At 40.7% G+C, this 63,106-nt stretch overlaps 2 protein-coding genes across 8 annotated transcripts; both read right to left on the bottom strand.

Moving 5' to 3' along the window:
* Positions 1–2,493: 2,493 nt before the first annotated feature.
* On the bottom strand, positions 2,494–34,698 carry pdlim2 (PDZ and LIM domain 2 (mystique)). 2 transcript variants are annotated; one of them, XM_085293969.1, is made up of 10 exons: positions 34,301–34,698; positions 27,591–27,722; positions 25,598–25,749; positions 22,948–23,011; positions 22,365–22,516; positions 21,227–21,290; positions 10,602–10,714; positions 5,438–5,583; positions 4,676–4,787; positions 2,494–3,681 (listed from the first exon to the last, which is right to left on the bottom strand). In XM_085293969.1, the coding sequence occupies exons 2-10, from the start codon at positions 27,681–27,683 to the stop codon at positions 3,489–3,491; spliced, it is 1,089 nt and encodes a 362-aa protein (XP_085150095.1). In that variant the 5' UTR covers positions 27,684–27,722; positions 34,301–34,698; the 3' UTR covers positions 2,494–3,488. The 2 variants fall into 2 exon arrangements, with proteins under 2 accessions (XP_085150095.1, XP_085150094.1); XM_085293968.1 differs by having other exon boundaries at positions 5,438–5,586; positions 34,301–34,695.
* A 1,459-nt stretch (positions 34,699–36,157) lies between these two features.
* On the bottom strand, positions 36,158–56,617 carry sorbs3 (sorbin and SH3 domain containing 3). 6 transcript variants are annotated; one of them, XM_085293961.1, is made up of 21 exons: positions 56,485–56,617; positions 48,437–48,509; positions 47,544–47,732; positions 47,285–47,357; positions 46,822–46,955; positions 46,646–46,709; positions 45,828–45,866; positions 45,653–45,740; positions 44,498–44,606; positions 42,836–42,889; positions 42,581–42,688; positions 41,928–41,983; positions 40,660–40,730; positions 40,026–40,087; positions 39,843–39,889; positions 39,616–39,730; positions 39,408–39,533; positions 38,709–39,260; positions 38,481–38,575; positions 38,272–38,378; positions 36,158–37,754 (listed from the first exon to the last, which is right to left on the bottom strand). In XM_085293961.1, exons 2-21 carry the CDS (start codon positions 48,446–48,448, stop codon positions 37,693–37,695), a joined length of 2,163 nt encoding a protein of 720 aa, XP_085150087.1. In that variant the 5' UTR covers positions 48,449–48,509; positions 56,485–56,617; the 3' UTR covers positions 36,158–37,692. The 6 variants fall into 6 exon arrangements, with proteins under 6 accessions (XP_085150087.1, XP_085150090.1, XP_085150093.1 ...); XM_085293964.1 differs by having other exon boundaries at positions 36,158–37,220; XM_085293967.1 differs by having other exon boundaries at positions 39,159–39,260.
* Between the last annotated feature and the right edge of the window lie 6,489 nt (positions 56,618–63,106).

Genomic DNA, 63,106 nt, shown 5'->3' with positions numbered 1-63,106 from the left:
GTCCTATTCTATCAAATTTTCACTGAATGTTCTTCCTCAATTATTCTGAGATAATAAAAAACATTAAATATTTTGTTGAAAGAACTATATATATATATAGAAATATATATATATTTATTTATTTTACAGAAACATTACATTTCTCCCCTAAAAGTAAAAGAATCCTTCCTCTGGCTCTGCTGCTCTTTTTTTCTCCCTGCGTGTATGGAAACTTCCCAAAATACAATATTTCAGTTTTAAAAATACCTTTTGATATACGAGAAGCTCAGTAGGATGGAAACCGTGGCGATTCAAATCTGGAGAGCATTTCAAAATATGAGAAGGTGAAGCAGGAAAGCTTTTGAAACGGGATTTTATGCAATTGGGCTTGACAACTATTCACCGACATATCCAAACTGCAGGCACCTCAGTCTGCAGCCAGCAGCCTGGCAGTATAAAAGCGCACTGTGCTCTGAACCACACAGTGGACCCCTGGTTTGTTATTCCTGTATATGATACTTTACGTCGGGAATGGGCTGAAAAAGCCGGTGCAATTATTGAAAGAAAGCACAAGGAGTAGATGGGCGCCTGTTCAGCAATGAAACAGAGGGCTGTTTATCCAAGCCGTTAAATAAGGCTTCAAGTACAACACCCCCGTCCAGCTCCACAAGGCCCAGATCTCTCTCATCTGGAGAGCACAGTTTCCATTTTAAAATGTCACGTCCCAAACTGCACATTACACCAAATTGTACTTAATGGCATCCAGACAAACTTTAATGTCGGTCCAACATTTTCTCTCTATGTACTCCACACGCTCTCCCCCTGCTCCTTATAGCTTAGCAAGCAAGTCTCTCCTTCTTCCCTGTTCCACATCTGGACTCCATTCCAGGTGGAGTTATTGAGAAAGGGGGAGAACATCACGAAGGTGGAAAACAGAGAAGGTTGGAGGCTAAAAAAGCCAAAAAACGTATAGGGTTGAGATTGTGCCTCAGTGTCGATTTTGGCTGATGTTATACAAGCTTTTTGGGGATGTGTGACGAAGGCTGAGAGATGGTTTTGTATGTCGGTCGTCTTCTACAAATCCCACACTGGTAGATAAACATGTAAAACAATGGGGTTTTCAGCACAATTAGAGAAACCAGACCCACTGACTGCTGAGTTTCAGGCAAAAAGTCCGGATTTCTGCCAATGGATAAACAAAAGAAAACTTCCAGCCGGGAAACAGACGTCAGGCGACCTGCTGCCGAGTGTTTCTCGAGGAGCTCCTGACATCTAGTGGTGAGATCCGCAGCGCACTCGTCACTCCTCCACTTCTGCACATTTCCTGGGTGAATGGTTTTATTTAACACTTTATGAGAACATTAAGCTCTTTACTTCTACATTTTTGAGGGGTTATCAAACGATGTGGTGCTGTACTGTCAACACTCATTTATCCGAAGTCTTTCAAGTAATTTAGAATTTAATCCAATATAATGCTGCAAAGGAGGTTTATCTTTGTAGTCATTGTATAATGATCCACAAATAATGCAGAAATCAATTCTATAATTGCCTAGTAACCGAAATCATAGTACACTCGCCTATGCTTCCCCCCACTTGTTTATATAAACATACCATCAGATTTCTCCACGAAATGAATCAGCTCATGTCCATATTTTGTTTCTAATCCTGCGCAAAGATTTTATAACGGAGTTTAAAAATCTTAATCCATGTGTAATTTGAGTTTTATCGCTTTCATAAGTTCATAAAGAACAAGTCTGAAACTGCAGTAATACTGCCGTCTTTTGGTCAGGAACGTGAATTACATAGCTGTTACACAGCCTCAAAGGCAACGCACGTCATAACTCTCCCTCCTCATGTGCTGCATAATTATATCAGACATCTCTTGTCATAGACGTGGGTCTCCCAACAACTTTGTAATGCTCATTCAGTTACAAGACCTGGATGGCAGATAAGCTTGTGGGAAAATAAAAGCATCCAAACTACCGTTCTAGTTTCCTTTTTGCCTGGTCTGCTATTCACAAAGCATGTTGGCAGATTTTTAATCTGGATGCCTCTTCTGACACAAACCACCCCAAGGGATTTGTGTCTCCTCCTGGGATGAACTGCAGAGCTTTTACTGGCACTGCACTATGGAGCCACTAGTAAAACAATTAAATATAATGACAAACATAATCCCTAGATTGTGTGCGATATAATATGTGGAATAATAAATATGCAAAAATGCATTTAAATAAACTGTCTACCTATCTGTACAACTTCTACTACAAAGAGATGTGTGCAGTTTGTGTATGTCACAGACCTTGTTCTACATTCAAAAATGTGCGGTAAAGAACCAGCTTACAGCAGCAGTTAAACTCTTTTCTGTGCTACTTTTGGCGAAACTCTTTCTGGTGTTAATATGGGAAGAATAAATGTTTCAAGTTGGCAGACATAGTTACATTAAAGAAACAATAACACATCAGGAAAACACTGCATATACACATACACATTTTGGTACACACAACTGCAAAACAGTTATTATCGCTGAGGAAGCTTCAGGTTGTGCGAATTTATTAAGTGCCACATGAAATGTGAACATTATAGTGCATCTCTGAGTACTGCTGTAAGTGTAGCATCATCGATTCTTTTCACACTATATGTCCTGTGCATACATTATGCATTTTAAGTGATCTACATTATAGAATACATTTCAATCACAAACATCAAAAATATTTGCATATTAAATGAAACTCTAGTCCCTCAAAAGGTAACAAAAACAGCCACAAAAAAAAATCCCCTCATTATTTATAAATTCAGATTACAAAAGAAATACAGAAAAACTCAGGGGTTTTTGGCCTGATACTAAATTTGCAACTCCTGTGTTTGTAACAGTGTGAACACCCTTTCCCTTCTTCCTTTCTGCCTCTCACTCTCACATGTGCACACACACCCACAGATGAAGGGAACGCCTGAAGAAGCCGCCACACCCCTGCATGAGAAAGTATGCACACATACACACCCACACAGCACTATCTGTGTACATTACATTTTTTAAAAAGGCATGCAGTGTAAGTTTTCTTTTGATCCCACTGTCTCAGCAGAAAATTTAAATGAAGATCCTGATCCTCAGAGTCAGCCCTGTTGAGTTTGTCCAAAGCAGTGGTGATTTGTAAATCTGGCCTTAGCATAATGTCATGTGGCTTGAGTCCATGGCAGCTGTGAATCATTAGGCCTAAGAATAACCTAAAGATGGCACGGAGGCTGGTTAATTTAAAAAAAAAAGAAAAGAAAAAGAAAAGACAAACAAAGCCCCATTTCTCATACATTTACAAAGAAGGCAACAAAGTGTATTATATTACTGCAAAGTATGGTTAAATGTGATCAGAAAAGAGCATCCTCGACCATATTGTTGATTCATCTCCACCTCCGTGTATCTTCCCAAGATCTAAAACTCAGTCAGATGAGGTGGATATTTAAGCCAAACAGGCGGCCCTCTGTGTCCACAGTGAGGCAGGGGTGGAGTGGCAGACTCAGTGGTGAGGGGACACGGTGGCTGGGGGGGAGCTGCCCGGGCCCTGGTACCTTTCTTTGGCGTGCTTCTCACAGTACATCACATCTCCAATCCAAAAGTGCCCTCGCATACTCAGGTTAAGACCGCAATCTGTGCACGTGTAGCACTCGGGGTGGCGGAATCGATCGTCGTTGATGCGCACGGCCTGTGAGCTGCGGAGAGATAAGCGCAATCAGGCACCAAGAAAACAGACTAGATGATCGAACGGTGAAATGATGAGTTTCAACAATCAGCACAAATAATCACCATGCTAAAACAAAACAGTTAATAGACCCGCTTGAACTGTCTACAATTGATGTTTCAGACTCCTTTTGAAATTTTGTCTATTATTTTTCCCCCACAAATCGTTACACAGCAGACCACAATGGCAGTGTTGTGCACCAGGTAAACCAGAAGCATTCGTTCACATATTTCAGTTTCACCAGTTTATTCTGGTCATGTTAAGAGGCTCATGGCCTTCAGAGTATGACTCAAATTGGAGGTCAGATAATTTAAAATCAGTGATTTGATGTGCGAGTTTCACGGCAACTCATATCCTGATCTCATATACATCTTTATGATAATCTGATAACGATTAAGTAGTATATTATATATATAGTATTATATTCTATAAACACGTGAAGCCTCAAATAAATAAAAAAATAAAAATAAATAAGAATTCCCTCCAGAAAAGGATTTTGTATTTGTCATGTACACACTTCTCTATCCTGACTAGTCTTCCAGTTCCAGATAAATATTACCATTTGCAGCCAAATACTTAAATCTTTGTTCATTAAGACCCAAGTATTTTGCTTTTGAACTATAAGCACAGTGTCTTCTGTCTTTTGTTGAGGAACCCGTTCTCTTCGGTCACTCTACCATAAATGGCTGAGTGGTGCGCATAAGAGGGGAGCGGAAGTCTGACTCTCGTCACCAAGGCAAACACCTTTTGTCCATAATAGCTCAATCTGGTTGGGCTGGCAGGTCTAGAAGTCTCATGTACCACAGCTCAAGTGTGAAGGTTTTGTAATTGTGTAGCATCATTTGCAGATTTATAAGTAAAACAAACCAGCATCAAATCTTCTGAGTCTGAGACACAAATATATTATTATATCAACGGCTATGTTATCCAATTAAGCATGTAACTGCAGGCGACCACAGACTTACACAATTTTGGTACCACACCTCTCGCAGGTGTGGTATTTGCTGGTTCCTCCCACTGATGTGGTTGCTTTGGGGGCATTTGGTGAAAGATTTCCTGGAAACCTCAGAGCTGCCTCTGGAGAAAAACACACACACAGAGTTGCTCATGATGAAGTTTTGACACGCTGCGTCTCACTGCTCAACACAGCACTCTGTTTGTCTTCACTGTCCTCTGTCAGTGCAGCTTGTTTATGTTTCCGGTAACCGTCATCACAAGGTCGTCGCCTATGGGACACGCTATATGAAATTTCCAAATACTGGCCATTATCACGTCATGAAAGAATGTTATCACTATCTGGATTTATTTTCACTGCCAAAGATCAAAGCCAAAGGGGAATCAGACAGATGTACTCCATGATAACATTTTTATGACCCACACACTGCAGAGTTGCGCTCCTCATGACAAACATATGGAAGTGCATATGGTTCTGAATGATGCACATTTGTCAAGGATGGTTTCAAGATGGAGATGTGGGCAGCAAACAGAAACAAGAGAGGAAGTGAATTATAAAGTACTTGATATAGCTGACAGATGCAGAAAATAAGTCTCAAAGCAGCCAGTCCACATGGATAAAATCTCTGCAGTCACAAAGCCCTTTTGTGCTCAACTAATACCTACTGCCACTTTCTTGTGTGTTCTAACATACACACACACACTTTTATATTTATGAAACAATGTGCACTTTTGTCTATAAAGGATGCTCTTTGGATGAATGAGCGTCTCACCTTTTTCGTCAGCCTCCAGGACCTCTTGCAGCATTTTAAAGGTGTTGGACTGACGAGGTGGATTGCGGGACTCCCTGTTCTCCTGGATCATCTTGTACACCTCTGAGTCTGTGTCGAACCTCTGCATGGCAAAGTCAGAACTGGGACTGCTGTAAAACAAACCAATAATAATCAGTATAGGATCTATTCATTTATATATGATTAAAAATATATAAATGTGTATGATACGGTGATATTAAAGCATTAAAGTTTGTATTATGACTGAATAGATGGACATAAAACCAAGTCACCAATAATAACTTAAAGCAGGCCTCTCCGGCTCTCTTTTGTACATTTGATTTTTGCTGCACTTTGGCGTGTTGCAATTTGCACAAGTTTGTGTTGAGTGTTTTGGCTGCAGTTTTGCAGGCAGAAGGCAAACTTTATCGGATATCAGTTGGTTCCTCTATGTAGATGTAAAAGTTTTTTTGTTGTTTTTTTTTTTAAATAGTAACTGAAACTGAGTGCTGCTCATTATGAATGTCTGCTGTATTACACTCTGACAGAGTGCAGGCAGAGCAGGACGCATGAGCCTGTGAGTATAAGCTCAGGGCAAATCAAAGCTTTGAGTTAAGGGTAACTCTCTCCACACACATATTTGCAACTCATCACATGCATTTGCAGATTCACCAGAAGTGTGTTTGTAAAGAGCCAACTAAGAGGCCCATCTAAGTTTGAACTTCTTTAGCTGTTGCTCAGAACAGCGCTTTTATCTAATCTAAAATGGTAAAACAACTTATCTGATTTATGAGATTTCTGCCATATTTGTTCCTAAATCAATCTATATTGGCAGGTACTTCCAACGACTGCTTCAACAGCTCCAACATTGTACAATAGCAGAGACAACACCCAGACCAAACCAGAGAAGTCTCCCGTCTCATCAAAATTTAAAATATGATATTACAGTGGGAACTGTTGAATTTATTGATCAGGGGATCAGGGGGGATCAGGTTCTTGGGAAATTACTAGTTGATGCCAAGAAAAGCCATACAAGTATGATCTGGTATGATTTCTATGTGAAATGGCATGTTTATTTCTACATTAATAGCAACTCTGTACAAGAATTCAAACAATATCAAACTAATGCTCAACCTGCTCCACCAGTAACACCATACTTTGCTGTCTTGCTGTTAACTCAGCAAACAGCTACAAGGAAGAAACAAGGAGGGCAAAAGGCTAACTGAGAGAGCCACATCTCAAATCTAAAATCCTTAAAGAAAAAATAAAATAAAATAAAGAACTTAACGAAAAGCGGCTTTGTTTTTTTGTTTTTTTTAGAAAACTTCTGATTAGTTAAAACCGGTTAACAAAGTAGTAATAAGAGAGGCTTGTGCATTACATAATCTATAGCACAAAATAACATCACCAAGTACAAAATTGATTCAAAAGCCTCTCCAACAGCCAAGAAACATGAGATCCCGCAGTTGCGTGTCTCTTTTTGTGAAGGTGTGACCTTTGGCCTTTTCAAAATGAAATGTCATCACATCATTTTATCCCATTAGAAACTTGTGAAATTAGCCCATGAGTTCTTGAGTTGTGGTGAAAAACGTGTTTCGACAAGCTGCACTGGCCCTGAGGTCAACTGCAAATCTGTGCCAAATTTTTATAAAATCCCTCGAGGTGACCTGACACATCATGTTCATGAGAATCCCTGCACGTACATGCAGACTGACAACTCAAACACATGACGCCTCCAGCCACTGTTGTCGCTGGTACACAGCCATAGAAAATTACTTCAAACTCTGCATTTTTGCAATTTCAGCTTCAGGTTAAGGGCAGGAGGGGAGAAGAAGCTTCCATCAAAGGGGATTAGACACTGTGAGCTGAATGATTATTACTTAACAGATAAAAGCTCCGTCTTCCAAGCAACCCGAGCTGAGGAAACCCATGTACTAAAATGTAGATTGGCAGAACATTGGTAAGACACAAAATTTTGTTCCTGTATGTGTGTTTGTCTGGAGGGAGTGTTTTCAGTCATGTGGAACCAGTCGGCCAGGTACACACTGTTCAGACTAGGTGCGATTTGATTACTTCAAATAGGAGCCGTTTTGTCAGCTAGAATAACCCAACCTGACTGACTGTCCCACCTGTTGTCACCTACTGCAGAGATATTTATGCTTTAACTGACACCTGTGGTGTGAAGACAAAGCCCTCAACTTCATTCAACACTGTTGTGATTTAACATACAGATGTGAACCTATAAAGCCTTTTTATTTATTTTTTTTGTACAACAACATTACAGTTAGCGTGTTGCTGGGTTTTGGCAGATTTGTAACATTTTTTAACTTCATGTAGCCTGGCTCTATACATTCAATTATTATGAGTTTAAAGCAGATTCAAGATGAGAAATCTGTGACTGTGTTGCTTTTAAAAAACAAATCAGTTTGCGTGACTGATAATTCAAATTATGAGACTAGACAACTTTGTTAAACTGGAATTGGGCTGAGGCAAAGAGACAGACGTGGCCATTGAAAAAGGAAACAGCCCTGGTTTCTTGGGTTTTAGGTTCAGGTTCACTGTCCAGCTGCAAAGATGAGTAATGGTTTTAAATGAACATGTTCAGAGAATTTTCATAAGATATATTTCTGTGTATGCAAAGCCCATTTCCCCCTTAGTGAACATGGCTGCAACAAACAAGGGCAAACAGACATAGCAACAAGTATGTGAATGAAACAAATGCTCAGACCCTTTCTTCTGCATCACTGAACATGGTTCAAATTGAAAACAGACCTCTCAGACCTCTCCAAGTTTTCCACATGCTCAGCTCCACCCTAAGCAAGCCATTTCCCCTTTTCCTTTCCCTCACCATCCCTCATGACATGCTATCTCAAAACAAATGGAAATTCTAGGTAAAAGAATAGAAATAATAGGACTTATGGTCAGAGAAAATAACATGCATCTGAACAAGCAGTCAAGCACACAGATTATTAGTGCAAGCACATTAAAACAACTATCACTTTTAAATCTAATTCCACAAAACTCTTGGGAATTGCGCTTTCCAATGTTCTCACATGTATATATCAGTGGCCAAGACAAATGTGCTGCTGGTTTCTGTATCCAGACTTGGCTCACGCGAGCAACAATGAGACCCAAGGCATAGCTGCATGTAGTCGAAACATCTAAGATCACAAAGCTAAATTCCAGCCATATTTATGAACTGGTTTCCTTGAAGTACAACATCTAAACCAAAGTCAAAACATATGGAGAGAAGGAATTAAAAACAGCAAAACATAAGATGACGAGACTCACCTCAAAAAGAAAAAAAGAGAGAAAGAGAGTGAAAAAAGTGGGGAAGAACAATTCCAGCTAAAGTCCTTGTCCTTTTAACAGTGCTAGAGCAACTCGGCAAACATACCAACATACAAAAGAACAAACAATATTGACACACAAGCAGATGAAGAGCACACACCTCTATCTAAACCAGACGGCACAGAAAATGCAAGAGTGACTGAAAGGTGTGCCTTTAGCTGAAACTCATTGGCCATGCATCATGAAGGGGTGGGAAAATGGGTGTTACAGAGTCTGTGATTGGCTGGAAAGAACAGGGAGAGACTTTCTGTGCTAGCTCTAGACTGGGGGCCAATTAGGGGGAGAAGCAAAAATCAATCTTTTTTGGGAAGGGTCTGACTACAGCTGCTGACACATCACTAGCTATGGTTAGCCCAGCTGGACTTGGGTCTAAAGTCCAAAGTCAACTATCGTGCACTGAGGAGGGGAAAGAAAAAACAGCCACCGTGAGAGTGCTGACAGAAAGGATTGTGTGAGAGACTGAAGTGAAAACACCAATTTCTTCTGGGACAACAAATATTCCAAACAATGCTTAGGAGGGCAGCACCTGCACAGTGGGAACAGAATCAAATTACAGCTACATCACCTAATCAGAGAGGGTGAGGCAGGAAACAAGAAACTAAAGTGTTGCTGAGGGAGGTGATGAGCCGTTTCCCAAAGGTTCATTTGACTCCAAATGTTTCTGCAAAAAGCAGTAAACATCGAGAACCACCTGGACAATATCAGTAGATTCACAAGCTGGCTGTTTTACTCTAAATGAAGGAACTGGTTTGGCAGATTTCTCAGCTAATCTGCATTTTGACAGAGATTTTAAAAATGAGGAAACAACTGAGAAACTGAAAGAATTTTTCAAGATGAGATCACTGATGCAACCAGATAAAACTATTTTCACTTCTGTAGAGGTAATAATAAGTGTCTTACTACTAACACAGTGTAATGCAAATAGCCTTAATTGTTATTATAATTTGGGTGTAATTATTTCTTTGATAAAGTACAAAATTTGAGAAGGATCACAAATGTAAATACAAATCTCTCTATAAAAATCTAATAATAAAGAAGTTCGATGATTACCACCCGTTTTAGTAGTTTTCCAAAATTTCAAAATACATGTGTGCATGGTCTGTAAGTACCCACTTTCATGCCATATTTGCAGCTTTACAGTTATAAATGAGGTACCAGGTGATGGTGGAATGTGCAGGTGCAGCCTCTACAGGCCTATAGGTGGCACTAAATTACTGCATTGAAACTGTGTATACTCCAATTAGACAGGAAAAAAAACTTACGCTGTAGTACATGTTAAAGCTTTAGGTTCTGTTGTGCATTGTCCTCTAAAGGGGCCCTCGAGTAGTTGGATATCAAGCTATCATGTGAAAGAAAAACCAGAGAATCAAATCAAAGGAAAAGCCATCGTCAACCAACTGCTGTTGTAAAATATTTTGCCTCCATGTTCCTCCAGAACATCTTGGTTATGGATGTGGTGGAAGCACTGTTTACACAAAACCAGGAGATTCCCAGCTGCATTAAAAGTTGGGAACTGTGAAGGCCATAACACATGATTAACATAATTTTCATACTTAAAGACAGAATGTTCCCACAAAGTTGACCAAGTTAACTCCCAACTATGGCCACAAAATGCCAACCACGGCTTAACACAGCCACTGTAAACCAAGTCGGGTTTTTCCTTTGAGCGTGCACCTAAATTTTAAGCCTAAAGAAGTGAAAGAGTCCCGGTTTGCTCTCAGAAAAAGAGAACAATCCATTTGGTGTGGTAATCCTGTGTGTGTATAGGAGTCAAAAGTAGGTTTTAATTATGTTGGAGTAAAAGTGTAACATTTACCTGCGATGAGGCGACACTGGTACGTCACGCTCAGTGGGACTTTGGGGTGAGAAGCGTCCTTGTGGAGTTGTGTTGGACACAGAGTTGTTTCTGTAGTCTGAAGGCGAGAAGTCCTGTGGAGAAGGAGAGAGCAAAAATGTATGAAATGATGCAATTTAAACATAAGAGACACACCAAGTGTTTTGCTCCATTCAGAGACAGGAATTCAGTGGGTGAGATTCTGAAGAGCTTCTCCACCAAGGAGTGTTTTGGTATTGAAGGCAGTTCGTCCATATTTCCAGAAACTCTAAATATGAAAACCTGAAATAAAATTATATCTTTTGAAAGACACATTCAGTCAAGATCAAACCAGGCGAGATCCGATTGAAACCTTCATCGGATTTTAGACAAATGTTTCAACTTCAAGTACCAAATAAGCTACATGCTTGCATTGTTTAATGTGATTCACTGTGCTTTCAAGGTTTTGACAGCTTGAGTCACACCGACATTCCTTTTACTGGTTGTTCCTGCTGATCCATTTCAATCTCAGCAAGCTGAATTAACATTGTTTCATCTTGATAATCATGCACAGTCTTAGGTGTGCTCCACTCCCACAGCTGATAGAGGACTGATGGTGTAGCAACAGGTGTTTGGTACTAACTGGAAAATTGGTTTGAAGAGAAACTCAGAGCCAGCTTGTACTGTAATAGGTTCCAGATGCTCTACAAACCTGATGATTATTCATCTGTAGTTACTGTAGTTAAACAGCAGCATCACACAAATCAGTCAAAATGAACACTTACAGTACAAATACTGAAATTGAGAAATCTTAGTCAAGTGAAAAATATTTGACTTTTGACAGAAGAGGGCGCTAAGTACCTACAGGTGATCCAGCAGTTCCACCATTAAGTTAAAGGTAGATTTTTCCATCTTTACTCTAACAGTATGGGTTGGAAAAAAAAAAAACTCCTGAAATTCATTCCTCAGCATGTTAGTTTAGCTCAGGAAAAGAAATATGCAGTACAGAGTTAAGACAGAATCATCAAAATGCCATATTATATTTCCCAATCCTGAACTTGGAAGCTGAAAGCTTGATTATGATTTAGAGCAGTACATGTGTTACATGTGGTCTGACTATTTCCTGGTGAATATCATTCAACAAGGATAATGGACTAGCCAACCTGTGGCAAAAAGAAACCTGGCAGTTCTTTCACTGCTGTCTTTTCAAAACTGGTATTTTAAGTCCTCATGACTACTTGGCACAGCTCAGAATAATTAGCAGTCATACTTGATCACATATGCTGCAATATTCCTACTGAAGTTTACTTGTGAAATAAAGCTGTTACTTCATTTCATCTCCCGCACACAGTGCACACAGTGCAGGAGATCTTGTGCTAGAAATCGCAAAGCCCACAGACAACCCAAGAGTACAGCTTTTGCAATAAAGCTCACCGATTTTTTTTTTTCTCCTCCCTCAAATGTCACCAGCTGGCACAAGTGTTACATGGGCTTCACAGCAAAGTGGCTCCACCCAACCTTTTGAACCAGCACACATCTGAAAGTCAAGCTGGAGCTGATGCAAGAGCTCAGTACTGAACAAATAGCATGGATGGAGTCAAAGATTTGTGTGCCCAATGCCAGCACCCGCTTCCAATTCAGAAACTCTTTGAACAATGTCTCTGTTCTCAATCGAGTCCAATTTTCCTGCTCTTTTTCCTTAGTGAGTGGGTAGATTAGTGGCGGATGCCAGGAAGCCTTTACCAGAAATGATCACTGGGATGGCTCCCCATGATTCCTCCCAGGATAAACCCACCACAAAAGGCAGAGGCTCAGAACATCATATATTTCGTACTATCACTATGCACGAATAGAGACATCCATGCTGTCTTTATTTGAGCAAATCTCTAGGGAATGTACTGGAGGGATATGTATAGATTCTTTCTTAAAGACCTAGTGAAGCCAAGCAGTATGTACTGATGAATCTATTCTAATACAAACCAAATATATGTTACATAAGTGTCCAGCTACTGAATGTGGATCTTCATGCATTCCAACATCATAAGAATTTAGGGATAAAAATCACAGCTCGGCTCGGAGACTCAAGAGGAATGCAATGAAGTAAAGAAAAACAAAAGGGATAAAGAAAAAACACATGCGCTCCACTGTGACAGGGAGTATGCAGCTGTGACTGAGCTTGACCTTAGAAAGTTAAAAAAAAAAACTTTGTCTGCACAACCAGAGCAGCTCTCCCATCACCACAATCCATTCTGCGAAATCCAGTGCCAGAATTTTATAGCGGTAACTGCTACATGACTAGCAAAGCCTTAACCAATGCTTCCTGCATATGCTTTGTTCCAGATCATCACTGTTGCATTTTAAGCCTTTGAACCATTACACACAGTGATCTCAGTTCTACAGTGCATTTGGGGAACTGCATCATGATAGTGCCAACAATACCCCCATGTTTCATGTACTAGAAAACTCAAGAAGAAATACGGGTGAGCTGAGGAAAGCCTATTTTCTTTCTTGGATGAGAGAATGGTCACAGATGGAAGAGACCAGCGGAGAATATCATCAGCCAATTTTTTTGTGGTTCCAGTGGCTGGCAAGAAGAGGAAGCTCTGATTAAAGCTGCGCTGAACTGTAATCAGGAGTTCATAGTCAACAATCCCAAGATCATTAGGGCAAGTTGCTGGAATGCTGTACTGCATTTAAAATAACATATCAAGCTATTGAGCACTATATATCCTCTTTAGGTATACTGTTTAGCTTATTATGGTGTGTTTGTACATACAAATGCACAGAGACAAAATCTGCCTGGAGAACAGACTGGATATCCACGTCCCATTGGTCCAACACAAACAATGTTTTTTGCCAAAGTAACATGCAAGGTTTCAGAATTTGGGTTTTTCTATGTGCTTTTTCCATTTCAGTGTTAACCATTTTTCATGCTTGAAGTTCTATGATATTTAATATAATGCCCAAACAGCCAATACCAACACAAAACAAAATAAACTCCAGCATTTAAAATGTCTTAATTTTAAAATCTCTAACTTTATGTATGAGGCCCTTTGCAGCAGTAAGACGGAGGGCCACATCTGTCTTACTGTGGAAAACATGGCAACTTAAGGTTGTGCTGAAACCTGCTGTTTATTTTCATCGTTCATCCATTTTATACACTCACATCTTCCATGGCAGGGGAGAGGGGGCTGGAGCCTATCCCAGCATGCTTGGGGAAAGAAACAGAGAAGACCCTTGTGCGTCAGCAAAAACTGACCCGACATTTATGGGATTCAGCTTGATTTTAACATGTGAAAATACAAACACTGGTGCCCCAGAAACTCACATATTACAAAGTATGCATTGTATTAAAACCTACATTCTTTAGTCTTGACATTCATGTAGATGTTACCTTGGCAAGTACCATTCACCTTAATGTTCTTTCACATAAAGCATAACCACACACTATTAAGTGACACAAGTGGTCTCAACCAGAACATGCACAACACAAAAAAGTTCTCCAGCCTTGGTCAGATGGAGATCTGTTGGTCCCCTTCTGACAGGTGCACCTGATCCAACCCAGTCTATGAAGGGCCAAACTGGCAACCTACAAGACCCAAAAGATCTGCTGGCAGCATCCACGATTGTGTTTTTTTAAAGACACTTCTGGGTGCATTGGCAAATATTTATTAGTAATGTTAGTTATAAATGTATGCTGATTATTCCTATCTGTGGATTGTACCCATCCAAAGTTAAACCAGCTTAATAGCACTAGCTAAGAGCTTAGGCCTCAGTCACACAGGCTTGATGACCCTCATGTCACTACATAGGTTGCTGGCTGTCACCAGGTAAAATAAATGTTGTGGCCGCCTGTAGTTTTTTGCTGTAGTGAAACTACAAGAAGTTTGGTGCAAACCAGAAATGGACACTGTTCTTTCCATCTTCCCAACCAACACACTTCAAAAGTCGCAACTTTAACTGACCAGTTTTACTGATCGGCAAATAATTTGTGGGTGTTTGTAACATTTGCCAGCAACCTCCCACAATGACTTGCCAACCGGTCAAAGAACACAAAATTCTCTCTAGCCGCTGACTGATCTCTAGGCCTTTACAAATCCATTTCACAGTAACTACCAATAACCTACAGCAACCCACCAGCTAGAAAATAAATATTTTTCTCTGGCAAGATGGTTGGCAACTGGTATGTTGGCCTTGGCCTGGCCTGTGTGGTGGTAATGTCTGTCTCCAAAAAAGAAAACAAAACAAAAAACACAGCAGCAGCCAAAACACTAATTGAAGATTCAGAATGCAGAATCCAAAAACGCCTGAGACACTGCAGTGGCTACACACACCTTTGAAAGACTTTTATATACTCCTAATATGTGATCAGCGTTGCTTTGGCACATAACAGTAATCAACCCACTAGAAGGCAGGTGATTTTACTGTTGTGGCTGATCTCTGCAAAACAAAACTGTGGGCAACTATAAATGGGACGTATTCATTTACCAGTATTAGAGATAAAGCCTTAGTGCATTATAAAAACTGTTACAAAAGAAAAAAAAAATCATTCTAAACACAATCAAGAGTTTATCCATTTTAGACACAACAAGCATAAAATGCCAAAATAAAGTGAAGGCAGCTGTTTCAGATAAAGACCCATGGGAAACACTGGGGACAGTGCCAGCAGAGGAGTCTTCAGTCTGGCTCCAACCAAGCCACTGTGCATCATCATTACCACCCTGCAGCTTCAATTACAGGGCACTGGCCAGCAGCACATAGGAGTGATGCCTAGAGGAGCTACTTTTGGGAAGACAGTTGCCGCTGTAAGAAAGTGCTGTAACTGCTAATTCACTGTCTCCACCTCAGACATGAGTGCTGCACTACAATGAGGCGGGGGACACCAGACATTCTGGGCTTGGTAATAATCAGAGCTGTGTAGGTTTTTTCCTATCCAGCAGTGGGCACTGGTGGAGGTCCTGAGCAAAGGCCTGAGGCGAAGAGTAACCTACTCGTTATCCACTGTTACTGATAGATCCCTGCCTTGTAATTATGTCTGAGCAATGGTGCATTACTGTGTACACATTCTGTTACAAATAAAACACAATACATGGTTAAACACAGGACATCTTTTTGGAACAAAAAAAAAAAAAAAAAAAAAATCATGTAATTAACATTCTTTACCTTTTTTATTGGCTCATGTCCGACTGCCCCTGCGTTATGAAAGGTCTTACATCTCCGACTACAGTCCTGGTTCCAATAATGATATGACTAAAACAATGTGCTGAGACTATACCTGTGCATATAATCTAAGACAATTAAGACTTAAAGGTAATTTTCTTTTTAATCTAAATGCATGCTAACTTCGTGTTCTGTTTTGTTTTTCCAAAATACTGATGCAAAAGTCTTACGGGACTCCAGTCTATGCTGCAGCATGCAATTCTTTACAAGTCAAGCTCATTTTTCTCAGGGTTTATACATAGACATTTGTAAAATAGGCTTATATAGAGCAGTGACACTGAACAAAGGAATAGATTTTTGTGACTTTGGTCCTAATAGCTCCTCTACTCTCTACTCCTTTACCATGGCCACACACAATCAAACTGTACAAGATTAAATGAAGAACATAGAAAACAAGATAAGAGGATGATTCTAAACATACAGTACTGCCAAGAAACATTGGATATCGAATGAGCAGCATTCTGATACACCTCTGAATGGATGAGCATACTGGGTGCTGCAAAACATGCTTGACAGAAACAGATCGTGAAACAGTTATTAAGTGCTGCAGTTTTAGTTTAATAAACAAATGATTCCTGAAGCTAAAAGTAATGAAGTAAGATCTCTAGTGTAGGTGGCCTGAGAGAGAGACTCACTGCTACCAAAACTGAATAGGTCAATAATATGTCTGCATAGTGTTTTATACACAAAGGGTGCTTTGAGCAACACATTTTTATCCCTATAAAATTCCCCACAAGGCTCTGACTGAATCAGCATATCAAGCTCATTAGACATCTGGAGTTCATTATGGTTGGACTAAAAATCACTGGACTTCCAATTCATGGTTGGCGAGATGACTCTCTTCACATGCGCCAAAAAAGAAAAAAAATGTGTGGTGGGGTTACAGTAAGAGTCAAGACGAGCTGAATGTAAACAAGACTGACGATCAAATTTTTATAAAGACATTTTTGTAGTTTTTTTGGTGTTTTTACAGTTCCTCCCACAAAGATAACAGAGCTCTAACTGTAAGTAGTCTCACAGCATCACAACAATATGTTCCACTCTCACATTTCACACAGATTTAAACCAACTGTACTGAATACTGGAGTACTCTGTATAGCGATGGAAAACTGCCACATATATTTCAACAGGAATGTCCACAAATGACTATAGACCATAAATCTAACATGTCAGCATTTATGGTATGTCAGTGCAGAAGAGTTACTCTCCACATGTCATTTCTGCAGCCTAACAGTTATGATTCACGATCACCCAATCCACCCCTGGTAATCACTACACTAAAATGTGGGTGTTGTACTGTGTAAAACTACAAAAATATATGCTAACATGTCTATTTTTGTTGGCACGAACATATCAAGGGGCAGTTATTCATGTCATTCCCTTGACAACAACTTTAGGAATGTTGACATTATGCTCAACCACCTTCGTAAACACCAACAACTTGTAAAAAGGTCCATCTCTCTCAGCCAACAGTTCTCCATAAAACTTTCAGGGCCATCTATCCCCATGAGTGCACCCAGAGGCCTGCAAAGCTCAGGGAATCAAAAGTGTCCCAGTTTGCTTTTCCATTCCAGGGGAAAGAAAAACAGCTGTGCTGATCAATCAGAGGGGATGACGAGAGGCATGCTGCCCACGGAGAGGCCACAATGGACCCCGAGCTTAACGGCTACGAGTCCACGTGAAAGGGCCTCACACTGCCCAGTCACAGAGCTCACTGTGCAGAGAAGAAAACATCCCTCCACCATGACCGTGCAGCCAGCACTGCTCCCCAGACACTGGCTTGGCTTAGCACAGCACCAGCATGCCAAACCAAACAAGAGGCCCACTCACATCAGATCTGAGAAAGTGCATCATTCCAAGCCATCATCATCTATATAATATGTATATTTCTATTTAGTAAAAAGGAGTGGCCATTTCTGTTGAGCTGAATTTTCCTTAAGTTCCCAGCCTCTTTGATACTTTAATTACTTCAATTTTCATCCAACTGTGTCTATAAAGGTTTATATTTTGACACCATTAAAAATAAACTCCATTCTTGAATGCCAAGTCATTTTTCCTGCTCCAATTTGATGAGCACAGTTTTGGCCTCAATTTAGAATAACGAAGCACAAGGCCGCCTTCCTTCTGTGACGGCTATCCTCCTGTGAAGAGAACAATGGACAGTAATGCATGAAATAGAGGATGTGGGGATTGACAGCTACTTCTTTAGATAAAGAACTCCGTGACATGTCATACAGCCAAGGCCACTGCACCAAATTTAGAATCGAGAGGAAAAGTTTGGCCAGCGCTGGCACAAAATGTTGTGTTGCCCGGCTGTAGCTGGAGATCTTACACTACTGAGGATATTTGTAAAGCAACCTCACTGTCCCAGCACAGGATCGGACAGCCCACTAAGGCAACCCTCAGGAACCTCAAAGTGCAGAAACTGCAAACCCAGACACGGAGCCTAGTCTTAATGGTCGAGCGACGGGTCATGTCTCATGAAGAGCAGTTTGGTTTTGGCTCTGCTCAGTGCAACAGAGATCCCATTGTGGTCACTTCATGATGATATAAACAGATGCTCTGAATCATGACAGTGGCCGAGCAGTTCAGAAACAAGCTTATGTCCAGATTCCAGTAATCTAGGATGCACCATGCATTTAGCTCTTTTGTCACGACTGTGACTTCAAAAGCAGTTTGTAATATAGCCAATGATTTGAGAGTTCAATTCCCAGTCCCTCCACGTCCTGAAGTATTCTTGATTGATAAATATGAGCCACTGATAAATAAACTCTATAGTTCATATTCACCACAAGGCAAGTTGGTATAAAAGTAGAGGTAGAAACAGCACTATAGTAAATATAAATATACTAAAATGTCTGTTTTTAACCTTATAAAGACTGAAGCATGAAATAATTTGCAGATAATTCTAGTGTATCAGGAAAAAAAATATATCCCCACTTGTGTAGAGGTCTCAAATACTTCTGTATGATATGTGGTAGAATTGGTATTACTGGGTTAAACATTCATTTAAATCTTTCGATTCTGTCATACATGTGGTCGGTCTGGTATCGCAGGTGGTCTAAACTCCAATCAAAAGACATGGCTGTGTGTTGAAAAGTTTCTCCTTAGAGTGACATGGCTTAAGTACAGTCTGCGAGTGTCAGCAGGCTCTCTGGTGTCCACTGAACTCCACCCCATACCCCAGCCCCCATCCATTTGAGTTTCATCACACAACAGCATGCCTTGTGACACAAGGGAAAAAGCAACACCAGGCCATCACAGCCACTATTGTATACAGGCTTTTTCTCAGGATATCCAACACCCTGGAAAATGGCGGATCCTGTTGCGCACCCCACTCTCTCTGCACTCAGGGAGCCAAATCAGGGGTGGAAAAGCCTTTTAGGAGCTTTTCAGTGAAGTTGATCACCTGATACAGAAGCACTCTGCACCTCTCAGTCAGGACAGAGGCCCTTGGCACAGACGCTCCACATCTCAGCGCTCAATGGGATGCTGAGTTCCTGCCAGCGCAAGCAACATAATGCACAATGTACCCATGGCAGAACTCTTCCAAGCCATCTCCCCATCGAGCACTCTGAAAGAACTCCACTCACTAATCTCAGCGCTGCAGTGGGAGGCTCATCACTACTTTAAAACTGGGATAGAAATCTCTTGGGGTCAGCCAAAACCCAAAACTCTCTTTCCTGAGACTGATTTAATTCAAAGATACTCAACAAATGGTTAAAAATAACCAAGAAAAGGCTCCAAGAGGAAGTCAGACAATACAGAGTCCAAATGAAGAAAAATAAGAGGAATTATGATTTTTAAAAATGTTAAGAAGAATGGAAGAACGGGCGACTCCATGAATACCACAAACATGTGAGGCTGTCCCAACAGGCGTGTGTTCATTCCTAAGAGCTTGCCAATGGAGCTTTGAGCCACAATACAGCTCCTAATGTGTTTTGGGCAAGCCAACTTCCAGTTTACTGCACCATGGTTTTCAGGTCACCACAGTGGAACTCCACAGTCAGTTTCAGAACATGGTTGTAAATGCCCCCCCTAAAAATAAAGTGAACTGATATGTCAAAGTGGCCTACAGTGTTTTTTAGGAATTAATAAAGCTTTAACCTCGTATCAGTTAACTGTAGCAAACTGTGGAATTCAGTTGTCAAAATTAGTTACACTAAATTGATATTAGCTAAATATTAGTTAGAGTGGTTCTCGTGGTGTCTAAACAACCAAGAGTACCCCAACATGAGCCACCGGCCTTCAAGGACGTGACACAGAATCTAAAACTTGAAGGAAAACCTTTAAACTGGACTGCCTTACGCAGCTGCCTCTCAGGAGGAATGCTCCAATGTTTTGAAGTTCAAACCTCTGCATATTTATCTAACGTTATGTAATGTCCAGAGTTATAAAAATGGATGGAATTCCTTGTGGCACTACAAAAGGTCTTGAATGTTTTTTCCTGTTCTGTCATTTCACATGTTTCGTCTTCAGTGGGACCCATGCATGTAACTAAGTATGGAGGCATAGCTGAAATAGCTTATGATGAACTTTCCCACAACATTTTCTCTCTTTACTTCATGGAAGTCTTTCCAGACGCTCTAGTCCCCCGGTTTTGGTTCTGTTGCTGGAACGGGGAATGGACACAGCATACTTACAGATAAGTCTGTGTTTTACGTCTCTCCATATCTTGCAGCCTATTGAGATTAATAAGTCTCCATTTTTGACAACTAAAGGTTATGGCCATTGTTCTGAAGGAAATCAATAGCTTTTTTTCTTGGCCCAGGCTTTGAATGAAGCAGCTCCAGACGGTTGTTCATCTTAATGCCAGATATTTTGAACGCTGACCTTTGTAGTTTGTACACACCCTGCTATAAAAATGCCAAACCTTATCAGTTTCCTGCCTTTACTGTTAAGTGCACAGTCAGTACACTGTCCGCAAACCTATTCAAGGGCACCTTCTGTGGCATCAGAAACAAACAATTCAAATGGGAAGGCTGAGGCTTCAGATAAGTCATTCTAGCGGACTGGACTAGCCCAGTCAAAATAAATACTCTCCACACAGTAATACACAGTGGACAAAAATCTTCAGCTGTACTGTCTGTGTGAACTGCAGCCTAAAACTGCAGCTACAGATGAACGACAGTCCAGGAAAATCTATGGCTTTCAAGCCTGGACACGCAAATAATGATTCTGACTCACAAATACCGTAAAACAAAAAAGGACACCCACAAACTGTGTTTTGAAGACAGTAATTTTAAGTTACTTAGCAACCACTGTCTCCATCTAATTAAGTGCTCTTTATTACAGAAATTGTGCTTCATTATTTGCAAGGTAGAAAAAAGAATGACTGAACAAAAGTCAATAACTCCTACGTGTAAGGCAGACTGCTGAAAACCTTCAACAAAAACACTTCAACCAACCTGTGACACGAGTCCTGACAATCTCGTATTTCTCTCCTCTGGTGACCTTGAGTGCAGCTGAAAACTGTAACATATGGACAAGAAAAGAAAAAAAGATATCAGTCATAAGAACTTATGCTTTTAGGTTGGCCACAATTCACACAGAGACACACGTCAGTCGTCAGAGATTCTTCTGTACTGCATATATTTTACTGTAGCACGTGGCACCTTTATTATCTCAGTATGTATTACACTATTGTGATATTATTGTGGCTTCATAGTTCCTGCTGCCTCAAAAAGGCTAATAATATCATAATAATAACACAAACTCTATGATCAACTCACCCTGGTTATATTGGTTTTTTTTATGACTGTTGTGAATGATCTATGCACTTTATTTCCTTATACACATTACAAGTTACTGTGCCAAAGAGTTTATTCTATTTAATAAATCAATAGGACTGCATTACAAAATACAGATTTAATAGGTTATGAGGCAACCCCCCCCCCCAAAACAAACAAAAACAAAAAATTATATTAATACTTAAATCAAGTCCTGGGCAGGAAACTTTACCAGTGCATGCAAGGGAGGAAATCTAGTTTGAAATATGGCCTATTAAAGGTTGTTCAACAAACGTCCGAGTGCAGACAAAACCGCGGTGAATGTTCCACATTCTGCCTTTTGTTAACGTGAATGCAAACGGAGGAATGTGATATCCTGTGCATATCCTTTGTTACTACAGCACAATCCCATGGCTCCACTTTCTGTCTGTTATTCCCATACCTATTGGCTTGCCTGTTGTTTGGTCAAGAGACCACTTGCTGCAGACTTTTTGTCCAGATACAAGCCTATTTAGGAAGTGAACGGTTGGATTTTTGGAAAGAAAAAAAGAAAAAGAAACAGTAACAAAAAAAAAAAAAAAAAAAAAAAAAAAAAACATACACCTGAAATGTGGAGCTCTAAAAATCTCCTTTTTTAGACCGCTAACGCTTAGGGAAATGCTTTTTTGTGTCTCTAATGTTACAGGAGAAAACTGTAACTCATGTTTCTCTGCAGAGAATTCTTTAAACTACACAACTTTGCATGTCAAAAAGTATGAAAAGTGGACTTGCTTAAACATAAAGTATCACAGTGATTTGAAAAGCATGAGTGCACTACCTCTTGTTGATGGTTGGTGTCACCATCTCCATCCTTGTATCGGGGCTGGCAGGACGATCTGTTGAGTACGGTCCTGGAGATCGTGACACAGGGCTGGAGATGGTGTACTCTCTATAGTTTTGATTCTCATCTTGATTCAGTTTTACTGTTTCCTAAAAAAAATACATCACATCAGAGAAATGTTACTACATTAGACTCAGCTGAACATGACTTGATCTTTAATCCTGTGTTTTGGCCATGCAAGCTGTAAAAGGATCAACAGAGGTACTTGTGAGAAACGTCACCACAAAAACATGTCATCTATCACTACATATTGTTTGATGAACTCTTACACCCAGTGTGAGCTCAGTAAAATACAAGTACTGAAAATGATTTAAGGTTTTAGGGCTATTTGTGGACAGAAAAACAGACTTGTAAACAGATGTGTAATGCATGTATACTGTCAAGATTCGTTTACATTTTTACAAACAAACCAACATGACTTGAATATACAGAAAAAAAGAAAACATGACAATTATGGATATTATTCTGTCCAGTGCGGGACATCAAATATGTTGAAGTACTCCGTAGCTTCAGCACTGACCTTGAAACGTCCAATGAGCTGTTCAGGAGTGCCGTTGGTTTGTCCAACGCCGGGAGTTTCAGGTCTTGAAAGAGAGAGAACAGCAGATCAAATGACTTTATAGGTGTATCTGATCAACTCTTGCATTCCTGCATCATAATAATAATACTGGTTTACTGCAAGTGACCAAAAACACACTGTGATGCCTTAACTTTGTAAAGTGGGGAAAAAAGAAAAGATGTCTTTGTTTACATAAAACCCCCTTACAAAATGTAAACGTTTCCAGTGTTTTCTTGATTAATTTATCCAGTATAATAACTATTTTATGATTACTCATGTTTGTAGCATCAGCCACCTGATCGGTTACCTGTTAACCGAATGCATTGACATCCATGGTCTGTTGCAATGCTGACCCGGACTAATTTTATTATAATGATACAGGAACAGCATCAACACGGGATATCGTGCAACTTTATATAGGACTGCCGACTTTTCTCTAACAAACATGGAGAAAAGAAAAAATCAATTTCGATCGAGAAAGAGCCAAAGCAATGCGAAATAATCAGTTATTAAAAAATAACAATAATAATAATAATAATAATAATAATAATAATAATAATAATAATAATAATAATAATAATAGTGTCAGTGCCCTGCCAAGTGTCCACCATTATGTTGTCATGAATCTTTAAGATTACTGCAGAGCCTTCTTTACAAAATATTCTCTTGATCTCTCTGCAGCTTTTCAACTGTTGTTTTTCTTTCTTGAACAGAAGATACATTATGAGCAAGTCTATCACTGAAGCTGGAGGGGAAAATGTGGGTAGTGGAAGCGCCAATGCAAACACACAATGCCCCCCTGGCTGCAGGACCAGAAGCTGCCTGCCTCTTGCTTGAGCTTGAGCTAATGAGGCACACAGGAAGGCCTGGATGCCTGTGGTAAATCACCCAGAAACCCACCTCTAGTGGCTCTGGCTCCACATACTGTGTGGAGAAGAGATGGCAAGAAGACAAAAACTGATCCAGTCCCTGTAAGACATTTCTTCCCATAGGAAGGATATTAATATTGTACGCCTGAAAAACTCATTACTTCCACTTTGTAGCATGTATATCAAACATCAGAGGAAGATGTGGCCTACGGACGGTAAGAAGTCAGATGAGTATTTAGGCTGTAACCAATGCTCTTGGTTAACAGGTCTCATTTACAGAAGAATTATTAGTGGTAACAATGTGTGATTCTGAACCACAGAGATGTAAAACTGACCCAAAAGCAGCATCTGAAACCCCGTACTGATAATAGCCTTCACATCTGGAAATTCAAAATGTGAATTTTTGGAATACCACTCTGAGAAAATGAACCAAAAACACTTCATCTACAACTAGATTTGAAAAGGATTGAAACCGGCAATAAACAAGAGCTGATTTTTGTTTGTTGATATCACATTACCCTTTTCTCTATAAAAAAAATTAATAAATATATAAATCCGGCATACAACCTGGATTTACTTATTTATCATTTTTACTTTAAAAAGGCAGGAAATTAGAAGAAAACTACTGCACAATAAAGCAAAAGGTGCGCTAAAAGCTAGCTCCATGAAGAAAAGGGTCAACATCATCCAGCAGGAAAAAAAAGAAAAGAAAAAAAAAAAGCAATGTATAACGTTTTAAGGATCAAATTTGAAATGTGGTAGCTACTCCTTCAGTTGAAAACATATTCAGTTAGCTATGTCTGGGATTAATCTGATGTTGAACTGACCAACAATAAACCACTATCTCAGTTTAAAACATCAGGCACAGCTAAAAACAAAACTTCTGAGTACAGACTGATGCCAGCTTCCTTCAGTGGGCACCCACATCACTGCTGGAAGGAGAGTGCTCTCAGCTAAGAAAAGAACTCATTAAACATTAAAGACTTGTGCCACTCAATTACCATCCTCAAGAGAGCTCATCTGAACATAAGTCAAAGATCTGAAGTGCTAAATGAGTAAAATTAAAAACAGAAGCTTCGGTGTAACCACTGACAGCTAACAGACAGAGTGGCACTGTCTTGGGCAGCGAAGGAGAATTACTGTTGTTTCTGGCTTGGCAGGAGACATGAGGTCAGACGGGAAAAATTCACTCACATGGACGTAGGACATCCAGAAAGGATGTGTGTGCGAGCGCGCCCGTGCGCGTGCGTGTAATAACAGAGATGAAAAAAAAAATATGATTGGAAGGCAACTGTGACAACAAATAATACCTCAGGGAGGACCTTTAATCAAGCCAAGAGCAATTCCGACTGAAGGGAAAGATTTTTCTTAGTTCCCAACTCCCGTCATCCAAACAAGGAAAATCTCAAAGTAAAGTTTATTAAGAAGGACCAGGGAAGGGAGTAGGGTGGCTCTCATACATGCTGGCATTTCCCCTGATTATAATCACTTGTTTTGTTTGTACAGTGCTTAAAAATGGTGTAAAGAAAGATGGAAGCTAGGGAGACTGTGGTCTTGGCACAAACAGAGAAAATTAGAGACGTAAAAGATACTCTATGTGGGACTATGCAGCCTGCATGTTGTTGCATTGCATGGCACTGTATTTGTTTATTTTATGTCTATAAGACATATTCACAAAAAAAAAAAAAAATGACATTGTAGCTCAAATGTTAGTCCTACTTCAGATCTGCATGTCAGCATACCTCTCCACCACCAGCTGCAGAGAGGTCTTGGAGTTCTTGATCTTGGTCTGGGCCTCTGCATTCAGCATATCAGCCGTGTTTTCTCCATTGATCTCCAAAATAATGTCACCGGCTTGTAGGGCTGCCTGCTCTGCCTTGCCGCCCTCATTGACCTGTTGAACAAAGGCATGAGCTCCAGTTTAGTCCTAGCCCCAGGTCTTAAAAACAACACTTTTTAGGAAGCTATCTAACAAGCATAGACATCTCTGACTTATCCCATGAGTGTGTGTATACCCTGACATCGACTGACCTCCAGCACAACAAATGAATAAACGAGAAAAGACACTGAAGAGTTGTTTCATACTTTGTTGCATAATTAACCCAAATGTCTTCTCCTAAAAGTCAGCCCTCGGTAAATGCCGACAAACACCACAGGATTTCCCAATAGTGGTCACAAGCAGATGAATTCATGACACCCTTGGGGAGAAGTCATTAGTGTGACTGTACTCGATGGGTTGACTGCTCTGACCTTTGCAACCAGCCTCTCCACGTGTCAGAGTCAGTACCATGCCCCCACATCAGAGGGAATTCCACACTAATGGGCCAAAATATAAGGTCCAAACGATCTCGCTCAGCTTGGTCCCTGTGACCCAGCACACAGGCATACTTAATCTGAAGCTTAAACTTTAGTAGAAAGTATGTCATTTGTCACAAACTGTGTTGCCTCACAATTAAAAACAGAGAGAGGCAATAAAACAAAGAATGCAAAGCAAAATGAATAAAGAGCCTATCACTCTCTGCTGCCTCTTTAGAGGCAAATGTATGTGGAGTAAATGCCAGTCACAGGCCATTTGCCCACTTAGCCAGGCAGAGGTACCATGTCTGTGGGCCAACTTGAGAGGCAATTAAGGGTTGCTGTGGTGACCCACAGTTTTGCATGCCTTCTCTGATCAGGACATGCCTGGTTTCACATAAACTAAGATCAGCTGGGGGATCTTTTCCCAAATCTGTGCTTAAGAAAAACAAGGGCACGTTATCTTTCAGGCCAACAGAAATAAAAAGAGTGCATCCGTGGTATTTCTGTGCCAAGCACAAACCACTACAGAGGGTTAAACCTACATCTCTGCTTGGGGATTTGGGACCAACTGTTTCACACACACTTTACAAACCAATTTCAGTAATTAAGTTGTTGTTTGAGAAGGAATTCTTGTCACTTCACAGGATACGTTTGATATTTGAGACAAGTAAACACTGGTGTTGTTTACTGGATAGCACTAACAAAATCAGACCCATTATTCATGAGAAGACTAGTTTTTCTAGCATAAGCTGTTGAGTGGGGCCAAACAAAGTGCTTTTGAAGTTTAAGGAGCTTAAAACTCCAGCTGTTTGAAGCATGGATGCCTCTTCATGGCACTGCCATAACTTATCCTTTATGGACTGCGGGGAGGCTCAGTGAACAGGGCCAAAAAAAAAAAAAAAAAAAAAAAAAACACACACGCTGAGATGGTGATATAGCACCAGGATGTGCGGGTGAACAGGGTGTCTCTGGCATGTAGTTAGTCTGAGCAAGTTTCCTGGATGTGTTTACTGCAGAATGTCTGCTTACAGTAGTAATGTTTCCACTTCTTCTACTTCATCCAACTGGGAAAATATTGTCAGTAAAAATAAAACACACATGCTAAAGTGCACAGATTCACAGGGCAATCCATATTCTCACACATTTACACGTCGCTGTAACTCAGGAACCTCTCACCTCCCACCTCAGCTTCCATTTCTACTGTAATCAGCGATTTCCTTCTAATGCAATCTACTTCCATTCTATTCTAATGGGTTCAGTTGTCAAGGAAATAGGTATGCTGTTGCAGCGGACATAAACAAAGACAAGAAAAGAGGCGTAGCAAGTAGGAAGTTGACTGCATGACATGGCATTCCAGTCTGTGTTTTGAAAAAAAAAATGGGTATGGTATTATAAGGTGTGACAGGGTTCAGCGTCAGGACTGCTGTCAACAAATACCTTTGATACAGTTATGGCCTTCTTGAAATCTCGTCCTCCATATATTCTGAAGCCCCATGGTGAAGGGCCAATCAGGTTCACTGTTAGTGCCATGGCGAGATCGGATCTTTCTTTTTCACTCTTGTCCAAACTCTGGGAGAAAAAAATCAAAAACAAATAAAAGAAACAACATCAGGTATAAGAAATGTCAGACCTAAACATGTGCATGCCTTAATGATCTCAAGTCACATGCCTGAGACAGGTTCAAAATACAATCAACAGGAGAGGACAGCGATCATTTGCACAAGATGGCCTTTATCTCCAGCACAGCTTCTTTCACTGGCCTAAGTCCTCTCTGACATAGATTATCCAACCACATCAAATAAGAATGGAAAGAATCTGAGACCAAATTCACATGACCAACATTTCTAAAGCGTTTGTTAAGTTAAATAGTTTCATTAAATCCAAGTGCTCTTTGAAGACTAAGGAAACACAGTGTACAGTGGAATGTGCTAAGAGTACATAGTTAACTGTTACTGACTATTTTCTAGAGTACAGTAGAGTGTGTGTATAATTAATAATATATATATATATATATATATATATATATATATATATATATAAATAAAATCTTGTATAACGGACTCTAATGCAGAAGTTATTTTGGTTTTGTGATATTATGTATTAAACAAAAGAAAGCCATTAGCATGATTAAATAGTGTCTGCTGAAACTAAGAACATCTTAAAAAATGCTTTTACTGCTTTACTTTTCCCAATAAACACATTATCAAAAATTCTTCTCATTGTATCTCTGTGTACTTTGACACAAAGAGACAAGACGATAACAGCAAAGTATTAAAGGGTAACTAATAGCAACTATTGGTTAATTGGTTATTGCAGGTAAAACCAACAGTTTTTATATGTGAATATGTATCTCAGTAAACACTGGGGTAGATTCCACTAATGTAATTAAAACCTGGCACTAACTAATCATCAGTTACACAACTTCTGAAATATTCATGAGCATAAACCCAGAATATCTTTTAAAGCATTAAAATTCTTGTGCTGATGTTACTGGTAAGACGTGATTCACCTGCAGGTTTTCTCAGGCTCTGCTAATGGACTGAAGCCTGTCTGTAGTACGACTTCACCTGGAGACAAAGAGCTCTGCAGTGTGATAATGTGATGAAAAGATAAGCCCTTACAGTCATATACGCATCAACACCCGTACTGCTAAAACACACACACAGCTGCAGCTTCTCATTGAAACTCATCTCACAGAGAAAAAGCGGTGAAGACATTAGCGCAACGAGTAATATATAGTTCTACACGCAGCTCATGACATAAGCTATTTTAAGTATAGACCGCTGCGATCAAACAGAAAAAATAAACACCAAGTAGCATCTCTTTTCTATTCTCTGCTACTCAACTCATAACACAAGGCTCAGTCTAAGAGAAAGCTTCTGGAAATAAACACAGAAATTACACTTTATTGTTGACTGTCATTTTTCTATAATAACACTATGGATGTTTTTACTCTTTAACCACAGTAATTCTTTTCAGTGACAGAGTGTGAAATATGCTGACCTGCACAGTCTGTAGCACCTCTGATTGCACACTGTGACTGTATCAGCAAATCTTCTGATAAGGTCTAAAAAAAACAGATATGAGCCAACTATAGTACGTTATACACTGTACACCCTGTGACGTACATTTTCCAACAACGTCAATTTTCATCTTAAGCGATGTTACTCAAGGTCCCCATAAAAAAAAAGTAAACAAATACTGCTAGTGATTGCATAATGCACTTATCACAGATCGTGAAAATATGACAAACAGGCAGGACAATGAGAAATCAAATCAAATCACTTTTATTGTCACATCACATGTGCAGGTACATTGGTACAGCACATGCGAGTGAAATTCTTGCGTGCGAGCTTCACAAGCAACAGAGTTGTGCAAAATACAATAACATAAATCACAGACCAAGTAAAGTGGATCTAGGACAGCAGCCATGCTACTCCCCTGAATCCCTCCAAACACTGGCCCACTTCATGGTACGCACATTCCACAAGAGTTTGGAACAAGCAATGCAGACCCAGTTACTCATTAACAGTCTGGGCCAATTAGCGGGCTCTCCATCATTAGTATCTCTTAATTGCTGTGGCCAGAAATAAGTGCAGTAGTGATAATGACAGAGAGCTGCTGTCCAAAACTTTCCCAGCCTCCGGGGGTGTCAATTAGTTCCATAAGTCTCTACAACTACTCCTATAGAGAGGCCATTATCGTCCGAGAAACCTGCTAATTCTCTGTGTAAACATTCACTGTTTGCATCATAAAAATGCTTGTGGTGGAAAGGGAAAGTATGGTGAAAGTCTGGGGGCAGTGGAGATGGACGACAACACATTGTGGCGGTGAAGATAAGTGGCACGCTCGTCATGTGCTGCGTTTAATTGGTGACTGATGAGCTTTAAATAGGCTGTGTTGCTGAACACAGTTTAATGAAATGTCTCTAGTCCATGAAATTACTGCTGGGAAGGTGCCAGCACACATAAAGGTAAGTTCTCTTCTGGTGACATCTCACTGCTATTGCTGCCAGGCCAGTTTTTGCAGCACAATTCAATACGCCCAACACAATGAAAAGAATTCTAGTTATGAAGCTATTTCTATAGCTTGTAGTTCAGCACCGGCCACAAAGAGCTGGAAGTGTGCATGAGAATAGAAAGCGATCCCTCTCACCTCCAATTAATACAATAGACAGGTTTACAACTTAACTGCGTACGGCCTGTTGCTACAACAAGCAGTGAGACGTCAAGTCAGATTACTTTTTACTACAGGCTACATAATTTTCTGAACAAACTCAAACTGCATAGCATACACCCAGCAAGAATTACTGTATTCCAGTACAACACTACTTTATCAAATGTCACAGTCAATGTTGGTAAAAATTATGTTTTAAGAAGGGCACTTCAAAGTCTGCAACAATACAGCTAACAACTGATTAGTTTCATGAAATTACTGGCCATTTAGACCAATTTTCCACTTAGCATTATAGGCTCCATATGGAGCACACCAGCATCATCGAGTGGACCAGGGGTATTCAGAGCAGTTTAAAATGTTCATCACAGCTTTTTTGTTAAACAGGTGTTTGACAAATTGATGCCTGTTACTGGTGGGATTCTGTCCCACTCGTAGATAACAAGCATAGTCATCAACATAAACGACAACCCAAAGTTTTATTAATCACATTCTGTCACTGCAAACAGGTAGCAACACAAAGTATTGTCCATATCCTACTGAATGCTTCACATTCCTTTTCTTTTTCCCCTCACATTAACAAACCACATGGTGTGGTCACATAATTCTTTCTGCCTCACATTCCTAAATGCAGCCGTCATCGTTTCTGCTACTTTTTTAGCACTTAAATGATTTGTTCATTAACTTAAGTTTTGGTTAAGATTATTACATGAAAAGAAAAAGAATTTGAAAGTGTGTAGAGGATCAGTTCTTACCCCCAAGAAGTACTTTAAAGTTTGTCTAACAACTGCTACTAAACATTGCTGCACTATCCAGCAATAAACCAGACATCTTGAGGTTTTACATTGTTGTTTAAGACAAAACAAGAAAACTGGCTATCATCAGGTAGCACTTTAGGAAACTGATGTTAGGAGTTATATGTTAAAGGCTTCTGGGTACTTGCAATCTCTGAGTGGTGCTCTCTACAGGCAAACACGGTTACAAGCAGTACAAAGGGGCAGAATAGGCCTTTCATAATGTCAGAGTCAAGATTCATTGGCTGTACCTGTGCAATGCCTTCAGGGTTTAATGTAAAGTAGTTTTAAAATGTATCATTTGTATAAAACATTTCTGATATTACCAATAGATACAGCTGCTTTTTACATTATAAAAATAAAATATTAGTTACTGTATGACATACATCATGAAACTAATCTGTTACACGTAGCTTATGTTTGCCACACTGAGCTTATGTTCTGAGAGCAAAGTCTTGCAGGACTGTAGCTTTCTTTATCAGTGTCTGATGATAAATCAGGCACATGCAGGTTTCAGTGTAAAGACATTAACATCAACTGATATGCAATCTATTTAGTAAGCAACAAGTTGCTATGGGCAGTTAGGCTGAATGAAACCTGCTGACACAGGCCTGAAATCATGTGTCTTAGTGTGGTATTACAATGACTCATCAAGGGTGAGTCATTAACTTTGATCACCATTTTGACACTGGCATGGGAACCAGTAGTCATATTTACAGATGCATTGATATTCATTAAATCAAAGCAGACAGAGCAAACTGTGAACACCAAAACAGGAAACCGTTACCATCATTTTGCATAACAAAGCTGAGAACTAACACCTCATTTATTTCAAGGAATGAATATTTTGGAAAAACAAGTTGTTACCATATGTACAGCACTGGAAATCGAATATTCGTGTAAACTATATGCCACTAGGTGATCCAACTTAAAAGCCCTGTACAGTAAAATGTCTGACAGCCAAAACTGAGCACCTACTTTGGCTCTATAACTTTCTTTTATCACTAGAGTGCTTAAGTGAGACAGTTTTTCTTCTGTCAAAGCTGTGCCAAAATCCACTGGAGTGAAATGAACAATGGCTGATGAACATAGCAGACACACACATTCAACTGAAAGCTCTTTAATGTGAAGGAACGCTTTCTCTTAAAAGAACTCCTGTGGCTTCAGGGAAATATTCCTGGTATGAATCACACACTTGTCAAAACTCTCACAGGTCGCCGTGCACCAATGTGAACTTTCCACAATCTCATGTCAGCGATGCAGTCTGCAACCTGTGTCACAAAGTACACTGACAGGTTGGCACCTACCTGGACACACACCCACTGAATAAAAAGGAAAAGAATGCAGTGGCAAGCCTCTCCCTCCAATAAGTCGAAAGCAGTAGCATTCAGCACATTCTGCACATCATACCCATCTGGTCAGATATATACCAGCAATCACTAAGGAGATGAAGAGAATATCAAACAATAACATGTGATGTCAAATGGGGTGTTGGTTGGTGAATTTCTGCATTGTTGCATATGGCTACGATGTGTCACCAAAATAGTTGTGGAATGAAACACACCTGAAAAATGCCTTACTCCCTTTTCAATAAGAAAACTTTCAAGGGTGGATGCTGCTAGTGGATTTGATCTCACATTATTATGGTCTTAAAAGGGTTGCTTAATGCAATGTAGCATCTAATAACATCCACCACTTACCAAAGTGCATTCATCACTTTGTGGCAGCACTGATACAGCTGACAGAATTGAAACGAATACTGTGACACTGGCTGTACTTGTCCCTTTTCATTATTGCTCTTTGCATTTTTACATTTTCACTTGCAGATTTTCAGCAATCAAACGGGTTCACCACATCCTTTGCTTTCACCTTCTGGCTCCTCACACCAACAACTGTGGTGCTCTTTGCATGCCAAAGGTACCGAGGCAACTGAGAACCTTTGAGAAAGCTGAACATCCTGCGGCTCATAAATCTTGGTGTAAAGTGAAATAAATAACAGTCTAAACCACCACTCTGGCTCTGGCTCAGTTAAAACTGAAAAACAAACTTCTGCAACAAAAAACAACCCACACTTATCTTTCAGACCAAAGATAAAAACGACTTCCTGCATGCATGTTCATCTGAGTTGAACAAAAATCAAAGTTACAGCAAGGCAGGAGGATTAAAACTAAAAGTAGGCGAAAAAAAGAAGAAAACGTTACTTCGGCTCAGTTAAAACCTCAGTGCGATCGTAAAAACAAACAACATATCTTTCCGAGTTAGAAGTAATGACCTGGCCCTTTCTGTGTGTTTTCTTAAAAAGCTGCTGCTTTGGTACAAAATTACAGTGGACCGTTTCTGGGTTTCTGGATGGCTTTATCCTGTCAGAGAGTTCTCTCAAATAAAGCAAAACCATCGGGAAACAAACAGTGAGAGGAAAAGTATAAAGAGCAGGCACATGAAAGGCAAGCAGACACAATCAGAAAGGCTAAAGTATAGAGACAGCAGGCAATGGAGATTTGAAAACACGATTGTTTCACTGTGACTGTTCTGGATTGCACTCCTCAGCAGTTTCACCCTCTCATCCGCGCACACAGCCAGGTCATTTTAAAACCACTTTAAGTGAAGTGAGAGGGAAGATAATAGCACCAGCAGCCGGCTAATGTGACATAAATACTGACTTAGAGCTTCCTGAGGTTGCACCTGGTTCAGCCTCTCCACAAATCAGCATGACTGCTTAATGTGCGAAAAAGAAAAAAAGAAAAGAAAAAAAAATCTGCTTCTCTGAACTCAGGAGGGATGGAAAATCTACAGTAGGTGCTGGAAACATGCACATTGTGGCTTTAGGCTCATCTATTGTGTTAGACTGATTTCCACTCGGATCATGCATCATTACTTACAACAGCTCACACATTGGTACCGTGCACTTTTAACTTTAATATACTTTTGCATATAAACCCTGTGTGTTGCTCTACCTCATATTTTCTAATATTTCCATACAACAGATACCTAATGACAAATTTAGACTCATAATGAGTCACGTTTTATAAATCAAACACTGCAACAGAAGGGGAAAAACTGCACCACCACCCCTCCGAAAAATAGGAGTATTGAGAGTCACAATTAAGCTGCGTGAATGAAATTAATTAGCTACAAGGCTTGAGAGCCGTTTAAATTGTTCAGGTCGCTGTAGCAACTTACCAAACTGAATGTAGTGGGCTTTAAGGTTCTTTTCCCACCTGTTTGGAAAAAAATAATAAATTGAAAAAAAAAAACAAGACAGGTCACAGCTCACTCCAGTCACCAAATCGCAAACATGAAACAGAAAAGCTCCACTGCTACTCCCGCCGAGTCTGTGTCTCTGGAGTGTTGAGTCAGATGAGAGGATGGCACGCGTGAACACCACTTGTGACGACGCGCGTAGTTGTAACAGTGATGGTATGAGCTCGAGAAGCCATGTGCCGTTCCCAAAATAAAAACGATGACATGGTTACCGGCCCAGGGCGTGTCACATCAAGGAGGAGCAGGCGAGAGGAGTGTACCGCAATGATAATTGAATCATTTGTTTAAAAAAAAAAACCCGAAACAAAACACGGTGGTTGCGCTGTGTGTGTTCACGCGCCACCTGCTGACGGAGCAGAGCACAACGGCACGCGCCCCCACTCGAAGCAGCTAGTTGAGTGTCATGGCTTTCACCTGAGACTGAACAGGTCGCTGGTTCACGTTAGCGGTGAGGCTGTCGCTTCGGTTAAACTTAGAATCACAAGCAGCTTCTTTGGACTGCTTTAATGTTGAGGGACACGCTGTGCAAAAGTCGCGAGCCATCCTTTCCCCCCTAATACATTGTTTCTAAGCAGCCAGACTTTGACTAGTTCTCCAGGCTTTCTGAGAGTTTTTCAGTTTTTTCATTGGACATTGTTTTTTTTAACGTTTTTAAGTCCATACCTTGTATCTGACCACTTTAAAAAAAAAAAGTTGTTTTTAATTTACTTATCTAAGGCACTTAAAACGGACCTATGATTTACCCAAGGATTAAAAAAATCCCACCTGCCTTAAGGGATGAGTGTTGCGTTTTTCACATAACAGACAAGTTAGCAAAGTTTTAAACTGTATGTTTTACTTTACTGGCAACTTGTTGCAATAACACATCGTTCCCATTTCTTTAGCCCAATCTTTGAAAACTGCCAAACATAACACAGTTTGACAGGCATAAATTTGTACTTTTGCACTAATGGGTCAATTCTGAAAGGGCTAATAGCCAAAAACCTAGCAAATCTGAGCATGGTGTGCAATGTCCTTAATAAAATCTGAGGAAACTGGACAGGTGGCAGCCTAAAAAAAACACTACAGCAGATGAACAGTATCTGTAAGTCATGTTAGAAATAAGGAAAAAACCAAGTGAAGATCTGACACGGTGAGATGTATTTGGCACTTCAGTTGATCCATCTGCTGTGCACTGAAGACTCATCAGAAATAGTCTCAGTGGATAAGTGGCTGTCAAGAAGCTATTCTTAATGGAAACGGGGTGGAGGACTGATTACACAAGAACTGGACTGAAAATCATTTGCAACAGGTGTTATGGAGTTATGAATCCAAATTGGAAGTTTCTGGTTCTACGGCCATCTGTAAAACATAGTGGAGGCTCTGTCATAGTTCGTGACTGCATTCCAGCCAGTTGTGTTGGAAATCTTGTTAAAATTAATACAATGATGTATTTGGAAATATGCAGACAGATTTTGATCCACCATGCACTAGCATATGGAAAGCATCTGATTGGCAGCAGCTTCATGTTTTAGCATGACATTGATGCCAAACACAGCTCATTGCAGTGAACCTATTTCTGCTTTTCTGCTAGCAAAATAAAGAAATGAGGGCTGGATAAAGACTTTTGCACAACACTTTATGGTACCAACAAAGAACTACTGTACCCAGTCTACAACTCAGACATCGTTAAAAAGGATATAATATTTTTTGACAAACACAATTCAAACATACCTGCAGAAATATAGCAGGTAAAACACAAGAGAAACAACACAAGAGAAACAACACAACTACCAATCAATTTGTCAGTAGGATATCATTCCATTTATTTAGCTTATTTAATACATTTAATATGTTTAATATCTGTTCATTTCACGTGGGCTTGTTCACTTCCTGCTGCACATATGGAGAAAGATAACCATGTATGCGTTTGTGTTATTGGTTCATTAAAACCTGCATAAACATTTAAAAACACAGTCCCGGTCACCTTATATGTAATCTAGTTTAGCTATTCTAATAATATCTAATAATATTACTGTTCCACAAAATTAACACATGAACAAAAGCTTCTTTCATTATCACTCTGTAATGTTTAATAGATTTATTTTAAAAATTGCGTACCATACATATGCAATATATTTTTTTTAAAAACAAATATATATTATGCTTTCCATTTGATAACAGGTTACAGTCTGTACAATCATCTTTTGTGTGTGCTAAATATACATTTTTTTTACAGTGAAATCATGAATGTATCTTATAAAATTGCAAAATAACTTTAGAATAAAGATGTTTTAGTTAGGATTACAAACTCTGAGGTTGGATGGGCACAAATATATGTGATTTTCTGAATACTGTTATCAAAATTACCCCCATAAGCTGGGAAAACACTGTAGAAGCAGTAGTAGAACAATGTAGCAAGAATAAAGTGAGCTGGGAATGTGCAGGTTAACACAGGCGTGTGAATAAAGGTTAGCTTTGGCACATTCAGAATAAATTCAGATACCTTAAAAGATCATTCAGCCAATCGCTGTGAAGCCATCGTCTAGTCTTGACTTACAGACACAGCTCATCTTGTACATTCAATTTCAAAGCAAATACTTCTCTTACAGCATCAAACACATTCCATCTCTTTACTTTCAAATTTTCCGTTTAACTTTGTTTCTTATAAATGAGAAATACCATCCATTATACAATCAATAACTTGCTTAGGCGACCAATACATGCATTTTATACTTTTCAGCATTAATAGGTTGATATGTCTGAGCCCTCACTGCACTTTACTTTGAGCACCATTTACAGATTATCGTGTTGTTTCCTCAAAACTGCGTCGGGTCTGTTCAGAGATCTGAAAGAAAATCTGGGGAAAATATTTGAAGGAAATATTAATATTCCATGAAAGCTAGAAAAGGTTCTGGTCTTCACTGAAACTTCAGTGGTTTGTGATGGCACTGTGGTGATGAAAAGCTGAATGCAGTATCGTACTGTGAGGACCTCTGGAGAAACAGTGCTGTTCAGTGGGGAGAAATGCAAATGTCCTGCAGCTGCAAAGAGTCGCGGAACAATAGAATCCATTCTTTCAATCTGAAACAGTGTCATCTGCATTCATTCAATCTTCTGAAGTGATGTGCTTGAAAATATGCTCATTGAATCTCTGTGCAACACACATGGAAACATGCAGGGAGGTGAGGTGAGAAATCACATCATTTCCCTTTCAGATCATGAACATGCAGGCTGTACTAATCAACACTTGGGGAGTGTGGTGGATATTGGCACTATTAGTTGGCCTCTAATGACCCCTGATGGATGTGGGCAAGCAGTAAGTGAGGAAGTCAAACCGGTGCCACGTAATTCCCAGGAAAAGTCCCAAAAGCACGAGTCCGTTCTGACGTACCTAGAAAGGGGGCAGAACATATGGTGTGTTCATGAAACAGAAACTGTGAATCTGTGGGATCTTCTGCTGTTTAACTGTGCCTGTTACATATGCAATACATCATTTTGTCCACTAGATGGGGCACTGACACTGCAGAATGTTTTGAAATTGCTAACAAAAAAGGATCCTCGTGTCTGCTTATGTACATTTTAACACTGTAGACATATCTGTAGTGATTCCCAGACAATCTAAATAAGGGTGACATGTCAAATGGCAAACTTGAATTAAAAGAATGTGTTTTTGTTTCCTGGTGACAAAAACTATTGTAGACGCTTGACTAGTTTGACAAGTATTACATTGTGAATACATGAATAAAGATATGCATTCAAGTTGTCGCCCAAAGCCAAAACATTCCTTTTCTTTCTTTTTTTTATTCCATCCATTTTTATATAAAGCCTTGCTTCAGTGTCTTGTTTCTACAATACACAGTATGATGCACTCAAAATAGCACTTATATATAAAGGTATAAACCACATACCTACAAACCAGCCATCATCACATTTCTCCACCACTTGTACAATGTCTCCTTCTCTGAGCTCCAACTCATCTGAATTCTGTGGTTTGTAGTTGTAAACAGCTTTATACCTAAAATTGAGAGCAAGCAGCCTTAACCACAAAGTCACCAAAGCTGCAACACTTGTTCTGTACTGTAACAATGTGAACAAACAAAAACATCTGATGACGTACGGTTGGTGTTGCACCATCAGTGAACCGGGGCTGTTTGGTGCTTGCGTTTGTGGCAGGGAGTTGGCATGTGGAGCAGCCTGATTAGGTATTGCACCCTAGGAAAAAACAAAAAACCTCATGTCATCATTATGAAATGGCAAATAATGAACAACATTCCTGTCAGCACAAACAATAACACTGTGGGTGTGTACAATGTGTCACTTTATCAGAAAGGCAGTGAGAGCAGACCTGCGAGTGGTCAGAGTATCGGGGAGTGTTCGCTGTGGGAGCTCCCGCTCTGTGTGCTGACGTTGATGAATGAGTGGAGGGTGAAATGGTTTTAACGGCGGCACTCTGGTTAGCTGAGGGTGTCCCAGCCCAGTGATTGTTGTGGTTGGTGGGTGAAACCGGTTTGGAAATTATGTGGTGCAAGCGATTAGCCATTTCTTTGGGCACGGGTGTCTGAGTGGGAGAGCGTGACTGTGAAGCTGGGCTGCCGAGCAGTGAAGGTGAAGACGGTTTCACGGGGGAGTGGTCAGGTTTGGGGCTCAGGGAAGTGTAGGTGAAAGGGGACAGCGGTGACCGTGGGGAAGGTGAGTGCAGTGGACGTCCTGGACTCTGGGGTCCAGGAGAGACTGGTGACATGGGTCCCGGTGAGTAGTCATCCATGGAGTATTTGGTGCGGGGCATCTTGTTGACCTGAACGTAATTGGCTGGGAAGATGCCGCTGCGACTTGTTCCTGGAATCCTGCCCTCCAACCACTGATCATCAACTCGCCTGGTTATGCTGATCACCTCACCCTAAAATAGAGAATCGAGGTTAAAAAAGCTTTAAATGGTGACATAAACAGTAAGAACTGATTCGGAAAACCTAAATGGAAATATGTTTTTGCTCTGTTTCTGCTCTAACCTTTAGTTCAAACAAGCGATGCATTATGAGCCACTTACTTTACGGAAAGAAAGTTCAACAGGTAGGTCCGCATTGAAGTTAAATAGAGCCACAGCTTCCCCATACTCCAGCACCTGCAGAGTGGGAGACTTTATAGGTGTCGGTTTTTCTGTAGGAGGCAAAACCTGTGAAAGACATTGGAGTTTTTAGCCAAATTCATGCCATTATACATAATATCAGCACATCACAGAAGAAGAAGAAGTTTACCTCCACATATGTTGTGGGGAAAATACCAGCTCTTCCATGATGCTCTCCTTCAAACCAGTTGGCATCTACCTTCCTGTGGATGTAAACAATGTCGCCTTTCTGCAGTGGGAGCTCCCTGAAGGAAGAAAAAAAGATAGTAAGGAACGTCTCAGTTTCTGATACACCTATAACTTTAGATTCAGAGAAGAAATTACAACTTTATTATATCAGTTCCTTCTGTAACTTACTTGGGTGACTGAGCCTGGAAATCAAACTTGGCTCGTGCTGCTTTCATCTGGAGAAACAAATAGTGTTTTGGGAACAATGCAGTTGTCACATGCAAACAATCCAGCCTTCAAAATAAAATCAAAATGCAAATATATTTATTACGGTCTTCTTTTTTACGTAGCAATAAAGTGGTAGAAACATACCTTTTTCTCCTCTTTTTTAGGTGGGACCTCCATGGTTTCATTTGCAGGCGAAAGATGTTCTACTGTGGAGCAAAGTAGGGAAAGCAAGTGAAGTCTGATACATGCACTTCTTTGTTCCCTTGTTGTTTTTGAATGTGTTGCTGTGTAAAAGCAATTATAATCATAACAGCTACATGGGGTTAAAGGGGATTTTGAATTTCCAGGAAAAACAATTGGATAGCGCTAATCTTTAATCAGGTCTTCCGGGTTTCACTTCCTACTTTTAAGGGCTTCCTCCCCACCCATCCACAGCTGTTTCTTTATGAGGAAAAAAAAACTACAAAGACTTTCTGTGGTAACTTGTTAGCTTCAGCTAACAAGTAAAATAGCAGGAGACAACGTTAGCAATGAAAGACAGCCATGAGACTAACAGCAAATATTAGATTACTCAGGGCTTTCATCAACTACATGCGGATTGATTAAATGAGAGGCCTGTTCTCTAAAAGCACATGTGTCTTTGAGTGAGAGTGGATTAACGAATGAGGAAAAGCTGATTGTTATCAACTTAAGGAGAGTTTTGTAATAAATCACTATCGACGACATTGCAGAGATGCTGGGAAGGCCTCAGTGTGCATGTGTGTTGCTCCGTGTTTACCATATGTGGGCACAGAGGGTGATGATGGGCCAACAAAGTGATGGACAGGCTGCTTTGATGCTGATGAATTGCTGAAAAAGTGGAGAACATAGTGACCTTGATTTAAATCTGAAAAGTTTATGTCTCTTTTCAGTTCTAATATCAAACATTTAGAAAAGGCACAAAGTTAAAGCTGGGAGTGTGAGTGTGTATGAGTGTGAGAGAGTGTGTGAGTTTCCTGCACATTTCCTGTATATAACTGAAAGGCTGGAAGGGCTTGCAGACTCCTTGACTTGAAAATCTGCTTCCAGTAAAGTATGAGGCTTTAGTTGTCTTTACAGCCCCTATACACCATTCATTAATCCCAATCCTGAGTGTTTGCATTTGAATTTGCATTTGGGTTGGGAATGAATCCGAAACCCGAAAGATTCCAGCTTGGATTCCTCATGAGCTGATTTGCATATGCAGACAGCACAGTTCTTGTATCTTAGTGGTTGCAGCTGGACTCGCACAGCTAAACAAAGTGTCCAGATAACAGGAAGCAGTGAGGAGCTGACAGAGTTTCCCTGCTGTGTGTTTTAAATTTCCTATGTCCTAAGCCAAATCCCCTGAGACTGAAAAAGTTCACAACCAATGAACTCAACTTAGCAAACAACAGAGAGAATCCTCCAAGAATGCATTACACACACGGGAAGAAATGTGGAATGTCGTCAGCTGTTTAAGGTAAATACTGTACTTGGACTTGTTCAATTAACAGAAAGTCACCTGAAAAACCAGCAGGTTCCATGCGAAGTTAATGGTTTTTCTGTCAAATCACAGTGCTGGTTTTCTTAATACAGCAGGAAGAAAGGAGCTGTTACTACTAAGAGATGACGCAACATTAAAGTGGATTAAGAGGCAGGGAGTTGCTCTCAGAGGAGGTCTGTTATGTAGTGACCCTGGATTTTCTATTAACCTGTCCTGCATATGCCACTATGATACAATGTGCACAGGAGATGAAAATCACTTTGAAAACTTTTAAACATTGCCACAAAATAAGAATTCCTCAAACAACCTGAAATGCATACAGACAGAGGTAGAAATGATCTAAATTACTTAAAAACTACGGATAATAATACGTGGTTATGCCAGTTAATATGGGTACATATAAAGTAAGGAAAAATAGAGAATCGCTCGTAAGAAAGCAAAAAAGATATAATTTAAATCCAGCTGCATATCATACAGAGTAATCATTATTACATCCCTTACTCTGTCTACATATTATAAGTGTAACAATGCCAGTGACTGACCTGTAACTAGTAGCGCCACTCTTTGGAGCAGTTACTGGATCCCTCCCTCTAGCCTCCTGCAAGCAGAGTGAACAGTAAACACAGTTATTTTCCCCTAAAGCCTTCTGTATCTCACAGCTCAGAGGAAATCTCACAACAACTCAGACAAAGTCGAGGTGCTGACCACTCCCAAAGGAGCAAGAATTCCCCTGGGTCCTATCCTCCTTAGGCTACAAGCAGCACCTCTCATGATCTGTCTGAGCCGCCTGTGATTTCAGTTAAATTGCAGACTATGAGGCTGATTCAATCACACAGGAATCAGGAAAAAGCATGACAATTCTTGGCTGTGATACTGCAAGGAGAGTTCAGAAGAAAATAATCAAAGAGTACTGAAGAATTTGATTTTGTAATTCTTTTTCAGCAGGCAGGTCTACATTCGCTGTGGAGGAACTTGCAAGCAGGCGATTTACAAAGCAGACTGATCCAAATGCAAAGGCAGACAGGCAGACTATATCATCCAGGTCGCATAGGAAAACATGTCAGATAAGGAAGCAGAGGGATCTCACTGGCGCACAGCCTTTATTGGAAGTGTAGGGAAGTGGCAATTCTACTAAATTGGTGGTGTCGGGGGGTGGGATGCTTCAGCAGAGAGAGTCAGGAGGGGGGCTCAGTACCTCACCCCAGCCTCGATGCTGCTTCTTCTGGGAAAGTCTCCGCTCCAGGCCTTGAATATCCGAGTCCAGCTCAGCCTCAAATCGACTCAGCTCAGACACCAGACTGGCCTGAGTCCGAACAGTTATGGAGGTGGAATAGCAGGATTAAAACACTAATACAGAGTCTGAAGTTTGGAGCTGATGATGTCCCCTGTTACGCATTTTAAACAGATGACATCTTAGAACAGAGAAATAAATACTGTAAAAGAAGCTCACCTCTATTGAAGGAGACTTGGGTTTCTCTTGTAGCTTCTGTGCATATAGATGTGACTATGGACAAAAAAACAAAAAAGAAAACAATTGAAATGAAATGATATTAATGAATAGAGCCTTACTGATACTGGAATACCAATATTGATATTTGGTGATTTAAAAATCCAATATTCCAATATCAGTTATTTTTTTCTGTCACACACACCAAGCATAAACAGATTTCCCTATAATATGTAATTATTTATTTAGTCGTTCTGCTCTGCCAGGATCAGCTTGTCGGTGTTTGTGCCGTTAGAACAAGTAGGAGCGCCCTCCAGTGGACAAACTATGCAACCTCAACACTTATAACGTGGCTGACGGGCGTTTCACCCAGCATTTCTTTACTTTTTAAATGTTCATTTACAGGCTGTTATAAATGCCAACACCAATAAACCGACAAACCACTAATATCAGCTGATAATATCGGCCCCAGATAAATCGATTGGGCTCTAGCTATATAGACGCCCCATGTAATTCCCAGAGATGTCTCAGTTCTGTGGTTGCTTAGTTGTAAAATATTTCACTAATTTATATTGTTCTTTATTGGATTTTGAGGCCCAGGTTGTGTACAATCTAACACTTGTAGCTTCTTCAGAAATAGGCTGGCTGCCAAGAGACATAAATCTGCATTTTTGGTTTAACTAGCACAGAAATCCCTCTTTTAATGCCTCTTTGCCTTCATCCCTGATTCTATGAAACATTACTTTAAAAGGCTCTGCTGGTATGAAACACAGACTAATGCTCTATTTTTTTGTAGCACCTTGGCTTAATATGTCCTTCTGAATGCCAAGTCCTCCCCTCCTTTTGGGGGGGCGGTCATCCTCACTACAGTCACAAACTGTAATGTCACTGTGAAGCAGCACAACACCTGATATGGTCTGTGAGCTGGTTTTGTAAATACTATCCAGGGGATTCAACATTGGCCAGTGTCATAAAGAGGAAATGAAATAAGTCTCCATGCTGTGAGCCATTATACACCACAAGAGGTTAGGACCATAATACGCATCACAAGACCCCACAGCTCCGGTGGGGGAGTGGAAACAAAGATTTCTTTTCTTCACAAGTGTAGACACAAGGCACAATATGCACCAGATCTGGGACATTGTTGCAAGACGCATTCAAAATAGAAACTCTAAAGAGACACCGGTCTAGTACTCACTGCACACTCAGTTACAATGGCTCTTAGTTCAGAGCGTCAGCCTCACCAGCCTGTAAATCACTGACTTAAGGTGTAAAACCCCTCAAGGCTCAACATAAATACATAGGTAGTGTCTTTTTTTGACTGAAAAGATAAATGAATGAATGCTGGGAGCCTACTGTATCCTCTGAATAAAAGGAGTGAGTACATCTGGTGGTAAGTGGTAGGTACCGTACACTGACCACACTCTCAAGTTATTTAAACACCTCACGTGAGAAGATGGAATACAAAGACTTAGACTGTAATCCTTACAGAAAAGGTAAGCAACCTCTTCTTGAGCTCTGCACTGGGAAAACAGTGCAAGACTGTAGAAAGAATGCGATTCGTAAGAACAAACAACAACCTGGAGCTTAGAGAATCATGAAGGAACATTTTTAATGCAGGAATCAGAGCCTGCTTTTAAACTATGAGAGCATGTGAGTTTGTACCTGACTGTGGCTTTCTGAGGTGGTGCTCTTTCCAGGCTCAAAGTCGAATATGCTCTTTGGTTGAGCGTGCTGCTTTCCTGGGTCTGACAGTCTATCTACATCCTCGCTCCTGAAATATAACACCCACACCCACACACACACACAGACACACACCATGGACAGCAGTTTAATGGTGACTTCATTGTAAGCGCCTGTAACAACAAATCCAAACTTGTCCGTCCCACACATTTTTTCCCATACGCTCTTGGCTTTGTAGTTTTTGATGGTACAGCTATTCACATAAGACATCAGCAGCAGTCTGTATCTCATGTGAAAATTGCTGTAAATGAGTATTTATTAATTAAGATATAAACAAATACTAATTTATAAATAAGTATATGGAACTTAGATGTGCTTCATGCAATAAAAATATGTTAAAACTGATCTGATCTAAAACTTTAACCTGTTATAGATCTGGATGTGGTGCAGAAGCACAGTAACATTAATCTCAAGCATAAGTTCAAAATGAGAATTTGACTTTTTTTTTATACACATTTTTTCCATTTCCTGTCAGCATAATGTGAAGCCCCTCTATGAAAGCTCTTTTCCGCCACTTAAAAACATTTCTTTTTTGCTATCCATAAGTCTCAAAAATTTGAAAAGTTTTTCATCTCTATAGCTAATTTCTTTCCAACTTCATAGGTAGGAATGAGCACTTTAGTGGATTGCCTGCTTTCAGAAAAAGGTGGATGGCAATAAGCCATCTACTGCTCATCATTACTCGGACGGTCTGAGTCAGTTTACTTGACCTCTTGACCTGTTTGCAGTGTTTGTGCCTTTTTAGAACATTTTAAGTGAACGCATCTGGCATAATGTGACTTTCTGTGTGGTTGATTGTAACAATGTTGAGTTCTGGAAATGAGTGCATTTCTAGTATTATTGTATTTAATTGTTAACACTAATCAGCAAGCACCTGTGTTGGATATCCTGCTTTCGACCCTCTTCTGTCTAAGTTCATACTCTTAGGTCTAAAACATCCATCTTACACTGAATATAAAAGCTTGATTAAATTTCTCAAAGTTGCAAACGTTTGTTATTCTCGGTGCTCCTGTCTTTTTTCATGTTGGGATATGAAAAGTCATCCCGTGACCACAAAGGAGTTATCTCAAATCTCACCAGTCTGGTAGAGCTCCATGAGGTGTTAGTCTGAAGAGGTTCTTGTCTGCTTCATTACCTTCTTCTGTGTTGGCAGACAACTGCATCCCTGCAGATCAGTGCACATCAGCCTTAAGTAAAAACTGATTACATAACCGAACAAGTCAACAATGTGGAATTTGGGGAATTTCCTTACTTTCAGCTGACCACTTCTCTGAAGGCTCCAGCTCAGGTTCTGGTGAACAAGGAAATTATTTCTTAGACTAAGTGATTAGGAATGTCACACCAACATATTTCTTTTATGTGCTTGTTTAAGAATTACTTGCAGCTCACTTGCAGTGTTTTGTTGTTCTTTACTAATTTAAGACTTATAAGTAAATGTTTCACACATAAAAAGTAGATCTCATTTAAATTAAAGCAACTAAACATTGTACTAGTGTACTAAAGAGTCCATTATGTGCTGTATATGTTCTGTACATAAAGCTTTAATCTACACAAGCAGCTGTCCAATTATAGAAGTGGAAGGCTTTAATAGAAAAGAGTCAATAAGCATAAAGTAAAGGATGCAGATGTTCCAGTGTTTTCATTCTTAAACTATATCTCATGCGTTGAGATACGGATGAGATACTGATAGCTGGGACTCAGAGGTTTCATTTTGTAATACTGTTAGATAAAGCAAAGCACCTGCTTGTCTAAACCAAAATACTTGCAAGGATCCACTCGAGTGCTGTGAGGGAACTTTTTACTGTGCGCACAGGGAATGTTTTTCTATTATGAAACCTTTAATAGACTGCAAATAACCAGCCTGATCTAGGAGGGGCTGAGATAAGAAGCTGGATTATTGTCAAAGCTAATAAACAGAACAGACATAAGACCTTAGGGCTCTTTCATCATGCCTTTTTCTGCCCCCGCAGTAATCTGTTTGCTGGATCACCTCAGCAGTACCTGACACGGACACCGAGAGGAATTCACACTGGAGCTGGGTATGTGAGGGAGAGGGGGGAGTGTCCTTACCTTCTGGCTTCTTGTGAATCTGCCTGAACATGCTCTTGTACCAGTCTTTGGGTTTGTTCACACTCTGGTATTGAAAGAAAGAGGAGGCGCAGAAAGTCAAAGGATTTGGCTAAAAACAACAACACTTCTTATGTAACTAGCATTGTAGAATTAAAGCAGTGCTAGCTCTGGCTTACTGATCTTGAAGCAATGGGCATCCCAGTCTCATCCACTGGGCCAATTCCTGAGAACTTGATGAGCCTTTCCTCCCTGGTGGGGCCCGTGCTGCGTGGTAACGTGGCAGAACCCCGAAGGCCGTTGGACAGTCCGCCTAAGTTGTCACAGTAACAACATTTCCTTTATTGTGCTGTTTCACTTAATTACACAGGAATTTGTCTGCTTATAAATCCTCCTACATCATATGAAACCCATAGATCAAGTTAAGGGTATTACACACCGGCTGATTTTTCAACCAAATTTAACATTTTATTCTTCACCTGCTTTCATTTATTACCATATAAATCACAGTGACTTGATTCATCTTTGTTTTCAGCACATGTGGTAACTCTTTTTCTTGTTATTCACATTTTAAATCCTTCCAGGTTACAAATTCTTCCCTTTTCAAACTACAACTTCTTTACTTTAATTTTGTAATCTTACTATTTGACTGCGAGGGTCCATAGTATGATCCAAAGCTGAGAGTTGCTGGGCTCCCCCCATTTAGTTCTGACACCTTGAAAAGGACAGAGATGTAGAAATCAGCCCTGTGCCAAACGTCAGAGCGTTATGTAGCTCAAACCTGCAGGAGTGATGATTTCGAAACATTGATGTATATATAGCGTGTGATGCTTTGTTTTTCCACAAGGAGGAGCACTTGCATCCTGAATACCGCTCCCTCAGCCTCAGCATTGTTAGATACCTTCATTTCTCCAGACGGCAGCCTTGCAGAATGGAAGGGGCTCAGGGGAGGAGTGGGTAGTCCAGGAGAGATGATCACTTTGAGGGTCAGATCCGGAGAAGTTATTAGTTGCTGATCTGAAGAAACTCCAGGTTTCCCGGAGTAGATTATCCGGGTGCCATCTGGATCAGCAACCACTTCCACGCTTTGCTAAAACAGAGAGGAAATGAAAAATATGGATGAACGAAAACAGTGTGTGAACTTTGCTCCTGTCATGTTCTCCTATTGACGCTGAGTAAACAGCACTCGCTTATATAAGGTCATGTGAACTTGTTGGCGGTCAAGCTATTCTCTAGAGAATAACTGGCCTGAGCAGAAGAGCTTCTGATGAAAAGACCCCAAATTTATTTAAAGCACCAGCAGCGGAAAAGTCGTATTGCACCCACTTTGTCGTCTCTCTTGCTCCAGCTGCAGAAAGGCAGCACTGAAACAGGAGAGGGTCATTATGAGCCCATTAACTCCCCATTCACCAGGTCTCCCTGTTCTTGAGCCGGGGGTGGAGTCAGGGCAGAGAGGTTGGGAAGGGGTCGAGGATGTCAACCAAAACTCCAGCAGTGGCAGCAATTGTCTTACGGTCTCCATAGTGATACCCCAGACCATGCTGGATCCTCTGTTCCAACCCTGTTTATCAGGTGCTTTGGTCCTTCATCCTAGGGGTCATGGGAAATCCCCTTTGCCTCATGGTTGAACTCTTATCTGCACCAATGGCATGGTGACTGTGACACTACACTGGACTGATCTGCGTCACACTAATGAGTGTTTCTCCCGCCTGTTCATATTTGCTTATTCAAGACAGCTGCATTTGCTAAACAGTTGAAAATGTCAATATTTAGCATAGCTGCAATTGACTTTACCTGCGACTGCATTAGATCTGTTGTGGTTCTTGTGTGACAGATATCAAGTTCTTGTGCACGGCATCAAAAGCATCTGCAGAGACACAAATTCATAAAAAAATCAATAAGAAAGTAAAGCTTTAAAATTCTCTGGAGTACAAAGTATAGTAATTGTATCCGGATTAAAATGGAATTAAAGGAGAAAATAGCATAACACAGGAATACTTAAAGTACAAGTACATTAAACCTGTACTTTAGTAAAGTACTTCCTAAATTGTGTTCCTACTTATCCTATCCATGCTCTCAACTCATCCTTGTGTTGTAAGAGTAACAGTATTTTTGTCCAATGACAAATGCCCCCTCCTGACACGCCCCTGACAGCACCTATCCAGCTGCCTTCTTTTTATTCAAATGTGACTTTTAATGTTTCTGTGTAAGGTAAAGTGTTAAATAAGAAGTAACGTTAAATTCTGATTCATCTTCACAGAAATGGCTCATAACAACAGTTCTGCTGTATGCCAAAAATTGTGATTTCTTTCTTTTAAAAACTAACTTTAAATAGATTTGGTTTTCATATCCTTCATGGATCATATTTCTGTTTTTGCTAGAAGTGTCCCATCAGTGTATCTGTGAGAATCCATAGATCGAAGGATATTATTGTTTACTTTTTTATTTCAGGTGATGTCCCCCAATTATCTCCTTGTTGGTCATGTCTTGTGTGGTGTAGCACAAAGCTCCCCAGTCATAAGTTCATATTTTACATCTAGGCAGACTGTCCAGCTGTTCCATTATCCCATCCCAATAGCTTTCCAAAAAGGGAAAATGAACGTCACCCACTTTTTCCCACTACTAAGGAAAAACCCACCCAAACACAATGAGTGTGACTCACACGTCTGCCTCACTCTTCCCAGTGTCGTAATAAGCTGGACTTGAAGCAGCTAGATGATGGGAAAGGGCCAGCTACTGAAAGCAGACACCAGTTTCAAATCAGCTGCACCTCAGACTAACAGATTGTGCCTGCTGTCTCAACATCAGAGGCAGGCTGAGAATAAGAGGAAGGCTATTTCTGCTCCTGAATGAGACAGACTCCTATAGAGATTAAATGGTCCGCATCATGTACGTATGCATACCACACCTTCTCTTCAGCACTAATTCCTGAAACCCAAACTATTACAAAGGCAGTTTGAAAACCGCCCCCTACACCCATGAAAACACAGAAAATAGTAGTAACTTTTGAAGGAAACAATAAGGCTAATTTAAGGATAGTTTGCAGTCCAAAGCTATGTCTTTGAAGCATGCCAAGAAAGTCGTGACCAAGCACAAACCAGGCTACTACAGGCTGAAAGCTGCCCAGCACAATTTGCACTAATGAGTTTTCCATGTGTCGTTTGCAGCTGAACATTAGTCTATAATCATTGTGGTAAAGACCAAGAAATATAAGCACTCTGCGTCTCTGTGCACAAGGGAAAGAGACAGCACAGAGTCCGTGCTCTGATATAGCAAATGTTCCCGTTTCCAGACAACAATGTCACTCATTTGAGTCATCATCCCTCAATTACCCCAGTTACATAACACAAAATAGATGGGAACCCGAGGTTTGTGCCTTCAACAATACCATTAATGCTCAAGCATGACCGATGACCTATCATTGCCCAAAGCAATCACAACAAAATTATTATCCATCCTACGGCAGGAAACACTGCAAACAAGCTCCGTACATGAAGTCTCATTTACAGCGTGTTTGACACGCTGCTCTGTGTTTACATCTGGTCTCCCTGGCTCTATAAAGCCTCTCACTGTAAGGGGCTGTGCCACTGATGAATAATAGATGAGTAATTTTCAGCAGAACTTGGGAAGACGAAACAGTTTTCCTGTCACTGCTGCCATTTCAGTTTCCACATAAAGTAGTCAGTGACAGCTGCATTTTGTCATATGTCTTTGTAGTCTCCTTAAGATAGCTCAGCATTATCTCTTCTAGCCTCCAAATATCTGCAAACATCAAAGAATTCCCCGAAGACGTTACACTCTTACAGTTGTAACTCATTTTAAAGAGTACTTGTTGTTGCCAAATTCTCTAATAATTAGGCCAGTGTAGCTACTTTTGGCTGCTTCCTTATTCACAAGGGGTCATAACAGCAGGCAACTCTGCATGTTTTATTTGGTAGGGCTTTACTCTGGATACCCTCTGGGGCAGGGATAGCTCAGTAGGTAAAGTGGTCGCCCCATGATCGGAAGGTCGGCGGTTCGAATCCACTTAACGGCTACCCTGAGGTACCCCTGAGCAAGGTACCGTCCCTACACACTGCTCCCCGGGCGCCTGCTTAGTGGGCTGCCCACTGCTTCACTGAGTGAATGGGTCAAATGCAGAGAAAAACAAGTAATTTCCCCATGGGGATCAATAAAGTATCCATTATTATTATACCCTTGCTGACACAGCCCCTAAAGGCGTTTGTGTCTCCTTAAGGGATCAAACCAGCTCAGTGTATGTACCTATCCCTGTTAGCCAAAGGCTCAGGCTTCAGACTGCATTTTCTCATTCACACTTTCATGTGAATGAGAGTGGTTATCTTTAACATGGTCTTGAGGCATACAGCTCTGGCTGTCAGTATAGCAGCAAACTAACTTTCAAGGGTGGCCTCAAAGAGAGGGTGGCTCTGAACCGTTGGGTGGGTACACTTAAATGGCCAGTATAACACAAATATGGAATATTCTGAACTGAATCAAGCAGTGCTATACTAGTAGAGAGGCATAATAAGGTCTCCCTCTGTTCAGAAGCCTAAGAGCTAAAATATCCTACTTCAGCGAAGTAGCTTCCTGATGAGTAAGCTCATGTCATAATAGTGACTCTCATTCCTCTGGAGAGCAAAATCCAACCCAGTAATTCTCCAGCACTGCATGCATTCCCTGTTTGACAGCACCAAACACAATCCTACCTAATAAGGAAAACTCTGAGTTGATATGTAGCAAGAAAACCGCTGTTCAGATGTCTGGCTACATTTAATCTGAACGCCCAGTTCATTCTTATGTAATTACTGAGACACAACATAGGAGGCTGCTACAAGCTTTCAAAGGCAGACCTGTGATGCTGTCATGGTGAAATTGCATCAGTGCCATAGCAGACGTATTTACAAGTAAAGCCCCCTGCTAGGTGAGAGGTCCTTTATCACCCCTAGATCAGGTTGGGGGTGGAAGAAAAACAGAGCCATAAAAGGCCCATGTGCACTTGAGATGAAAGGAGGATGCCCCGCTCTAGACATGATTTCACAACACCAGAATTTTATACTTCCAGCTTGCTGAAAATACTTCTTATTTTCTCTTGCTTTCCATTCAGTAAAGAAGAGGGTAACTGAGGACAGGCTGAATTAGAATCGGGGGATTTTCATATGAAATTCTCTGAATCGATCCCAAGGACACTCATCCGGTGTCTCAAAGAATTGAGCCACATATTCGATTGAAAAAACTGACGTCAACTTAGTTTTATCAGCAATATCAAATTAAACATTTGTATCACAATTAACTTTAAAAAGTGACTTTAGTGAAGCTGTAAGATTACTTCTCCTTTTAGTCCAAAGGGAGTTGATGACAAACCAAGCTATTATCAGAAGTTGTTGAGGCAGAGCAGAACCAGTCAGCAGCTACGAGGTCAGTGAACTTCACCACACCCCTGTGATTCCTCTGAGTCACAAAAGGAGGTTTCCACAGCTGTTAATAACATTTCTAATATAGTAGCAGTTTTGCAGACTACAAAAAAAATGTAAACCCATTTCAAAGATCACATAGCTCTCACTAATCACACCAGCTGATGGCAAGAAGTCAACCTTTTCCTAAATCTCTCTATCTTCCATAGAGAGCTGCAGCCAGGTCTTTTTGCCAACACTCTGACCTATGATGACCTCCATCTGCACTGCACAAAGAGAGAGCACGTCCTATATTGTTCTCAGTGGGAGCAAGTCTGTCAAGGTGGCCGCACATACTCTGATGAATAACTGCGGCAGTGCTGACCCATGAACTTGTGCGATTGCGACTGGGAAAGTCGTGATTTGATGGTTGTTTTGTTTTTTTGCAAATTAGGAAAGATGGTCTTAAAAGAAAGCAAAACAGTGCCATGTGAATTGATCACCATTTATGAGCCCCCAAGTCTTTTGTGCAGCACGGTAAGCAGAAGCAAAAGAGTTAATCATTTACTCCTTAAGAGTGAACTGCTGCAAAGAGTCTGATTAAAAGTTCTAAAAGCTGTGTAAGAAAACCGGCTACAACGTGTCGACTTAAACACTCTTAGAATGCCATAAAATCCTTAAAATGTGCAAAAAGATTCTAATCATGTATAGGAGTGTGGATATTGTTTTAACCTGCTCTGAAGGGTAAAGTCCTATCACCTCATCTGCACGTACACAGTGTTACTGCTGCCCAGTAAATTACATAAGAGCGCCGTAAAAACCAACAGAATGCTGCCTTAAAAAGTGGTGAGATGGTAATTACAAGCACATTTGTCGAGTAAATAAAACAGGCTTTTATTTCCAAACACATAAAGTGAGTCACTCTGCAGCTATGCGAGAGGTCAGCTCTGCGAGGTCGATGGCACAACATTGCTTCCCGTGTGCAGCATCGCAGATGTGCCGACGCAGCCCATACAAGGTCCTGCGGCCGCAAGTTTATGATATGCAGTTATTGAGGGGATACACACATTTATCAGGAGGGAAGTATTTCACCTCCTTGTATGGTGCTCGTCCAGTCTGAGCAGCAGGAGGAGTCTGTGTACTTCTTGTCAATGGAGAGGCGATGCGTTCCCAGGAGAAGCCCAAAGGCAGTAAATCACAGCCAGAGTAGGTTCCGTTTTATCAGATTTGCTCTTACAAAAAAAAAGCATGCTTCACATCATTTAAAGTGATTCCTTATTTGAGCTTGTGTTCGATACACCAGACAAAGCATGAGAAAATACAAAGCTCAGAGCAGAGTAACTGCAGAAAAATGTCACAAATCCTCATGCCTGTCATCTTGCATCTTCAAAGCTGAGTGCAGCCAGTGGTTATGAGTGCTGGCAGCTAGACCCTCAGTAATATTACAAAGGGAGTCAAAGCCAACTGTGGAAATTACCCCGACAGTGATGCCTGGACGGTCCTGGGGCCATTAGGCCTGATATCTGCTGCAAGATGGGAAAGTAATCCTGACAGAACTAATTATTTCCTCTCAGCTCACCTGACAGTTGCCAGTGTACACTTACCCACTGGGCAAAGCAACAAGGGATGACATGTTGGGAAACACTATCCCCAATGCCAGGTCTCTCTCTCTCTGCTATACGCACAGCCAGAGCTCTCTCTTACTCTCCCTCTCTCCCTCAGTGCTCCAGCTGTGACTCCAGCTGCTCTCTTCTCCACTTGCTCAGATGCAAGTGGAGCCCACTCCTGTTGTCCGTATCAACACTAACTACATGAGTTAACATGCTTTAAGACACTGTAAACCTCAACATTAATCCTGTAGAGCAGCACGTAATCCCTGAGCAGTCAGACAGGTTACTCAACCTTAAACAAAACACAGTTTTAAAACTTACACATGTTTCCAGACAGCCACAATGCTTAAGGTCAATCCCTGCATTTGGTTTTCATATATTTGTGCTCCCATTTGGTGTACTTACCCACTCACACCTCTTTCTGTCTGCATGAGCTGTGCATGAAAACCACACTTGCAGACCTTCCCTCCACTTTCTCTGACTCATGAAACTAGCCAGGACACACAATCTCTCTCTCTCTCTCTCTCTCTCTCTCTTTTCCAGTCCTCTCTCTCCCTGCCTCCACTGAAGACTTCTCCGGTTGACAGGCATTGCCATAGCAACCCATTTTGACCCCCCCATATTCAAAAAGTGCCCCCCTCGTACTTGACTTGTCAGTTTGGGGCACCTCCTTCAGTGAAGCAGCTCTATTGTTGTCATAAGGTGATATTTCACAGCACAGGGTTAACCAAAAGAGAACCAAAATAGTTCATCACCTCCACCTCCCAGACACTACCCAGTGACTCCATCATGTCCCCTCCTAACTTTATCTATCCCATGGCTTCCTCTCCTTTTGTGTGTCTGTGTGTGTGTGTGTTATGTGAACGTGTGTGTGTGTACACAGTCCAGGTCTTTGGCTAGCCAAAGGCATGAAGGGAGAATAAGAGCTCTTTCTGTTCCTGTAGCTCTGGAAGTGTTTCAGAGTCATTACTCTACGCCACATAGGCAACCACTGACAGCACAAGTCCTGCTGACTTTTCTCCCATGATCGCACACAATAGCGATACTTTATTGGATGTGAAGATAAAAATGAAACAACAAGAGACTGAAATATGTTTTGCCCTTTTAAAGGCAAATTAGAAGGGGATCAGTCAAACAGGAACAAACACATTCTTAAATCCCGCTGTCTTTCACACCCACACACACACATAAACACACAGTTCTTGCCCAAATGAAACCAGGATTTCCAGTTTGCCCACAGTTCTCGCCAAAAAAGACAAACGGTGTAAAACCTGAAATCCAATGTGCTGACAGGCTGGCTTTGGCACATATTATGCAGCAGGAAGACTGATTTACAATGTCCGTGTTGCAGGTGAGTGATCCGATCACCTGCTGACAGATGCAATCCCTCCTTTTAAATCCATGTTTTATTCCAGCAATAAACTGAAAGCCAGCAGGACAAAGAAGGAAATTTATCAGAGCCTACCCAACAGTCTGCCCATTTGTTTAAAAGTGTATGTTTTTGTGCATGTGCTCGCCAGTTTCAACTTGAAATCGAAGCACTCAGCTCTTTCAATAATTCAGCGGTCTGGCTTGGTACACCAAAGCTCGGTGCAGATATCCACTTACTGAGCTTGTACGCTTCACAGGGTTGTTTTCGCCAACCAGTTGAGCTGCTGAACCTAAACGGACAGTGCAGGGCGATCTAGAGGAGCCTTCCTTCATAATCTGTGTCCTGCTGGCACAGACTTTAACCCTGCTGTGACCAAATCTGGTACTTTGTCACTCTGCCCCTAAACGAGGTAATCACGCAAGAGGCAATAGCAGGTTTGGCGCGGTGGTGCTCAGCACGTCTCTGAGTTAAAATCCTTGCTCAGTTTGTCTTACTCTCTTATTGCCAAGCAAACATGAAGGTTTACTCATTGTCAGCTCCATGTTTTTGTTTTTGTTTTATTTATTTTTTAACCAGATAATCACCATAGGAAGGATCACAGATGATCTTGTACTTCAGCCCTTCGTTGTTACTGATGAAATCAAGCAGACTTTTACCGCACAAGCTAATTAAAACAATGACAGCTAAAGATCTCAGGAAGTTAATCATCTAAAAACCTTAAAATACTTGGTGGCTACGGCCCAAGCCTTTTTTTTTAAGCATCAACTTCTCTGTCCTCTGAGGAGACAGGAGACAGCAGATACTGTTGTAATCAAATGAAAGATGCTTAGAAAAACATTGCCACCATGATAGACAACTGATAAGGGACGACGGCCATACAACAGGTTATGCGCTGAGGTAGCCCATGTGGAATGTCACTGAGAACAAACAAAAATGCATCAGAGTTTATTTTAGCGGTAAACAACATTTTTTTTCTGAGCTGTACATGTCCCAGGACTCTGGATCACACTTTAAACATGTCTTGTATAGAAATAAATCCTTGCAGGTCTTAATGCCTGTTTCCAAAAGAGTGATAGAGTGCACTTCAAGCATGAAAACACTGAAATATCCACACATGTAAAGTCACCATAGTAGTCGGTGTGTGGATAAAGGTCAGATGATAACCATCTTTTGAACCACAGACAGCTGCTTAAGGTCACTTAAACACATTCTGAAAATAAACCCACAGCAGTAACAGACCAGTGAAAAAAATAATGCTTTGTGTTGTTTGTCAGTGCCAGTGATGAACTGAGTAGTGACGAGAAGAAGCAAATATCACATCTGTGCTAGAGTCTCAAATGAAAATTGAAGTCAAAACTGACAGAGGCTAAAAAAAACTTAAGTCTTCTTTCTGAGCGTTTAAATCCTTGTAGCTCTAACCTTTGCGCTCGTCACTGTGAGACGCCAAGGCACAAGTTGTACAGTACTTACAGGCTGTAGAGTGCAGGCTGAGCGGTGAAGTCTCTGCAGCACACAAGGAGAGAGAGGAAGTGAATGAAAAAGAAGGAGGGCACTACTGCTGCTGCTCTTTCTCTCAAACTCTCCCTCCCTCTTTCTCTTTGTAAAGCCAACAGGGTGTCTTTTATCTTCTGTGAATGATTCAGCCTGAGTCTGAATGTTTGACTGGGTGTCCATAGGCGTGCGCATGTAATATGTGTGTGTGTGCATGTTTCTTGTGTTTGTGTGAGCATGCTCTTTAACGCTCATCAGGGGAAAAGGGGCTTGGTAATAGTTTCCATCCACAGCTGGAAATAATAGAAATTCCCATACAGGCGCAGCAGAACCACCTTCCGGTGTTTGACAGCACATGCCAAGAAAGAGGATTTCTATAGCAATCTCAATAATAGGCCTTAGTGTTATAATGGCGTTGGTCTATTCACTGTCTTAAGCCTTTAGTGTGTGTCACATTCATATCAATCTAAAAAAGAGAAAAAGGACAGTCTTTAGCACTTTCTATGACATCCAGATAGCAGATAGGATCCAGGAAAGTGTATTTCTTTTTTTCTTTCACATGAACTCATACCCGCTAACAACCCCAAATATGCAAACACTTGCCCCAGACTAGGACACAAAGACTAATCCCAAAATAAGTGTCAGTTTTTCCATCCTCGGTATCAGGCACTATGCAGCCACCCAATATGAGAAAGACTTTGTATTCAAGCTGTATTCTTGTAAAGTCCACAGTGTAATCATGAAGATCAGCTGCATTTCTGGACAAATGTTAAGCTTCTGTTAAGTTCTTGAGGGTTTTATCTGTTAGATTCTTTCACCCTGAGTCCAGAAGCAGCGCAGCCCTGCCATCCAAGATAAATATTTAACAGTCTGGCTGTGAGACCAGGAATCAAAGGTCGCACCTCTGTGAGTCTGCCCTTGTGTTAGAGACAAAAGACAAGCATGTTACCAAACAGCTGCACAGGGACCATTAATTATTCTTCTAGAACCAAGTTTTTAGGTTATTATTCACAGAGGAAAAACTCATTTTTGATTAATAAAGTTCATCTCTGAAACACCAGACACACTAGTACAAGTTTGCAAGCTATTTTTTCCATCAGTGGTCAAATGATGTATGCCCTCTTCTCTGTTGGATCCTCTTTGCAGTCTGAAAAGCAACACCCCAAAATGTCACTGTGACAGACTTTGCATTGGAAAGCACCTTAACATGAAAGATAGTACCACACTGTCCCTCTGTGGCTCTGAGGGGAACTGTTGGGTCTATTACAGGATTCGTCGTACACTGTAAAAAAGATCCGTATATTTAACAGTGAAAGACAGTAAAAATACGACAGGAAAAAACTGTTAACTATAAAACAGTTTAAAACTGTTGATTTGATGTGAAATTGCCGTAAATAAAGAAATGTGGAAAAACTGTAAATGTACATTTTTTCTCTGAAAAAAATACATAAACCTACTGTAAATCACTCTTGCATAGTTTTTTTAACAGAAGATTCCAATAAAGTTTAGAACAGGCAAACACAATTTTTTTTACATTTATTTATTGAAAAAAATACAGGTTTTAATTGCTGAATGTAAGCATGGTTGTGCTGGTAATGGATACATGCTGTAATATGACTTTGTGATTTTTGCATTAATTTCACATAATAATAATAATAATAATGGATTAGATAGCGGTTTTCAAGAAGCCCAAAGCACTTTACATTAAATCCATTCTTGATTCATAGCATATTTAATACAGCATATTCCTCCTCAAATTGTAATATAACAGGTACATATGTCCCAAGATCTTTATACTAGAAATGTATTAGGGCAATTTTTGGATGTAGTTTTTGTAAAGAATATGGGATGTAGCTGTTAAATCTACATTCTGTTGAACCTAATAAACCATGAGTTTAAAATGTAAACGCTAACAACAACTTGAGAGACCTACAGCTAATGATAGACATACTATATTATTTAGTGAATTCATATAATCCCAAAAGTGTTAAAATAATAATCTGTTGTCTGTTCTATTTATTCATAGTTATTTAAAGGAGCTTGCAAAGAAAAGCGTCTGGACTTCTTTAAGTTACTTGAAGACGTTTCACCTCTCATCCGAGAAGCTTCTTCAGTTCTAAGGTCAAATGGTGGAGAGTCCCAGATATAAACCTAGTGGGAGTGACCCCCCACAGAGGGACAAAAGGACCCCCTGATGATCCTCTAATCGCCTGAGCCAAGGTGTGAAACTGGGTGTGGGTACCAATCAGCCAGAGTTTCGGGTGTGTTCATTTTGAAACCTTGCCCCACCTTATCATGCGAATTCCTGAGGTCAGATGGCCCAGGATGTGAGTGGGCGTTAAGGCGTCTGGGAAGAAATCTCAAAACTGGATTATAGATGGCAGAGAGTTGGTGTCGTAAACCCCCGCCTCTGTTCAAAGATGGTCGCTCACAGTGGACATAGATGGCTTCTTTCACTCCTCTTTCAAACCATCTGTCCTCTCTGTCCAAAATGTGAACATTGGCATCCTCGAAAGAGTGTCCTTTATCCTTAAGATGCAGATGGACTGCTGAGTCTTGTCCTGTGGAGGTGGCTCTTCTGTGTTGTGCCATGCACTTGTGAAGTGGCTGTTTGGTCTCTCCAATGTAGAGGTCTGAGCATTCCTCGCTGCACTGTACAGCATACACCACATTGTTAAGTTTGTGTTTTGGCGTTTTGTCTTTCGGGTGAACCAGTTTCTGTCTGAGCGTGTTGCTGGGTCTGAAATACACTGGGATGTCATGCTTGGAGAAAACTCCTGAGTTTCTCTGATACACCGGCTACATAGGGGATGACAATGTTGTTGCATCTGTCCTTCTTATCCTCCCTCGCTGGTGTCTGGTCTTCTTTTCTGTGCCTCTTTGCTGACTTTAAGAACGCCCATTTAGGATAGCCGCACGTTTTGAGTGCTTCCTTTACATGTGTGTGTTCCTTCTTTTTCCCTTCAGGCTTAGAGGGAACATGTTCTGCCCGGTGGTGTAGGGTCCTAATTACTCCAAGTTTGTGTTCCAAAGGGTGATGGGAGTCAAAGAGGAGGTACTGGTCCGTGTGTGTGGGCTTCCGGTAAACTTCGATGTTGAGTTTGCCGTTCTCTTCAATGTGCACAGCGCAGTCCAGGAAAGGCAGACAGTTGTCCTTTGTGTCTTCCCTGGTGAACTTGATGTTTTTATCCACTTCTTCAAGCAACTTAAAGAAGTCCAGACGCTTTTCTTTGCAAGCTCCTTTGACTACGATGACCTGGATGACTGAGAACCTTCACAGACATATTCATAGTTAATTATCATATGAAGAAAAAAGATTTTAAAAGAACCTCCTCCCCAAACCAGGCGTTTTCCCCTGAAGTTTAGAGCACCGTTTCACATCAAGGCGCCTGATTTCAAACGGGCCAATCAGTGCACTGCATCAGGCTCCACCGCTGATAACGTCTGTACAGCTCCACACAAGTTTTGCTTTGGACTACGGCAGCACGCTATCTTCATTTTCGTGGACTTGTTTCTCATTTTTTTAATTTAACGTCTGCCACAGCTCGTCTTCAGTTACTACGGTAAGAAAATAATCCAACTTGGTTTATTTATCGACAGCATTGTGTTGCAGGCAGTGAAGGCGCATATGATAAATTTATGTTAGCTTTAGCTCGTTTCTAGCATTAGCGTTAGCTACATTAGGCTGAAAAGAGCCTTGTAAAACCAGCAGTGCGCGTTTTGAGACGGGTGTATTAATGGAAACCGGCTAATTAGTTTAGCTATTAGGGCTGGGCCATATTATACCGTTCACGGTAATACCGGTATAATGTTAGGCAACGATAGGAAAATGAAATATCGCGATAGAATGGGAGTAAAACGCACAGTGCCTTTGTTTTCATACGCACATGGCCGATTGTTGAGTGAAACAGATGAACCAGAATTGGTTTGTAAAAATGGTGCAACTTCCGTGATGTGGAACTGGTTTGGTGTTTGTCCGTCAGATACACAACAAAGCACATTTTTTTGCAGAACATGCATTGTCGTATTTGTCGGACTAAGATGCTCTTAAATCTGGGAGTAATCTGGGTCCTAAACTCTGTATCCTTCAGGTCAAACAACACTGCAGCATCACTGAGAGTTAAAAACTGTCTAAATTCTTTCATCTTTAATAAAACGATCAGCATTGCTGCTTTACCAGGTGTAACTATAAAGTTTAACTCCATGAAAACAAAAGTTATTATATTTAACAGAGTTAGAAGTTAGCAGGAAGCTAGCGGAAGTTAGCTCGCTAGTTTCGCTAGTTACCTAAGCATGATATAGCACGTTCTGACTGAGAGATTTCTGAAAAAATTCAAACGTACAGCTCTGCTATCACTTCCAACATAAATGAAGACAGGAAACTAAACAGCAGTGACGTTTGTAGGGTTACTGAAGTTGAGCTAGCTGGTATATAATGATGTGCTACGTGATCGCTAGCGACACAGCTATGTTAGCATAACATAAACAGTGAAGCTGGAGGACGAACACTAACACTTTTCCACTTATAAAAGTTAACGTGAAGGTTCCTCATGGTTAGAGACAAATGCAATCGCATGGCAGGATGCTGTAAACGGACCAAACTTCAGTTAGGAGAACAACTGAGATAATCCATCCACAATACAAGGTTAGTCATTAATATACTGCAACAACATGGGAATAGAGCCGCTGCCAAAGAATTCAACATTAATGAATCAATGGTACAGAAGTGGAGGAAGCAAGAAGAATGAGTTGAATAAAGTTTGATTTATCTGACTGCTTTGTTTCGCTTAATGTGCCTTATAATCCCGTGCACCTTATGGTCCGAAAAGTACGCACTGCACACTGCAGTTTAATGTTGCAAAGCACCTCTTTTTAACTTCAGTGGATATTATACATGGTTATGCTCAGGATATGTCAGCCCATTTCTACTGGAAATGCCTTTTGGTTAAACTTTCAGCAAGGAATTTGCATTTGCACTGTTACATTTTTATAAAGCTTTAATGTACATAAAAACCAGCTTCTTGTTTAAGTGAAAATAAATGGAAGGTTGTCTTTTTGCGCTAGTAATGTTGTGGAGTTGTATTTTGTCTCGCATCAATTATATCGTCAGTTATATCGTTATGGCAAATTTTCAAATATATATTGTGATAAATATTTTTGGCCATATCGCCCTGCTCTATTAGCAACAGGACATGTAGGGCAGCTGTCACCTCACAGCAAGAAGGTTACTGGTCTGAGCCTTGGCTGAATAATAGAATAGAACAGAACAGAGTAGAGTAGAATAGAATAGAATAGCTGGTGACTGTTAACTATCCTCATCCTCACCATCTTGTTTGTCTCTGTGTACCCCGTGGTGATCTGCCTTCTTATCTAGGGTGTACCATGAGTATCACCCAAAGACAGCTAGGATAGGCTACCTGATAAGGACACCTGGTTACAGATAATGGACAAAGCATATCTTACTTCTCAGAAGGTGTTCATAAAGCTTCCTCATCTTCATGAGGATGTCACGTGCAGCACCTTCTGCTGGTTAGATCTGAGTGATCACGTCCCCTACTATACGGCACTTACGGTCAAACTGTCCAAGAAACAGAATTGGCTGGTAGCCCAGGGCATGTAGTTTTGAAACCTGCAAGAACAACAAAGAAAAACATGCAGCCAGTCTTTCATGTAAGCAAATTGATGTATAACAAACCTTTAAGTTTCACATCTTTGTTGTTTTATTGTTGTAGATAGTTAAAAAGTATTTATGGTGACCAAACCTGTAAACCTGCAGGGCCGTTACGCCAGGCTGCTCTTTGTTGACTTTAGCTCTGCTTTCAATACGATACTCCCGGACAGACTAATAGATAAACTGCTGGAAATTGGACTTCCTTCCACCACCTGCCGCTGGATCAGAGACTTCCTCTCAGACCGTGTACAGAGAGTTAGAGTGGGGCCTCATCTTTCCTCAGCCCTCAGCCTCAACACCGGCTCTCCACAAGGCTGTGTACTGAGTCCCCTACTGTACACTCTGTACACACATGACTGTGTTAGTTCCCACCCAGACAACACAGTCATCAAGTTTGCAGATGATACCACTGTGGTGGGGCTCATCTCAGGGGGAGATGAGACTGCATACAGAGCTGAAGTTCAGAGGCTGTCAGATTGGTGTGCAGACAACAACCTGGACCTCAATACCACCAAAACAAAAGAACTGGTAGTTGACTTCAGAAGGAGGAAGTCCGAGCTGCAGCCTGTCAGCATCAACGGGGAGTGCGTGGAAAGGGTCTCCAGTTTCAAGTTTCTGGGTGTGCACATAGACACAGACCTCCAATGGAGCTCTAACACCTCTGCGGTCTTAAAGAAGGCCCAACAGCGTCTCCACTTTCTGAGAATCCTCAGAAAAATGGACCTGAAGAAGGAGCTGCTGACCGTCTTCTACCGCTGCTCCATTGAAAGTGTGCTGACATATTGCATCGGTGTGTGGTTCTCCAGCTGCACCACAGCACACAGAAAGGCACTCCAGAGGGTCATCAACATGGCCCAAAAAATCATTGGACATCCTCTTCCCTCCCTGAAGGACCTATACAGCACTCGCTGTCTCAAGAGGGCACGCAGC

Source organism: Mchenga conophoros, linkage group LG12 (assembly GCF_057382185.1).
Source record: "Mchenga conophoros isolate Kocher_MC1m ecotype Shallow Benthic linkage group LG12, M_conophoros_male_GT1.1, whole genome shotgun sequence".
NCBI classification, from domain to species: domain Eukaryota; kingdom Metazoa; phylum Chordata; class Actinopteri; order Cichliformes; family Cichlidae; genus Mchenga; species Mchenga conophoros.
Note: the sequence above shows the minus strand (reverse complement) of the source record. Positions and strands in the feature narration are given on the sequence as shown.

Bases quoted from the DNA above. Each gene is read 5' to 3' on its own strand.
- pdlim2 (XM_085293968.1), bottom strand. From the start codon at position 27,683: ATGGCACTAACAGTGAACCTGATTGGCCCTTCACCATGGGGCTTCAGA. The intron at 23,012-25,597 runs GTATGCTGACAT...CTCTCTTTCAAG, and splicing joins CTGCAGCTGGTGGTGGAGAG to ACCTGAAACTCCCGGCGTTG. The intron at 10,715-21,226 runs GTTGGTTGAAGT...CCTTCTCCACAG, and splicing joins TGTCAGGACTCGTGTCACAG to GACTTCTCGCCTTCAGACTA.
- sorbs3 (XM_085293961.1), bottom strand. The intron at 45,741-45,827 runs GTAAGGAAATTC...ACTGATCTGCAG, and splicing joins AGAGAAGTGGTCAGCTGAAA to GGATGCAGTTGTCTGCCAAC. The intron at 39,534-39,615 runs GTAAACTTCTTC...TGTCTTTCACAG, and splicing joins TCCCCACAACATATGTGGAG to GTTTTGCCTCCTACAGAAAA.